General features: G+C 53.5%; 5 protein-coding genes across 20 annotated transcripts; 2 read left to right on the top strand and 3 right to left on the bottom strand.

Moving 5' to 3' along the window:
• Positions 1–9,369: 9,369 nt before the first annotated feature.
• Positions 9,370–13,296, bottom strand: RING1 (ring finger protein 1). Its single transcript, XM_077904485.1, has 7 exons — positions 13,138–13,296; positions 12,893–13,030; positions 11,954–12,114; positions 11,638–11,853; positions 10,544–10,933; positions 10,091–10,364; positions 9,370–9,792 (listed from the first exon to the last, which is right to left on the bottom strand). The coding sequence occupies exons 2-7, from the start codon at positions 12,968–12,970 to the stop codon at positions 9,691–9,693; spliced, it is 1,221 nt and encodes a 406-aa protein (XP_077760611.1). The 5' UTR covers positions 12,971–13,030; positions 13,138–13,296; the 3' UTR covers positions 9,370–9,690.
• A 1,640-nt stretch (positions 13,297–14,936) lies between these two features.
• On the bottom strand, positions 14,937–17,176 carry HSD17B8 (hydroxysteroid 17-beta dehydrogenase 8). Of its 4 annotated transcripts, none has more exons than XM_077904505.1 (9): positions 17,054–17,175; positions 16,650–16,867; positions 16,433–16,549; positions 16,243–16,335; positions 16,055–16,140; positions 15,856–15,940; positions 15,597–15,639; positions 15,319–15,393; positions 14,937–15,130 (listed from the first exon to the last, which is right to left on the bottom strand). In XM_077904505.1, the coding sequence occupies exons 1-9, from the start codon at positions 17,097–17,099 to the stop codon at positions 15,114–15,116; spliced, it is 780 nt and encodes a 259-aa protein (XP_077760631.1). In that variant the 5' UTR covers positions 17,100–17,175; the 3' UTR covers positions 14,937–15,113. The 4 variants fall into 4 exon arrangements, with proteins under 4 accessions (XP_077760631.1, XP_077760630.1, XP_077760628.1 ...); XM_077904504.1 differs by having other exon boundaries at positions 16,034–16,140; XM_077904502.1 differs by lacking the exon at positions 15,597–15,639 and having other exon boundaries at positions 16,034–16,140; positions 17,054–17,176.
• A 149-nt stretch (positions 17,177–17,325) lies between these two features.
• Positions 17,326–21,351, bottom strand: SLC39A7 (solute carrier family 39 member 7). The gene is made up of 8 exons (XM_077904501.1): positions 20,857–21,351; positions 20,133–20,547; positions 19,874–20,042; positions 19,659–19,712; positions 19,335–19,499; positions 19,075–19,215; positions 18,668–18,864; positions 17,326–18,218 (listed from the first exon to the last, which is right to left on the bottom strand). Exons 1-8 carry the CDS (start codon positions 21,012–21,014, stop codon positions 17,946–17,948), a joined length of 1,572 nt encoding a protein of 523 aa, XP_077760627.1. The 5' UTR covers positions 21,015–21,351; the 3' UTR covers positions 17,326–17,945.
• On the top strand, positions 21,089–27,795 carry RXRB (retinoid X receptor beta). Of its 4 annotated transcripts, none has more exons than XM_077904496.1 (10): positions 21,089–21,550; positions 22,216–22,463; positions 22,982–23,138; positions 23,499–23,678; positions 24,771–24,943; positions 25,363–25,492; positions 25,688–25,820; positions 25,924–26,027; positions 26,338–26,443; positions 26,530–27,795. In XM_077904496.1, exons 1-10 carry the CDS (start codon positions 21,319–21,321, stop codon positions 26,675–26,677), a joined length of 1,611 nt encoding a protein of 536 aa, XP_077760622.1. In that variant the 5' UTR covers positions 21,089–21,318; the 3' UTR covers positions 26,678–27,795. The 4 variants fall into 4 exon arrangements, with proteins under 4 accessions (XP_077760622.1, XP_077760625.1, XP_077760623.1 ...); XM_077904497.1 differs by having other exon boundaries at positions 21,090–21,550; positions 25,936–26,027; XM_077904498.1 differs by lacking the exon at positions 22,216–22,463 and having other exon boundaries at positions 21,093–21,550.
• A 381-nt stretch (positions 27,796–28,176) lies between these two features.
• COL11A2 (collagen type XI alpha 2 chain) lies at positions 28,177–57,986 on the top strand. 10 transcript variants are annotated; one of them, XM_077904489.1, is made up of 67 exons: positions 28,177–28,374; positions 29,155–29,302; positions 31,919–32,068; positions 32,205–32,415; positions 32,870–33,032; positions 34,439–34,621; positions 35,468–35,545; positions 36,196–36,258; positions 36,926–37,105; positions 39,274–39,333; positions 39,430–39,471; positions 39,693–39,755; positions 40,092–40,166; positions 40,630–40,716; positions 40,980–41,036; positions 41,204–41,257; positions 41,347–41,400; positions 41,495–41,548; positions 41,727–41,780; positions 41,990–42,043; positions 42,126–42,170; positions 42,289–42,342; positions 42,774–42,818; positions 43,026–43,079; positions 43,263–43,307; positions 43,444–43,497; positions 43,745–43,789; positions 43,992–44,045; positions 44,172–44,216; positions 44,430–44,483; positions 44,792–44,899; positions 45,924–45,977; positions 46,242–46,295; positions 46,392–46,436; positions 46,521–46,574; positions 46,702–46,746; positions 46,886–46,939; positions 47,045–47,098; positions 47,312–47,365; positions 47,766–47,873; positions 48,038–48,127; positions 48,310–48,363; positions 48,598–48,705; positions 48,831–48,938; positions 49,081–49,134; positions 49,238–49,291; positions 49,491–49,598; positions 49,792–49,845; positions 50,064–50,117; positions 50,341–50,394; positions 50,553–50,606; positions 50,946–51,053; positions 51,428–51,481; positions 51,672–51,725; positions 51,862–51,915; positions 52,553–52,606; positions 52,881–52,988; positions 53,100–53,153; positions 53,316–53,369; positions 53,587–53,694; positions 53,838–53,891; positions 54,201–54,236; positions 54,429–54,482; positions 54,581–54,848; positions 55,425–55,537; positions 55,892–56,098; positions 56,847–57,986. In XM_077904489.1, exons 2-67 carry the CDS (start codon positions 29,221–29,223, stop codon positions 56,985–56,987), a joined length of 5,202 nt encoding a protein of 1,733 aa, XP_077760615.1. In that variant the 5' UTR covers positions 28,177–28,374; positions 29,155–29,220; the 3' UTR covers positions 56,988–57,986. The 10 variants fall into 10 exon arrangements, 9 of the variants coding, with proteins under 9 accessions (XP_077760615.1, XP_077760614.1, XP_077760613.1 ...); XM_077904488.1 differs by lacking the exon at positions 28,177–28,374 and adding an exon at positions 28,687–28,879; XM_077904487.1 differs by lacking the exon at positions 28,177–28,374 and having other exon boundaries at positions 28,988–29,302.
• The last annotated feature ends 7,652 nt before the right edge of the window (positions 57,987–65,638 follow it).

The raw sequence follows: 65,638 nt of genomic DNA on the forward strand, positions 1-65,638 counted from the left end.
TTCACAGAGATGGGAGTTTTCAGGCCTTAATGTAGCTCCTTGAAGGCAGAGTCTGGGGCATCTCAGATAGCGGGCACTTTCATTGCAATATAAGGTTCTTAAGAGATTTTAAAACCTGAGATTAGGGCAGCCCAGGTGGCGCAGCGGTTTAGCGCCGCCGGCAGCCCAGGGCATCATCCTGGAGACCCTGGATCGAGTCCCATGTCAGGCTTGGAGCCTGCTTCTCCCTCTGCCCATGTCTCTGCTCGTGTCTCTGCCTCTCACTCTGTGTCTCTATAAATAAATAAAATATTTAAAAATAAATAAAACCTGAGATTAAAAAATAATTTACACATGGGCAGTCAGTGAATCCTCCAACTCTTGGTCTCAGCTCAAGTCATGATGTTGGGATCCTGGGATGGAGCCTCACATCGGGCTCTGCACTCAGCAAAGGGTCTGCTTCTCTGCCTCTCTCTCCTTCTCCCGCTGCTCCCCAACTCTACCCCCCCTCACTGCTTGCATGAGTACACTCTCAAATAAATAAATAAATCTTTTTTTAAAAAAGAATTTATATGCAGCTGAAGGTGATCCCCAAGAACACTAATATCATCATCAACAGCAACAACCACCTTCTAGTGTAGTTACTCTAAGCTAGGAACTGTTCCAAGCTCTATTAACCTACTTAAATCTCACAGCAAAGCTAGGAGACAGGCACTTTTAACATGTGCATCTTATAGATGAGGAAACTGAGGCATGTAGCAATGACGCAACTTGCCTAAGATTACCAGGCATAAATAGGAGTGAGACCTCATGTGGTAAAAGAGGAGATGAGAATAGGTAGGGATGCCAGCTCTCTCCACCTACGTAGCATCAGGCATCAGAGTCTTGTTTTTTTTTTTTTTTTTTTTTTTTTTGTTTTTTAATATTTTATTCATGTATTCATCAGAGAGAAACGCACACACACAGAGGCAGAGACACAGGCAGAGGGAGAAGCAGGCTCCACGTAGAGAGCCCGACGTGGGACTCAATCCAGGGTCTCCAGGATGACGCCCTGGGCTGCAGGCAGCGCCAAACCGCTGTACCACCGGGACTGCCCTCCACTCACTTTTCTCTTTTTTTTAAATATTTATTTATTTATGATAGTCACAGAGAGAGAGAGAGAGAGAGAGAGAGAGAGAAAGAGAGAGGGAGAGACACAGGCAGAGGGAGAAGCAGGCTCCATGCACCGGGAGCCCGACGTGGGATTCGATCCCGGGTCTCCAGGATCGCGCCCGGGGACAAAGGCAGGCGCCAAACCACTGCGCCACCCAGGGATACCTCCGCTCACTTTTCTTGACAGTGAAATCATCCTGCTGTGCCTATTCTGATTCTTGCCTTTTTGTGCACGTGTAGAAATACTTTTCTGGGGAACACATATCAAAGCAAGGTTGCTGGGTATTAGGATATGTGTATTTTTAGCGTTAAGTATGTTGACTCTTGAACAACGTGGATTTTAACTGTGTGGGTCCAGTTACATGCAGATTTTTTTACATTATATACTGTAAATACATCTTCTCTTCATTATGATTTTCTTAATAACATTTTCTTTTTTCTGGCTTACTTTACTGTAAGAAAGATTGTACAAAATATGCATTAATCAACTGTTTATGTTATTGGTAAGGTTTCTAGTCAACAGTAGGCTATTATTAGTAGAGGTTAAATTTTGGGGAATCAGAAGTTGTATGTGGGTCTTCCGCTGTGTGGTGGGTCAGCAACCCTAACCGCTGTGTTGTTCAAGGGTCAACTATATTTATAGCCACATTTCTCTTCAAATGTCTCGTAGCTGTCTACATTTCAACCCAAAATGTGGGAGTTTCTAATTGTCCCACATTTTGGTCAATTCTTGGCGTTTTCGGAGTTATTTTGTTTTTTCAGAGATATTATTTTTAAGTAATCTCTACACTCATCCTGGGGCTCGAACTCATAACCCTGTGATCAAGAGTTGCAAGCTCCATGGACTGAGTCAGCCAGGCGCCCCTATCAGAGAGATTTTAATTTTGCTGAATTAGTATGTGTAAAATACTGTCTCATGGTTTTGATTCTCATTTGTTCATTACTAATGAAGTTAAGCATCTTTTCATGTATTTATTGATCATTTGGGTTTCCTTTTTTGGTGACTTGCCGGTATGTAGCTTTTGCTCATTTTCTACTGCCTTGTCCTTTTCCTAGTGAGCTGCAAGAGTTCTTTATACATCTTGGATACCAAATCTTCATTAATCTTTTAGGTTGTAAATATTCTCCAAGTCTGTGGCTTGCTTGTATTTTTATTTTGTTGTGATGTCTCTTATCTTGTAAAAGTTAAAAAAAAATAAAGATAGAGTCATATGTGTCTATATTTCCTTTTATTTCTTCTGTTCTTTGTATCTTAAGAAATCCTTCCCTACTCTGATACCATCAATATATTGTCTTAGAGTTTCTTCAAGCAGTTTAAAATTTTGTTTTTCACATATTTAAGCTATCTGAATTTTGGTGTATGTTGTAATGTAGGGATCTGTTGTTGTCGTTTTTTTTTTTCTATTTGCATAGTCAATTAACCCAAGATAATCTTTTTTAAAATTTTTATTTATTTATGATAGTCACACACACACACAGAGAGAGAGAGAGAGGCAGAGACACAGGCAGAGGGAGAAGCAGGCTCCATGCACCGGGAGCCTGACGTGGGATTTGATCCCGGGTCTCCACGATCGCGCCGTGGGCCAAAGGCAGGCACCAAAACCGCTGCGCCACCCAGGGATCCTGACCCAAGATAATCTAACAGACAGTCCATCTTTTTCCACTGATTTATGTCACTTTTGTCATATACCAAGTTCTCATATCTTTGAAGGTCTGAGTCAAGAAGTTCTACTCTGTAACAGTAGTTTATGTACTTGCCCATGTGCCAGGACTACATGCTTTGATCACTCTGGCTTTCTATAGCAAAGTTGTGATATATGATATACGGCATGAGTAGCCCCTCTGGTATTCTTCTGCTTCAAACTCATGTTGGCTTTTCTTGGCCATTTACTTCTTTATAAGAATTTTAAGAACAGTTTGTCAAGTGCCATGAAATATATTGTTGTGGTTTCAATTAGAATTGAACTGACATTTATAGATTTGAGACAAATTACCAGCTTTATATTGAATTTTCCTCTTCTTGAGCATAGAATATCCCTCCATTCTTTTTTGTCTTCTTTTCAAAATGTTCTCCAATAAGGTTTTATAATTTTCTCCATAAAGATCATGCACATATTTTGTCATATTTACTTCTCAGTATTCTATAGTCCTTGTTGCTATTATAAACGGCATTTTCTTAAGACAGAATCTTCTATTTGTTTATTGGTGTGGTATGGACAAATTGATGTTTGCATATTATCTTGTCCCTGGAAAGGGATATATTAGTTCTAATTGTTTGTGGCTTCTCGTAAATTTTGTCATTAATTAATTATCTATGTATAATGACGACTTTGATTCTTCTTTTTCTTTTTTTTTAAAGGTTTTATTTATTCATGAGAGAGAGAGAGAGAAGCAGAGACACAGGGAGAGACACAGGCAGAGTGAGGGAGAACCAGGCGGGACTCGATCCAGGGACTTGATCCAGACACTCGATCCCAGGACTCCAGGATCACGTCCTGGGCCGAAGGCAGGCGCTAAACCGCTGAACCACCCGGGGATCCTCCTGATTCTTCTTTTTCTTATTGCTCCATTTCACACCCGCTAGCACAAGTTGAATAGAAACAGTAAAAACTAGGGAGGCATCTGGCTGGCTCAGTCAGAAAAGCAAGTGACTATTGACCTCAGAGTCATGAGTTCAAGCCCCATGTTGGGTCTATGTAAAGATTACTTAAATTAATAAAACTTTTTAAAAAGAATTAAGTGTTTTGATATACAACTGATGAATCACTGAATACTACCTCTGAAACTAATAATACACTATATGTTAATTAATTGAATTTAAATTAAAAAAAGAAATAGTAAAAACTAGTATACTTGACTTTGGAAGTTATTTTCGAATCTTAGGTAGATTTAAGAAAAATGAATTCGTGTTAAACATTACCCAGTATGTTCTCTGCACCTACTGAGACAATCATATTTTCCCTTTAGTATGAAAAAATATAAATATCATTAATAGATTTTTAAAGTACACCATCCTTGCATTCCTGCAGTAAAGTCTGCTTGGTCAAGCATACACACACACACTCTCTCACACACACACACAGACTTGCACAAACTCCACCACATTCAGTTTGCTAATATCTTATTTAGGATTTTAGTCTTATAAGTGCTATTGTCCCTTTTTTCCATTGTCTGTGACAGTTTGTATAAGTAGATAAACAAATGGTTCTTAAGAGTTGGCAAGATAGGGACCCCTGGCTGGCTCAGTCTGTGGAATATGTGACTTGATCTTGAGGTCGTGAGTTCAAGCCTCACATTAGGTATAGAGCTTATTTAAAAAAAAAAAAAGAAAAAAAAAAGAAAAGAAATAGAGATGCCTGGGTGGCTCAGTGGTGATCTTGGGGTCTTGGGATCGAGTCCCACATCCGGCTCCCTGCAGGAAGCCTGCTTCTCCCTCTGACTGTGTCTCTCATGAATAAATACATAAAAATCTTAAAAAAAAAAAGAGTTGGCAGGATAATACATCCATAAAACCATCTAGATGGGGGCATGTGTGTGTTTTAACCTCTCATTCAATTTGTTAGAATTTATAGATCTGCTCAGGTTTTCTAGTTCTTGAGACAACTTTGATCACTTGTCATCTGATTTCTACACCTCGTCAGAACCAAGACCTCGGGCAGCCTGGGTGGCTCAGCAGTTTAGCACCACCTTCGGTGTGATCCTGGAGACCCGGAATCGAGTCCACATCAGGCTCCCTGCATGGAGCCTGCTTCTCCTCTGCCTGTGTCTCTGCCTCTCTCTCTCTCTCTCTCTCATGAATGAATAAATAAAATCTTAAAAAAAAAAAAAGAACCAAGACCTCATCTCTCATCCTTTGGTGGCTAGTTAAAACACTTTTTGGTTAATAGAACCAATTCTCTCCCAGTCCCCTTCTAGCAACCATTGCCATGATCCGCTTATTCTCTGGCTTTCAGTTTTCTCTTTGTCTAGCACTTGGGATTTTAGTTTCCTTTTGAGAACTCAGTCTTGCTTACCTTTCCCCATATTTTATCCAGTATTTCCAGGTGATGGTGTGTTTAGATTTTTTAAAAGATTTTGTTTATTTATTTATGAGAGACCTACAGAGAGAGGCAGAGACACAGGCAGAGGGAGAAGCAGGCTTCCCATGAGAAGCCCAATGTGTGACTCGATCACAAGATCCCAGGATCACACCCTGAGCCCAAGGCAGATGCTCAACCACTGAGCCACCGAGTCGTCCCTAAAATCTTTTTTTTAAAAAACAAAATAAGATGTCATAAAAGAAAGAAAGAAAGAAAGAAAGAGAAAGAAAGAAAGAAAGAAAGAAAGAAAGAAAGAAAAAGAAAGAAAGAAAGAAAGAAAGAAAGAAAGAAAGAAAGAAAGAAAGAAAGAAAGAAAGACGAAAGAAAATGGCATATGGAACTCCTGGGCTGCAGCTGCTGGAGGGAAGGAAAATCATGGCCTCAAACCATCGTCTCTGAGATCCTGGAATATTTGGCCCTCTACTCCGGATCCTGGCACCCATGCCTCCATTAAACCAATATTTCGACTCAATATTTTTGGAGTGTCCAGTTCAGGGTCCCCCCTGTATGACAAGAGTGAGCATCTGCAGCCACAATCCCTGCCCTCAGGGAGCTTACATCCTCTGGGGAAAAGAGGCCTCCATCAAATAATGAACAAATACAGAACTGCAGTCGCGCCAAGTGCCTCGGAGGGAAGGTGCCCCTTGGTGTGGGAGCTCAGAAGAGGGGAATCTGATCCAGGAAGGAAGGGCAGGATACCTTTCCTGAGGATGTGGCAGAGACGCTGAGATCTGAAGAATGAAGAGGAGCTAGCTAAAAGAGAAATGGGAGAAAGAGGCTCTCAGGCTGAGAGCCCAGCCTGCATGAATGCTCTCTGCAGGAGGAAGCACTGGGCAGACAGGAAGTGGACCCTCACACAGAGGGTGAGAGTGACGGGAGAAGAATCTGGAGAGACCAGCAGAGCTACACCTGACAGGGCCTTAGGGGCCAGGGTAAGGACTTGGGTCTTTAACCTAAGATCAATGGGAAGCCGCTGGCTGGGGTTAAGCAGAGAGCCTAAAACAATCAGATTTGCATTTCAAAAAGGCCTCTAACTCAGGTGTGCGGCACGCGTTAGAGATGGCCATTCCCAGGCTCTCTCACTACCGCGGGGATTCAGGAGAGCCAGATGTTTCAGCTGGTGGCGGGACCAGGGAAGTGGAGGGACGGAGAAGGGGAACAGACTTGAGAGATAGTATAGTGGATACAACTGATCGGAGTGCAGGTGGATTCAGTACTGAGATGCTCACTACGAACACCTCTACATCCCATCCCTCCAGGGCAGGGGCCAATCAGACACCTGTTTGTAATCCCCAGGTCCCAGAACAGCCCCCTTTAGGTGGTGGCATCAGTAGAACTTCCTGAAAAGGTGAAACTGACTAGTCGTCTCCCAGGTGATCCTTTTACCTCTAAAGTTCTTTCAGTCCTTGCACGAGTCAGTAATCAGCCTCTTGGATGCCTCAGTAGGGAGAAATTTTCCAAATTCTAAAGAGTATACTTAGGGGCAGTTAATGCAAGAACTCAGATCTACCTTATCTTTTAACATGAATAGTAACAATAATGTCACTGCGAGTGTTGCCCAAGGGAGTAACTCCTCCAACAGAACCTTCTACAAGGGTGAATGGTAATAGCATCCTCCCCGGCACCAGGCTGGGGCCAGGGGCACCATCTGGAGGGACACTTCTGTGGGACTTCCTGCTGACTGGCCAAAATCAGTTGCCCAGCATGAGAAGAGGACAGTGAGCAAACAATTTTGTAGAAGAAGTACAAATAGCAGGGCAGGAAGTGCTAGTGCTAGTTTTGGAGCGTGACAACATGGGGTGGGGGTGGGGAGAAAACAGAAGAAGGGATGAGCCGTCTCCCTGGCGACATTTGTAGCCGAGGCGGTCCTAAGTTTTTCTGAGATGTCTCATGTGTGTCGTCTCACACAGTGCTCTCACTGCCACGTCCAGACACATGATCTGCTATGGTTTGGGGACTGAGAAGCCCGGGGGAGGGAAGAGGTGGGATTATGGAAGAGTAAGGGAGAGAGAGGCTCCCCACCCTCTCCAGACTCTCTTCTTCCCTTCACGTGGATCCTGGCTGGATCCCACCTCCTCTGTGAGGCCCTTCCCAGCCACCCCAAGGGTTCCCAGCGATCCCCCTGCTCCACAGGTGTGGAGCCCCTTCTGTATGGGGCACTTGCGTTCACCCTTTAAGGACAGAGCTAACATGTCATGGAGCATCTGCTCTACTGCTTCTCTCTGCCTTGGTGCACATCAGAATCCCCGGGAGGGGTTGTTATAATGTCCCCCCACCCCGAGTTTCATGCTGGCAGGGTGGAGATTTAATCCCACCCTGCCTCCAGTGACCTCTCTTTCTCTACCTTGCTCCTTTGCAACGTTATTCTCCTGCATGTATCTAGGTCCTCAACAAAATAGTCCAGTTCTTTTTGTGTACTTTGTATTTCTGGCTTTGCCTCGCCTATATATGCGGGCATAACTGACATGAGACATGAATGATTTGGGGAAACTAACCCAGGGAAGCTCAGGGTGCAAGAGAATCTGAGCTGCTGCTCCCCCCCACCCCAACAGTTCCTTCTCCCGGCACTAGGGAAGGAGAACACCTGCTTAAGGAGGGTAGTTACTTCTCCTTCCTGCGTGGGTGAGGGAGACACCTAGGGCAACAGTTTGGGCTGTCTCCCACATGATGTCACGGAAATAAACAGGCGCATCTTCGAAGTGCAGTCCTGGGGGCTGCAGAGAAGGGACAAGCGGCAGAAATGTGAGAAGTGGAGAGAAGGGGAGGGCGGGGTGCTGTTGTGTGGGGTCCGAGGAGGGATCGAGGGCCGGGACAGGGACGAGGGGCCGCGGGCTGTTCCAGGACTCAGGGGAGGGCGGGAACGGAGGCAGAAGAGGCCGCGGGTCCGTCAGGCCTGGAGAGAATGAGGAAAGTGAGGGGGTGACTCCCAGCAGTCCCTGGAGCCAGAGGAGAAGCCGGGCTCGTTCCCTACTCTCCATCCTCCGCCTCGGTATCCTTCCCGACTCCTCCGCGGCTGTTTCTCTCCGAAACTCCGGGAGCGACGCCCACCTCCCTCCCGCGCCCCACCGTCCCGGGAACGCTGGGCTTGGGGAGGAGGGAGCCGGGGTCAAGGGTCCCTCCCGGGCGAGGGTATAGGGAGGGGCTCCTGCAAGGGTGAAGCGCGTGTCCTTGTCTGCAGGGCCAGAGGGCCGCGGGGGTGAGCTCCGGGCCGCCAGGGCTGCGGGACCTGCGCGGGCGGGAGATGCCCGGTCGGTTCTGAAGGTCCTAGGGACCAGGGGAAAACCAGGAAACCCCAAGCGTGGGGTGGGGCGCCCTCGGGTCTGTGGGTCGCACCGAGGCTGACTCCTCTGCCAGCGGGGCAGAGAACTGAGAAGCCGCAGGAATTTGAGGCGGATCGGGGTGGGGGCACGAAGGGCGACGGAAACAGGAAGTGATGGGCAGAGGGGCTGAAGGGGGTAGAGGGAGCATCAGCCTCCCCGACCCCCGCACTGCCCGGGACCCCGCGTGCAGCCGAGCTCCCCTGTCCCCCGGACCCCGCCGCGCGCCTCGAGGCGACGGCCTCCCCGGAGGCCCCCACCCCTCGGCTCTCGGCCGCCGCCGGGACAGCAGCAGAACCGCGCGGCGCGGCGCGGCGGGCACCCTCTCCTCTCGCGCGCTCCTGGGACCTGTAGTCCCCGGCCCTGCCCGCCTTCGTGGGGCGGCCAGGATGCCCAGCAGGGAGGTTCGGCGGCGCTCCCCGCGTCTCTCCAGCTTCTCGCAGCGGTGAGGAATTAGGCTTCGGAACTGCAGGTCCCGTTGGCGTCTACAAGCATGCCTTGCTGTCTTGAGCCACTCTCCTATTTTCCCTTTGATATTGAAACCCCGGATTTCAGGCAGGGCGATTCAGGTTTTAGGGGGCAGGTTTGAGATCTGACTTCAGACACCGCTCGGCTCTCCATCCTGTCTCTTCCAGCTTCATGGATTGTTCCCCACTATTTTCATACATATATGCTGACTTGGGATTCATAAAATTGGGATTTACACACCGTGAATAACCTTTGACATTTCCTCCCCATTTCCCAGGCTGATTCCACATGATTTCCAGGCTTGTCTCCCCCACTTTTTTTTTGTTTTTCCCCTTCTAGTACATCCCTGATGAACAGAGACACAGAACTGCAGGTTTCAAAGAGGAAAAGAAGCAAACTTGTTGTTGTTGGTAGGAGGGCATGAAGGGGAGGGTTCTTCACCTTCCCCAACATCTTAGATAGCTGGGAGGTTGGGGGGGCAATAGAAAAGGCAGTAGATGGGGGCGCATGCCCCGTTCTGTACAATATAGAAGAATCTGATATAGATACTTTGTATAAAAGCCACTTGTCCTCATTTGTGTCCTCTTGCTGGCTGGCCAGGTTGGGGGACCCTGGGGGACAAAGAAGCTGGGGGTGGTAGGCCAGGACAAAGGGACATCCCATGGTCCCCATCCTCTGGCTGTCCCTTTGTGGGGTCACTTTGGATCCTTGGTGGGGGCATAGCAGAGCTCCAGTGGCCGGGACACCTTCCAGAACTTCTCATTCACCAGTTCCAGGGTCAGCGAGCCATTCAGTGTCTACAGAGGGGTTGGGAGAGAGAGGCAAGGTAAGAAAAAAGAAAGTTGGAGAAGGTGATAAAGGATATGAATAAGGCAGAAAATGATCAAGGGAGGAAGAAAGAAAAAAGCAGGAGCAAGAGATGGGGCAAAGCCGGGGCACAGGGAGTGATGGGGGGAGAAGAAAAGACAGAGATGGGCGATGCAGAGGGAGAGGGGAGGGTGGGCCAGTTAGAAGTCAGAATCTATGGTTCCGTGTGGCCCCAGGCCACCCTCCCCGCCTCTCTCCTCTTATAGCACCGCTCTCAGAGGCTCTCACCGTGAAAGCTCCGCCCCCAGGGGCGATGTAGATGGTGTACTGCTTTTCACTGACACCTTCCAGACTGGGCAAGGCAGGCTCCTCAGGGCCGTCACCGCCTCTGGTACCCCCACCCTCCCCGCCACCCCCATCAGGTCCCCCGGCATCAGAGGCGCCCCCTCCAGGCCCTCCTGGCTCCCCGGCCTCTTGCTGCTGCCTCCGCTCAAGGGCAATACGCAGGGCCAAGTACTTGGAAAGATGGTCCACTGTGGCATTCCCGGTTGTCTTCACATACCTGAAGTGGGAAAGAGGGCAGGTTTAGGCCACAGAAATCTTTAAATGGACAAGGGAAGCAGGGGCTTTCCAGCAGGGCCTCTGAGCTAGGGGTCGTTGCTGGATTTGGGTGAAGCCCCCTTCCGATGGAAGGCTAGGCGCTGTCTGGTTTCTCAGCGGTCGGGAAGACAGGGCTCTCACCTAGTCTGGCAGTATTCTCCCTTCTCCACGAGCAGGGGGTGGGGCCGGAACACGAGCTCAATTTCTCCACCTGGCTCCGGGGGGCTGGGGGCCCCGGGAGGGCTCGGGGGGCCTAGGGTTCCCCCTCCCAAGGTCCCTCCTCGGTCGCCAGAGTCTTCAGAACCGGCGCCCCCACCCACCCCACCAGCGCCGCCTCCCCCCGTCCCTACACTGCTCCCGCCCGCGCCCCCGCCACGGGGTCGCTTGGGAGCAGGGCCTGGGGCAGAGTCAGGGGCGGAGTCTGAGCTCACATCCTCTCCATCCCCCTCTCCCTCCCCAGGCTCTCCTTCCCCCCCACTCATCGTGGTGGTCTGATCTGACCCGGGCATCGGCCGCCTCACACGCTGGGCCCTGTAGAAAGAAGTGGTTGAGGTTAGAAAGCGCCAAGGATAAGGGGTTTAGACTTTAAACTTAGGAGAGAACAAGAGATCAGGGACATCTTACGGATGACACCCAACATTTATTAAACACTAACTACATGCCAAGCACGCTGCGAAGTATTTTGCACTTATTGCCTCACATAGTACAAATCCTAGAAGCAGGTGATTATTATTCTATTTATGGTTGAGGAAACTGAGGCTTAGAGGCTTAGAACTAACTTGGTTCGATCACAGCCCCTTGCCGCTCCTCATGAATTCCCAGAAAAAGTAGCATAGATTTGTAGAAATGCAGAATTTCAGGGTCAACTCCAGACCTACTGAATTAGAATTTGCATTTTTAACAAGACCTTCAGGTAATCTGGATTCACATTAAAGACTGAACAATGCTGGCCTCGGAGGTCATTTAATTCCCAGAGCTTATGCTCAAAGTCACTCCACTGTTCTAACTTCTAGAAAGTTAGAGGGTGAGATAATTTCTCCTTAAGAATAGTAGTGCTGGTTGCTAACTAAGAAGCTTCAATTTACATCCCTGACTTCCAGGCTTTGACAATCAGGGTGTGGCTAGCTATTAGGATGCTAAGGCTTAGAGGCTGGCAGGTGGCAGAGACAGCACCAGGTGTTTGACCCACGCATCTGTCCCACCAGCCCTGCTACAGCCTCTCCCCCAGCTCGAACCTGTGCATGGCCTGCATGCGCAGCCCCTCCTCAATGCTGGAGCTCAGTGCCTGCTGGTTGTGCAGACGACTGAGGCGGATGAGCACCCGGTCTTGATGGGCCTCGTACTCCTCCCGGCTGGGATAGATCTTAGAGATCAGGGCATCAAAGTTGGGGTCTGGCCGCAGAGACCGCTTGGATACCAGCTTCTTGCGGCAGGTGGGGCACTCCTTGTTCCTGGGGTAGGAGAGAGGAGGCTCTGAACAGTCAGTCACCAGGGCAATGAGGTTCCAAGTCTGTACCCTTCACCCCATCTCAAACACATCCCTCCTGTTACCCGCTCCGCAGGGCTGTGACAATACAGTCAGAGCAGAATCGATGGAGGCACTCCTTGGTGGTCATGGTATTCTTCAGCATGTCCAGGCAGATGGGGCACATGAGTTCTGAATGCAGTGACCGAGGGGAAACCGCGATCTCTGTGCCATCCATGATGGCTTCCTGGAGGCATCAGTGAGTGGAAATGTGATGGTGGGTTGGGGGGGGGGGGGTAGAGGATTTAGAAAAAATGGTCCATGAAATGGGAATTTTGAGAAGTACAGTGAAATAGCAGAATCTGAGTACCCCATGTTGGCCTGCTAGGGAAGATGGTAATTCTGAGAGGAGCTTTGACTTGGGAGAGAATGAAAACAGAAAGGATTAGTGTCCATTAACTAAAAGTAGGAGCTTCGAAACAGGAGGATCTGAGGTTTGGCGAGAGGTCTGGGGCTTGTGGTGGCACAGACTTGGAGTTTGGGGAGGACTTTTTCAATAGGATTTCTTATAGCATGGTCCAGGTTCAAGCTATATTAAAATCCCCCAGGGGACTTGTTTAAAACGCAGATTCCAGGGCCCCATCTCTATTGTATCAGAATGCTGGGAGGTGGGGGAAGGCCGAGAGGCTCTATTTTTACTAAAATTGGAAGGAGAGTCTTCTGTGCGCTGACTTGTGACATTGAGCTGAGGAACAGTGAAGGTAATTTTTGTTTACTACCTTTCAGATGAAGGCAGTCATACTTGCGGTAAATCCGTGGGACTAGCTGATGTGAGGATTAAACTAGATAAATGTGAAGTGCTCGTAAAGATTAAGGTGATTCAAAGGTAGGGCCAAGGGAGTCTGTGACATCGGGCAGGGTCGGCAGAATAGGGCAAAAAAAATGGAAAAGAGGCCGTGAGATGGGGTGTGTGGATGGAAGGGTCTGGGAAAGGGAGTGAGCTGTGGAGGGAGAGTCCTTGTCACCTGCGGGGTCCGGTGGAGCTCGTACAGACTCAGTTCCCACGTTTTGCTGGCATTCTGGGCATTCGCCGGCGTCGTCATGGTGACCGGGCACAGACCCCCACCGGGGCTCCGCTGCGGCGGAGGAGGAGGAGAGGTAGGCTGGGGAGCGGGGGTAGAGGGAAGGGGTGTTAGGGGGGCCGCCGTCGCGCAGACCCCGCCCCTCCGGGGCTCCCCCCGCCCCTCCGCCCCGCCGCGCCGCCCCTCACCCGGCTCCAGCCGTCCGCGCCCCGCTGCCGCAGCGCCTCTCTCCCGGCCCGGGCTCCCGGCCCCAGTCCGCTCGGTCCGCAGCCGCTGCTCAGACAGCAGCTCCCGCCGCCGCCGCCGCCATGGCCCGGGCGCTGGGGCCTACGTCACTTCCGCCTGTCCCTCCGCTACACCCCCCACCCCCGCCGGCGGAGACGTCACCCGCCGCTCGGGGCTGGGGGGGGGGGGGGGACGCGACGTGGGCGCCGGGGTACCCCGCCCTCGGGACGCGCCTGCTGCGCGGGAGAGCCGGCGTCCCCGGAGTCCCGAGCTACGTGGGGGCCGCAGTCTCAGTCCCCAGGCCCGCACCGTCGCGCTGCCCACCTTGGCCGCCGTTCCCCGCCCGAGGTCCCCACCCGGGGCCTCCGCTCCGGAGGGCGGGGCCTGGGATCTCTAGGACCCCGGGAGGGGACCGAGGGGGTGGGAAAAGGGGCCACATCCCCCACTCCTCGTCCCCTAGCGGCTCCGGGGAGCAGCTGTCCTCCTCCCCACAACTTCTCCGTCACCGCAGCCCGGCATTCCGGGGAGCGGAGGTGGGGCGGCTGCAAAGGATCCCCTGCCGCTTCGGTCCTCCCGTCCGGTGAATGCCCGGGATTCCCCTCACCACCCTGGGGACTTGCTCCACCCTCCGCTTGGGCTCTCCCTAGACCCTCCGACCCGCTCTCCCCTCGAGGTTTGGGGGCGGCGGCTCGGGACGTCCAGACTCAACTCTCGGCCAGAGCCAGAGACTCGAGAATTGCGTTTGGACAATCAAGAGCCGCGGCCCGGGGCGGGGGAGGGAGGCGCACGGGAGGAACGGGGGAATGGAGACACCACGCGGAAGCAGGGACACACACACAAGATGGGGCCCCTCCGGGGGGGGTGTGCGCGTGTGGGTGGGTAGGGGCACAAGGGGCAGAATGTCTGGAGTGGGAAGCGGGCAGAAGCCTCCTCCGGGACTTTGCAGTAAAGGAAGGGGTCGGGGAGGAGAGAGAAGAGGAAGGGGCAGAGCGATCCCCATTGAGGGCAGGGGATGAGATACCAAGGGGAAAGAGGCCGCGGTGGGCGTCCTGTCTCCTCTAGCCTAAGCTGGGGTTCCCGGACTTGGGCTGCAGCTGCCAGGGGGTAGCCTGTTTCTGGGACAAGGCAGCAGTGGGTCCCCTCTCCCCCTCCCCCAGTTCCCCCCTACTTCCCTGTCCTCTCCTTCAGTCCGTGGCCAGTCCTTATGTGGGCTCCAGAGTCGATTAGCTCGGACCCCCTCCCCTTCCTCCTCCTCCTCCCAGCCCCCTCCCTTCTGCTCTCCTCCAGCCCCTTTCTTCGGCTGGTCCATTCCCCTAATCCTGGCCCCCTCCCCTAATCCCCCCCACCCGACCCCAGGCCGGCTGCAGCTATTGTAAGGTGGAGAGAAAGGGGAGGGGGTACTGAGAGAAGGGAGACCGGTGGGGGAGGGCCACCTGTTCCAAGACCCCCTCCCAAGGCCATACTGGACACTGGGATGGGGCCACCAACAAACCACCCTTGGGGACCATAAGGACCCAGGGAATTGGGGGGAGGGGACTGAGGCTGCATGACTAGTGGAAAGGGGTGGGGCAGAGACCCCCCCCTCTAAAAAAAAAACCCATAATGTCACACATACACAGTGACACACACTCTCTCCTCTCACACCCGGCGGCGGGGGTTGCCCTGGGAGACCAGGCAGTGAAAGGGAACAATCCTTTGGGAAAGGCAAAGGAGGGGGAGGTGGGAAAGGGTCTGAGGGCTTAGACACAAGAAGAACCGGAGGTGGCAGGGAAGAGGATTTGGAATTTATTAGGGTCACAAGCACCCCTGCCTCCCATATTCAGCATTCCAGAGCCATACACTGCTGCGCCTTTTGTAGCCTGGGAACTCAGAGTCCTCATCAGCAGGAGGCCGGTTGGAGTGGTGGGGGAGTGAGCAGAGTCCAGGGTCCGTGAGGCAGTTACATGAAAAGACCTCCTGGCAGGGGCAGAAACATTTGGACAGATGCATAGGTGGAGACAAATGGGCTGGGGGCACCCACTGTGGTCCCTCGCCTATGGGAACTTCTGCTCTTCCCTCAGTGGCTCCAGACTCCCTTCATCTGCTTTCTCTTATCATCTGGGTTCCACTTCTCTACCCTCTCCCTCCCCACGATGGCCTCATACCAGTGACTTCCACTGAGGCGCCTGTGATGTATCCACTGTCTTCAGACGCCAAGAATGTGACCGCATCTGCGACATCTATGGGAATGGTGGGGGTGGGGGGGAGATGGAATCCTACTCACTCTCATAGATCCAAAGTGATCACCTCCCACCAGAACCCTTCCCCACCAACACACACACTCCAACCACCAATCCTAGTGAAATCCTCTCAGATACCACAAACTTTGGTATTTCTTCATTTGGACCCCCTCCCTAGGGCCTCCTCCTCGTTCAGTGCTCACCCTCAGGATCCCCCAAATGTCCCATCGGAATCATTCCAATCACCTGTAAGAAAATACTCCTAAGTGACTGAAAGTTTCTTTTATGGAATTTTGTTGTTGGTGGTTAAGTTTGTGACTCTTTTTTCTTTTGTCTTCATTCCTTGTACACTTATTGAATATCTATTATTCGCCTGGCCCTGTGCCCAGATTCTCTCTGAAGCCCAGAGAGACTGAGTATCTGAATGATTCTGTCCTCTGCCCTCTACCCACAGCCTCCTACCTTGTCCAGCACTTTCTGTGGCACTTTCTGTGTCATGGGTGTTGTAATGAACCCTGGGAGGACAGAGTTACAGCGGATCCCGTGTCTGTGGAAAGGAGATTGGCTGCTGACTCTGGAAAGGACTGAGCACTGACCTGGCCCCCAGACCTCCCACATACCTCAGCAAATCCCTCTGTACCCCCAGGGGTGTCTGACCAACCGTCCAAGCTCCCGAGCTGCAGTCTGGGTCAGGCCAATCACTCCAGCCTTGGATGCTGCATAGTTTGTCTGTCCCACGTTCCCTACCTATAGGTAAGTCAGAGATTTGGGATGAGTCAGGAGTCCCAAGGACGGGTTCTCCTCTCTATGCCCAACTAGCTGACTGACCTCATCCCAGCTCAACCTGACCTTCCCTACGATGCTACTGATGTTGATGATGGACCCACGGCAACCACTGGACACCAGGGCTTGGGCTGCAGCCTGAGTGACTAGAAAGATGCCCTGGTGAGGAAAGAGTAACAAAACAGAAGGGATCAGCTGGGGTGACAGTCTTCTCCCGGCTGGTGGAGCAAGAAGTAACAGATACAGAGGTCGCCACCTTGAGGTTGACAGCTATGACTCTGTCCCAGTCATCCTCAGACATGCGGAGCAGAAACTCATCCCTGGTGAGGCCTGCACAGGAGACGACGACAGATGGCGGGCGAGAAAAGCAGGCCTGTGGAAGGGGGCGGTTACACACCAAAACCCAAAACCCAAGCCCGGGCAGTGGAGGCCATGCCAGCTCGTTAAAGAGAGCGAGGTCGTGTCGCGTTCACCTGTACTTGTTCCAGCAGGCGCCTGACCGCCCCGGCCTCAGACACGTCAGCCTGGAAGGCGGTGTGGGCCCCGCCGGGCGCCACCTTCTCGCTCCCCTGCCCGCCCAGCAGCCACACCGTCTCGCAAGCCGCCGCCCGGTCCAAGTCGCAAGCGGCCACAGTGGCCCCCTCTTTGGCCAGGCGTACACTGACGGCCCTGCCGATGCCGCTACCCGCGCCTGAAGTGGGAGACAACACGCGGAGGGGGAGAAAGGGACGAGTGGGCAGGGGTCACAGGTCAACAGGGCGCAAAATTAGGAAAATCTGGACCAGGGGCCAGAGGTCACAGAAGCTGCAGGCGCCGAGGGCATGACCCCGACAACACTCCGGCACCCCAACCCGCCCGGGGGTAGCATCCCCTCAACCTGTGACCAGGGCCAGCGCGGAGCGGAGCCTGAGCGGAGACGCCATGTCAGGCGGGCGGGCGGGCGGACACCCAGCACTCAGCCAATCCCCGCCAGGGGGCGTGGCCAGGGCGCAGCCGCGCCAATCTAGGCGCGACCAGCGCGGGGCCATCTGCGGCCACCAGCGCAGGCCGACCTCCCACCGCGGGGGCGTGGCCAGACACCACCACTTGGGGGCCTGGGCAGTCGCGAGATGAGGGGCCCCCATTCTCCCAAAAAAGACAAAGACCGCATGTGGGGCGGAAGATCCGAGGACTTTATTTCCGGTCACCACCCCTACCCCTCGATTCTAACAGTGATATCAATAGGAAAAAAAAAAAAAATCAGGCCATGAGATTAGCAACCCACCTCCTCCCTCAATCACTCCCAAATCAGGACACACGATTGATGTTCAATTGATGTATATCCCTGACTCCTCCTGCTACTGCCTCTTTCCAGGGCTCTGATCTTCCCTGAAGCTTCCACCAACAGGTGAGAGGGGGAGGCGGACCTCGGAGAAACCTGTGTGGTTGGCTTGGTCCTCTAAAACAGGTTGCGTAGGGTACACCGAGTAGGCTGTCAACACCCCCCTCTCTTTTCCAGCCGTCTTCATGGCCTCAATTAGCCTCAAACCCAAGATGGTCAGCACATTACTAACACTATGGTCGTTCTGACTTTTCACTCTCACTTCTGCAGCTCCTTTAAGACTGCAAAATCTTGATGGCCCAAATGCCAAAGTTAACACTTCCCTACGATACAACTTCCTTCGGCAGATGTCCCTGGCCAGGGCCCCCAAACTCCACAGACCCCTGACCTGGAGGGCTTAGAGAGGCTAGAGGTTTGGGATTGGGGCGGGGGTGGTTTACCCCACCTCTCACTCGAGGTGGGCAATCAGCACCATCATGACAACTCCTCCCAACAGCCCCAGCACCTCCAGAAGTGACTGCAATGGTGATGCCTCCCTCAACAGCTCAGGCAACACAGACACCGTTGCTACGTAGATAAAGCCACCTGCAGTGAATGGCAGAACCCAACCAGAACCTGTGCCACCCGCAACTTCACTTCCCACTGCCCCTCCTTCAGTTAGGAGGGCACAGGCTGTGCCTGCCAGTGCCCCTATCGCCGTCAGTAGTTGCAGACGCATCGCCTGGTGGGCAGAAAAAAACAGAAGACACTCAACAACATCTAAATATGATCAGTGGTTAGGCATGGCTGGTAGGGTATAGGTATATATGGACAAGGTGGATGTCTCTGGGAACTAAAAAGGAAGGCAAAAAGAGAAGGATCTAGAATAGACACTTTCCGTAAAATCTTAAAATACCAAGGAGATCCTTTCCAGACCTTCTGATTGAGTAGGTCAGGGTCGAGAGCAGTGTGAAAGACCCTCAAAGTATTCAGATGGAGTGTGGAGCATAGTTCAAGAAATACTCAGCCAAAGGACAAAGAAACAGAATTTCTCTGCCCTCATTTCTGGAGAATTTGTTGTTCTTAACAGTACAACTTGTTTGGAACTACTGAGAGGCAATTCTGAGTTTTGGATGGGTGAGTAGGAGGTAGAGTTCGAGGCAATCATGTCTGATGCACATCATCACCAACCTGCTTTTTGCTGCACCCAGATTGGACCAGGATGGCGAAATCCCCCACTTCATGGGGCACTTCGTGTAGCAGGACAGTCATTGTGGTCAGGATCCCTAGCCCCCGACCTCCTCTAAATGAAGCACCAATGGCCAGACCATCTGTGAAGTTGTGTGCCAGGTCAGCAGCCAGATTCAGGTACCCTGATACACGTAGGTCTTGTAAAAGTGGAAAGAAAGACAAAATGATTAGAGGCATCTAACACCCCTAGTTCTAGCCCTTATCAGCCATTATTACCTCTTCCCCCCAAGAGACCACTTCACACCAGCCCCTTCATGTTTTCCAGACAGCTGCCATTATCCACAGTGCATACTCCAAGTAAAACATGATACACTTTACCCAAGTTTATCAATAACCCTGGCTCTCACCTGAACCTGTTTTTTCTTCTTCAGAATTCTGAGGTCTCAGTGGCCCATCTTTGAGCCTCGTGCTCCCTCCTTTCCTCTTCCGAGACCCATTTGCTTCCTTTTCTTCTTCCTCTGAGCTCTGTTTCTCCTTTGAAGGATACTCTGAGGGAAGAAGTTGTTTAAGAGTGGAGAACAGAGATCTCCAAAAATATCCCCAAAAAGGAAGTCTCTTCCTTTTTGCAGCTAAGGTGTTTTTCAAGGAAAGTTCTTCCTAGACTTACTCTGTGTTCCATGCCCATGACTTCCTTGTGTATGACCATGAGTGTGTCCATGTCCATGACTGTGTCCATGTCCTCCTTTCACATGTCTCACAAATTTCTCCACCACCAGAAAGGCAACAATTCCACTGAGGACCCAAAGTCCCACAGACAGAATAGGGCCCTGGCCTGGAAACAGAGGCATTGAGACATTAAGGGAGATGTGGACTCCAGACTCTTCTTCCCCAAGTGCAAGAGAATAGGGAGGGAAACATGGCCCCATTCTGGGAGGGAAACATGGTCCCATTCGGCAACATTCCAACACATCTTCATCCACCCCTTCCTCACCACTGTGGGAATGTCCATGTCCAGGCTGCTCCAGAGGGTGGTGTGAATGAGGTTCTAGAGAAAGGGGGAGAAAAGGCCAAATGAGGGAATAGCCTGCCCAAGTAGCGTGCATTTGGGGGAATACTGCAAAGTCAGGGGTGACAAAGATGAAAGAAGCCTTTTGCCTAAAGAATAAAATACATTAAGATTTGCAGTAGTTGCCAAGGATCACTTACCCAGGGCATGAGGGATGAGGTGCAGAAAGGCATCTCCTAGGAGCCCACCCGAAGCAAAACTCAGCAAGATCTGGAGCAGAGAGCGGTGCCGGGGAGAGTTTGATTCCACAGGGATAAGGAAGAGGACAAAAAATGGAGCTGCAGAGATCAGAACTGTGGCCCCCAGTGCCTGGTGAGGGGAAAGTCAGGGGTCAAGTGGTGTGGAGATTCCCAACAATCCAGAACCAGCCCCTCTCTCCCCTATCCCTTGGGGACTCACATAGGCCCAGAGAGTGACAGTGTCCAGGTCCTGCTTGATGCCCGGAGCCCCAGACTCCCCATAGCCTCCATGGCTATGCTCATGGTCATGTCCATGTCCTCTGTGGTAGAGGCTCTCATGTGATTGGCCATGGCTATGGCCATGGTGCAAATCCTCATGTGCATGTCCATGTTCGTGACCGTGGGTATGCCCATGCCAGATGCTCTCGTGCGTGTGGCCATGGCCATGGGCATAACTGTGTCCATGGTGGAAATCCTCATGTGAGCGCCTGTGGCTGTGGCCATGGAAGTCCTCGTGCAGGTCCTCGTGCAGGTCGCCATGACCCCCGTGTCCGGCCACTAGCAGCCCCAGGGCCGCCCACGTCAGCAGTCCCACGGCCACCCAGTGGGGGGCCCCCAGGCCTCTGGCCATCACGCTGACCAGAGGGGACAGACAGTGACTCCACTTGACCCTCAACTCTATACCTATGCGGGGTCAGCTTTACTTCATTCGTGCCCTCCGTCCACTTCTATGGGACGCTCCCCCATTCCGCTCTATGCCCACCCACATTGCTCCCAAGACTTGGTTTCTTTATCTCCAACCCCCTCCCGGATATAGGGCCCCCGGGACATCGCTCTAGGCTTCTTCCTTCACTTTACGGACTCTCTGGGCCCTAGTCTCTATGACCCACTAGGTAGTGGAAAAGGCCTGGAAAGGACAGTAGGGCAAGGCAGGGAATTCTCACCGGCTTCGGGATCCTCTCCTTTCCCGGTTTGCTCGGACGTGGCAGTCCTGCCTCTGGCTCCCGCGAGAACAGGAAATTCCGTCGCCCCTCGGTCCCAATACCTTTACCAATATGGCTGCACTCTGGAGGCCGCCAAGCTGCCCTACTCTGGCGCGCATGCGCAAGTCTGGAGGTTATTTGAGGGGAGGCTGGGCGAGGCCGGCTAACAGGGCTGAGGAGACCGCCTCCTCCGTTTCCAACTAGACGAGGGGGCGGGAACTAGCGCGGAGACTTCCCGTCTATACCAAGATGGCTGCCATATCGTCGCTGTCATTTTGGTACAGAGCCGAGCGAAGTGCTTAATTCGACCCGGTTCAGGCTAGAGTCTTTTTCTCTGGGGCTTCCTTGTGCTCGTCTGGTCCCCCGGTCAATATCTGGGAATCCCTGGTACCTCTTCGGTATCCTTGCACTCAGCCAAGAATCATGTCTTGGGCCGCTCGCCCGCCCTTCCTCCCCCAGCGGCATGCCGCAGGGCAGTGTGGGCCGGTGGGGGTGCGAAAAGAAATGCATTGTGGGGTCGCCTCCCGGTGGCGGCGGCGACGGCCCTGGCTGGATCCCGCAGCGGCGGCGGCGGCGGCAGCAGCCGGAGAACAACAAACCCCGGAGCCGGAGCCGGGGGAGGCTGGACGGGACGGGATGGGCGACAGCGGGCGGGGTGAGTGTCCTAGCGGACGGACAGGCGAACCAGTGACCGCGTTATCTGCGACCCCTCCCCCCCGTCCCCTGGCGCTCCTTCCCTGGCGCTCCCGCCTCCTTGTTTGTAAACACGCGTCCCCTCCCTCCGGAGGGCCCTAGCGCCCTCCCCCCCCGGGGCGGGGCGGGGAGGGGGAGCTTCCGCCCTCCTGGCTTTGGCTGTTTGAGGCCCTGCAGTCCTGAGGTCCCGTGCGTGGGACACGAGTCCTCGAGTTTGGGGGCTCTGGACGTTTGAAGGCAGATCCTGCGTCCGAGGAAGGGTCTCTTCCGCCCCTTTCCATTGTACGATCCGGCTTCAAGCTGGGAATGGAGGGGCTGTCCGTTCCACCCCACGTGCTGCCCCACCCACATAAGATCTGCCTAGCTGGGGGTGACCAAGTATATTGCTTGGAATTCTTTCTCACCCGAACTCTCCTGTCTTTTGTCAACCCCCTCTTCTCACCACAATTAGGAGTTAAACCGTTGTTTGACAACCGGGTGTTTCTGGACACGAGGATGGGTGGGGTGGAGGGGTGCAGTGGGGGTTAGAGAGAGAATTAAAGTCTCCAGTTGGATGATCTAAGACTCATTTTCTCTTTTTGTCTTTCTGTCTGTGTGTCTCTGTGCCTCTATGTACCCTTCCCTCAGACTCCCGAAGCCCAGACAGTTCCTCCCCGAATCCCCTTTCCCAGGGGGCTCCTCCCCCTTCTCCCCCTGGGTTACCCCTCCCCCCTTCATCAGCCCCAACCCTTGGAGGCTCCGGGGCCCCACCCCCACCCCCGATGCCACCCCCCCAACTGGGCTCCCCCTTCCCAGTCATCAGCTCTTCCATGGGGTCCCCTGGTTTGCCCCCTCCAGCTCCCCCAGGATTCTCCGGGCCTGTCAGCAGTCCCCAGGTGAGAGGTCATGGCTCACTGACTGCCTCTCCACTTTCATTTCCTTGTTTTCCTTGTGACCCCAGATCCTTGTGTGAACTTCCCCATGGCCCACTGACCTTCCAGTCCTCTAATCCTGGCAGGCCTGTGGTCCTTGTGAGACCCCTTGCCCTTCCTGAGGTGACTGATCTTTCAGTGCATGCTTCCTTCCCAACCCTATAAAAGGGTCCCTATGCTGACCCTATGCTGACGTCCCACTCATCTATCAGTTATTTTTGCCCTTTGTGACCCATCTGTTGTCCTGAGATACATGCCCTTCAGGGCTCCTGTATTACACAGTCTCAGGGAGAACTGTATGTCTAATCTCTTTGGGGTTGTGCTCCAGGGGTGGCCCTTCACAGAGACTACAATGTAAATAATGTTCTCTGTAATGTGCAATGCAGGCCCTGCCTAGGTGGTAGGGGATGATTTCCATGACCTTTGAGAGATTCTCCTTCCCATTGAGTCTCCCTGTGACTTCCCTATTTCCCCCATCCCAGATTAACTCAACAGTGTCGCTCCCTGGGGGTGGGTCTGGCCCCCCTGAAGATGTGAAGCCACCAGTCTTAGGGGTCCGGGGCCTGCACTGTCCACCCCCTCCAGGTGGTCCTGGGGCTGGCAAAAGGCTGTGTGCAATCTGCGGGGACCGAAGCTCAGGTACGAGGCTCAGGTGATCACCAAAAAGGAAGAAAGAGAGCATCTGACATTTACCATCACCTGTGGGATTGCCACAGGCTCACAGGGTTGCATTGGAGCAAGTGGGTGGGGGGAAGCTTGATGATAGTTAAGGGACCTGAAGCTCAGATGTGGGAGGGGGATGGTCAGAGAAAAGGGAGGGCTGGTACAGGGTTTGAACAGTGAGGAGAGTGGGACTGGATCATCCCTCATTTCTGGGTTCCCCATCTCTATTTGGCAAACACAGTGGATTTAAACGAAGTTTGCTGAGGGGAAGTTGGTGAGAGACTTAATGGTGAGGGATCTACATGCAGCCTTGTTGCTCTTCCCCTCTCCTCTTAGGCAAACACTATGGGGTTTACAGCTGTGAGGGCTGCAAAGGCTTCTTCAAGCGCACCATCCGTAAGGATCTGACCTACTCATGCCGGGACAACAAGGACTGCACCGTGGACAAGCGCCAGCGAAACCGCTGTCAGTACTGCCGCTATCAGAAGTGCCTGGCCACTGGCATGAAGAGGGAGGGTAAGGGTCCACATCAGCCGGGCTTCCTTGGCTACCCTGTGGGAGAGGAGGGAGGAGGTGGAGGGAGACTGCAGGAAACCTTAGTCTACATCTCTCCGTAGGACTGGACTGTTCTCTCTCCTCCTCCAGAGGGCGATATTTGATTTCTCTCTCCCCTCCTCATCAGCTCTTCTTCCTGGTATCCTGTTCTGTTCTCATTTCCTTCTTAATGGGGGTGCTTTTCTGTGGCCTGCACCACTGGCGTGCCCCCCCCCCCCAGTACTAGGGTAGGATAGCTTTTCCTTACCTGTGATGGGCTTCTCTGTCTCCTCTTCTCAGCTTGAATAGTCCCTCCTCTTTGACCCAAATGATTGTTTATCTGTGGTCCTTCCTCCAAAGTCTGGAACTCTACTCTTTTAAGTTGCAGACTTTATTGAAGACCTCAGGGCTGCCTTCCCTTTTCTTTGTCTTGTCTTAAGTCTGATGCTGGAATTTTCAAACACTTTAGAGTATCTTAGTCAAATGGGCTTGAGGCCTGGTTTTCCTGAGGTCATGGAACAAAAGAGGGGCAGGGCTGGGATCAGAACCCATCCTTGAAGACCCAGGCTGGTGATCCTTTCACTATCTCTTCACTGAATCAGAAGAGCATCTCTTTGGCAGTCAGGCAAACTTGGATTTAGATGGATGACTTGCCGGGCATTATGTGAACTTGGGCAAGCTATCTAACTTCTCCAAGCCCTAAATTCTTCATCTTAGCAACAGGGGTAAGAGCTCACATGATTCTTAAAATAATTTGAGGGAACTATAAAATGTTTCACATTTTACATTTCTTTTCACATTTCTTAGAACGTAGTTGGGCCTCAGTTTAAATGTTAGCTTTCTCCCTAATTCCTTTACCCTCCCATCCCCTCCTCCTTCTTGGCTTGTTTATCTGCACTTGTATAACTCGTTTCCAGACTGCTCCTAGTCCACTGTTGCTAGTAACTTCCCCAGTTCCTGTAAATATCTCCTAAGGGCCATAAGAACCCTGATGAGACCTAAGGACATTTCAGAACCCTTCGTGGCTGACTGTTGACTTTCCACTTTTTCTTCTCTTCCCCTTCCCACTTGCAGCAGTTCAGGAGGAGCGTCAGCGGGGGAAGGACAAGGACGGGGATGGGGAAGGGGCTGGGGGAGCCCCGGAGGAGATGCCTGTGGACAGGATCCTGGAGGCAGAGCTTGCTGTGGAGCAGAAGAGTGACCAGGGCGTTGAGGGTCCTGGGGGAACCGGGGGTAGTGGCAGCAGCGTGAGTGATGGGGTCAATCCAGTCTCTTTCCTGATGGGGGGTGGGGGGATGGGAGTCTAGGTTGGTTCTATTTCCCTCTCCACTCCCTTTCCCTCCCAACCCTACCCCCACCTCCCCCCACAACACTGCTTGGGACTGGAAGTGCTGCCAAACAAGGTTTGTCAAACATCTGAGGTGGGTGTGATAGTTTTCTGTCCCCATCCCAAAACAACCCAGTGGCAGAACCACAGGCAAGTCCTAAATACGTAATTGTTTTCACAAATGCCAGAGGAGAAGCCTGACTTACAGGGATTGGTTCATGGTTTTGAAGGGAGACTCTGTATGAGGAGGTGATATCAGAAACCTCTTAAAACTGGGGGGGTTCCATTGTATTTCCAGACCTTCTGTAACTCTTGCACCCCCCCCCCCATCCCCTGCAGCCAAATGACCCTGTGACTAACATCTGTCAGGCAGCTGACAAACAGCTATTCACGCTTGTTGAGTGGGCGAAGAGGATCCCACACTTTTCCTCCTTGCCTCTGGATGACCAGGTCATATTGCTGCGGGCAGGTCAGTGACCTTGCATCCCCTTGAGTTCTTGACATTTGACCCCTACTTGACCTTCTGGCCTTCAGTGACCCCAGTGGATACTTACATACCAAGGGGGCCAGGTTCATTGACCTCACCACTTCTTCTCTTCCCCTGATATGCTTTGACTCCCATGGTCTGATCCCTGGCTCCTGACCCTTGCTGCCCCCTACCCAGGCTGGAACGAGCTCCTCATTGCTTCCTTCTCCCACCGATCCATTGATGTCCGAGATGGCATCCTCCTTGCCACAGGTCTTCATGTGCACCGCAACTCAGCCCATTCTGCAGGCGTGGGAGCCATCTTTGATCGGTCAGTGGCCCGCTGCTGGGCTGGCCTGTAGGTAGAGGGGGTGGGGCTATAGGCTGGTCCGTGTCCAAGGCTGGCTGAGCTGTGACCTTTGAGTGACCTGCAGGTCCCTCTCCAGGGTGCTGACAGAGCTAGTGTCCAAAATGCGTGACATGAGGATGGACAAGACAGAGCTTGGCTGCCTGAGGGCAATCATTCTGTTCAATCCAGGTAAGAGGAGGATTACCCTTGTCTTTTAAGACCAAGGCAACCTTGGAGCCTCCTCTTCTCCAGAGACTCCTAAATTACCCAGCTATCCCCCCTCAACCCGGAAACCTCCCAGCTGACCAGGAAAAACCCACATCCACTGATACGTTCCCTTTTGACCCCATTCCATAACTTGCCCTGCTTCCTTGCCAGGCATCTGGTAAAGAGGCTTTAGGTGGGGCCCAAAGAGGGTATCGTGTGGGCCACATCTCCACATTTGTCCTGACTTGATTTGTCCTGCTGCTTCTTCCTCCTCTTTTCCTTGCCATCCCAGATGCCAAGGGCCTTTCCAACCCTAGTGAGGTGGAGGTTCTGCGGGAGAAAGTGTATGCATCACTGGAGACCTATTGCAAGCAGAAGTACCCTGAGCAGCAGGGACGGTGAGAAGGAGCTGTGGGGGCAAGGAATTGTGGGGTGCCATCAGAGCCCATGTGGTTCCAGCTGTCTTTTCCCACCTCTACCTCAGGTTTGCCAAGCTGCTGCTACGTCTTCCTGCCCTCAGGTCCATCGGCCTTAAGTGTCTAGAGCATCTGTTTTTCTTCAAGCTCATTGGAGACACCCCTATTGACACCTTCCTCATGGAGATGCTTGAGGCTCCCCACCAGCTGGCCTGAGCCCAGACCTAAATGTGGTGCTCCTCACACCTGAGGAGTATACATGAGGGGGACTCCAGACTTGGGGCATGGTGGGAGGGGCCATGCCCTAGAACCTTGGTGAGGTGAGGAGTACAGGGCAGAACTGAGACCTCCAAGGGGATCCATAAACCTTCCAGGGGATTTGCGTGATGTCCCAAATCAGAGGGGACCCCCGATCCTTGTGAGGGCTGGACCTCTCCCTTCAGTGGCCTTGAGTCTCTGAACTTGTGTGGGTCTGCCATGATTTGGGGTGAGTTCTCACGCCCTGCCTGGAACGATCTCTCCTTCCCCTAGCACAAAGCACTGGCCTTGCTCACAGGACCTTGCTTCCTTCTCATCTTGCCTCACTTAGCTACCCATGTGAAGAGAGAAAATGGGAACTCGCCCAGAGATGGATGTTGGGGGGCAGGCCCCTCAAACTGATGGACATGGGAGTAGCACTCTGACAGGCCTTCCTTGAGACCTTGACAGCCTTGACAGTAGCCCGGCAGGTGGGGGCTACTCTGGTAGAAGGAGGAGCCTTGTCACTGTCTCCTGTCCAGAGTCTGTCTCACACTTCACCTCCTGCTGCAGTCAGACTGAAAAATGAAAAGGTAGTAGTGGTTGAGGGGTGGGTGGAGATGTAGGAACCCATCTGCTATTTTTAATTTCCTCTGAGGATAGAGACTTGCAGTTAGACTCAAAGAAGTACTGTACTTTCCCAGATTGACTAAGAAATGCCAGTGGTGGAGGTGGTGTTTGGGAAAGGCTGGGCCCTGAGATGGTCTGTCCATGGGGCCCTTCAAGCCCTGGCTTTCCCAACCCCCTCCCCATCTCTTCTTGTCTAAGTAGAGGGAGGGGCCTGGGATGGTTTGGTGAGCAGTCCTCAGGCCCTTCCTTTGACAGCCTCCCCCCAGACCTGGGCACACACAGTGTAGACTGGGGTGGGGGGAGCACAGGACCCTGGCCTGAGAAGTGAGGGGGGATGGTTAGCCTGCGGAGATGAGGTGCTGGGGCTGCATGATTTTTGCCCTGCAGCTCTTTTCTCTGGGGTTCCTTTCCCTTCTCTTTCACTCACACATAAACTAGCTTTCAAATTAAAATCGCTGTTTTCTGGACTGAGGTGACTGTGTTGAGGGGAGCAGCACTGCATCGGGGCACCCGCCGAGTGGTGGGGGGCAGGGAGGGTATCCAGTCGGGAGCTCCGGGGCCGCGCTCCCTTGACGCTGCCGCCGCCGAGGTTCCCTGGGGCCCGAGAGGCAGACACCGGGTGGGGGACACAAGGCGCGCTTTGTCGGGGAGGGGGGAGAGGGTGTGCCAGGCTGGGGGCGGGGCCGGCCGGAGGAGGAAGAGGGGGGCGGCTGATTCTCAAAGGCGCCTTGTTCGCCCGCGCCCTCCTAGCGCCAGCGGGCGGCGGCGCCTCGGCTAGCTCCAGCCCTCGCCGGCCGCGCTGCGGGCTCCGGGCAGACCCGGCGCCGTGCCCGTCGGTGGGGGCGCGCTGGGTGCGGAGCACGGAGGCCCCCTCAGGCATTGCCCGCCCGGACTGGCGTCTCGTCCCCGAGTGACCCTGTTCCCCGCGCTCTTCCAGCTAGCTTCGACGGCCCCTCGTCTCTCCGCGGGGTCCCTTGCCACCTGGGCTCCCGGACTCCCTGGCCTCGTCCCGCCGCCCTCTTCATCTCCTTGGACCTGATTATCCTGTGCGTGGTGGGCTGTCCAGCGTCTGGCTCTCACCGCCCCCACGCCGCACCCTCCCCCCCGCTTCCCCTCCTGTAACCACCTGCCCCCCTCCCCACCACTCGCAGCTGTCGGGTAGCAGGTACCCCATTGCTATCTATAGCCTTGTCTATAAATACCCCATCCCAGGCCACCCCTGTAATTACACTGGGCGGGGCGAAGGGAAGTAATTATGGAGACTTGATTGGGGGGGGAGAGAGACCCCCCCAGGCCCGCCTCTCCCCTCCCACTGTGTCCTAAGTCCCGCCCAGGACTGCTGAAAAGAGGCTCTGGGCAGCCAGGTGGGAGGGAGTTGAGGTGGGGGCTTCGACTGGAGGTCTGGGTCCTAGAAAAGGAAGGGGCCGGGGAAGAGATATTGGGGTTCCCAAAAAGGTAATCTTGGGTACAGGCCATTCAGTCTGCAAGGAGCAGAGGAAAGCAGCACGAGGGGCAGGGAACGAGGGCTCCTGTCCCCCCACCCCAAACCAGGTGGAGATCGAGGGTGGGGTTTCCCTTCGGTGCCTGTGGGCGGGCGGCTGGAGGCGGGGGCTGGGCCAGGACGGGGGCGGGGTGGGGGCTCTGGGCCGCAGGGGTGGCCGGGGACACACAGGAGCGGCGGCCACCGAGGAGGGAGCAGTGCTGAAGCCCCGACGGCGCCCGGTTGCATGGAGCTGGGCCACTGAGAGCTGTTGCTACCCGACAGCCTCTGATCTCTACGGAACCCCAGCGTCCGAGGCTCAAAGCCTGCTTTTCTCCCCTGTCAGCCTTGGGCCGTACAGCGCCTCTGGCCGGCCCTAGGTCCCTGGGACCCGGCGTTAGGGTCGCAAGCCATGGAGCGGTGCAGCCGCTGCCATCGCCTCTTCCTGCTGGTACCGCTGGTGCTGGGGCTGAGCGTAGTCCCTGCCTGGGCAGGTAAGAGGAGTCCCGGCGCTGGATCCTCAGAGTCAGGCGGTAGCTCTCAGTAACCCCTGGGTAGGGGACAGCTGATGCTGGGGGCCAGGTTCTCAGTTCAAGAAGGGGATTTTGGGGGCCAAGGATCCAGGCTGGAGGGCAGGTCACCTTGGAACCACGGTAGGGATCTCTTTGCCTCCTTGCAGTGACTGGGCCAGAGCAGGTAAGGCTGAAAGGTGGAGGCTCACCTTAAAGAGTGGGACTGGATGCTGAGGGACTCCAGGGAGAGCCGAAGATGGCCAGGGCTGGTGAAGTCCAGCTGATGCTGGGGTGAGGAGGCAGATGTCAGTGTTGACGGGTGAGGATTGTGTGTGTCTTCTGGGCTTTCTATCTATGTCTGGGGTGAGAGGGGAGGAGCATCTGTGGGTCAGAGCAGAGCAGTAAGTAAGGAAAGAAGGGACGCCTGGACTATTTGTCCCCCTGGCTTCCCCGATAGGATCCCCTTCCCCCTCCCTGTGCCCTCGATGCTGCCACGCGGCTGGCTCTGGGGAGCACTGGGGCTGGCTGCCAACAGGACGGCCGCTGGACAGGCTGGGATCAGGTGTCTGAGGCGGGAGCCAACTCTTTGCATTCCTGCCTCACCCCTCCCCCTCTGGCCAGCAGGGCTCCCCTGGGACCCCGGTGTCCACACCCCAATCTTTTCCTTCTTTTTTCTCAGGATCCAGAAGTCCTGGGACCTAGGTAAGGGATTTGATGCTGGACGGAGGGGGCTGGGAGCGCCTGGGTCCTAGGCAGGCAGGACCTAACTGATTTGCCTCCAGCTGATTTGCGTATAACTCCACTATTCATTTCTTCTCTCTTCTGGAGAGAAAATGGTCAGAATAGCAGCATAAAGGATTTAGATTAGATCACAGGAGGAAGAACTTCCAAGATGCAAGGAGCATGAGGCTAAGGGACAGGAAATTGAAGCGCGTGATGTCTGTGGATTCTTGGAGCCTTTCTTAGGGAGGAAAGGAACAAGGAACCCTCTAGCATGGAGGCTAGGCATGGCTGAGATGATTCTCTTATTTTGGGGCTGAGTGGCCAGAGATGGGACTCTACAGGGAAATGGGCTACTGTGGAATTCATAAGAGTAAAAAAATGGGGCAAAGGTAGACTGATGGGGGAGATGGGGCTACCAGTGGGGAGCCTGTGGGACAGATTGAGGCCAGAGCCAGTGGGGGCACATATGTGGCTTGAGGTTGGCAGATGGGTGGGCAGACCTGTGGGTAGATCGTCTATAGGATGGAACCATACTCCTGTGGGATTTGGTGAAGGGGCGGGGGCTCTGAGGTCTCTTTGGCCTGGGGTCTCTGTGAGTCTCTGTCTCTGTCTCACTCACCCTTCCTCTCTCAAAGCAGCCCTTGTGTGTTGGTGTTTGTGGAGCTGCCACACTCAGGGGCCAGGCTAGGGCGAGGCGGGGTGGTGGTGAAGGGGAGGGCAAGGCCGTGGTTTCCCAGCTCCTGGACTCAAAGAGCCTTTTCTCTGCCTCTCCGCTGCACCTCACCCACCCCACCCAGCCCTACTCTTCTGATCGCTCTGGCCCCTGCCCTGCCCACCCTGTGCTTCTATGAAAATTTTGCTGGACTTTCTCTGGGATTTTTCCAATCTGGAGCTGATGGTGTGAGGAGTGTGTGTATGGAGGAACAAGAGAGGGAAAGGTGACCTTTGTCTTCCAGGGAGTTTGAGCCTGAGGAAGCTGAATTCTAGGTGGATAGGGCAGATACCCTGGGTCTTGAATCTTTGGATCCAAGAGTTGGTTGGGGGGGGGCAGGGTTGAAGTTCCAGGTGTGGGGAGCTTGCCTGGTTTTGGGCAAGGACTCTGATGGGATCCACAGATGTGTGGCTTGGGGCCCTGGACCTGCTCCGGCTCCTCGTGGCAGCTTCAGTCCTCCCCTCTGCCCCCGCCCCCCCAGCCCATCTCCTGAGCCAGGGGTATAGGCTCCTGGGGTGGCTCTTTCTGCTATCTCCTTCCTCAGCATGGTCAGAGTTGTCCCCAACTCCCCAAATGCAGGAACTGAAGCAGCTTGAAGCCCCATCCCCATAGATCTGCCTCTCCACTCTGCCTGGTGGCCCCTCTGCACCTCCTATGCCCAGGATGATCGATTGCCCAGATGTTGTTTCTGCTGGAGATACGGGAAGGAGGCCAGAGACCCAGAGATATGGAGAGGGAGTGAGAGAGGGAGAAAGACAGGGAAGAGAAAAGCACAGAGTGTAAGAGAGGTGGACGAAACCAGAAGACACAGGGAGAGAGAAAGATCTACAGATCCAGAGATAGGAAGAGTGAGAGAGAAGGGGGGATGGTGGAGAGTAGAGAGGATTCATGGGTTGAAAGACAGAGATAGGGAGAGACTGAGCGAGACACACTGGGAGGCAGAGGGCCATGTGGAGCTGAATACACAGCTAGTGCCACCCTCTTCCAGGTGACTCTCGATTCCCATCCACTCAGAGCCCATTCAGAGGCAAGTTAAGGGAGAGGTGACCTTTGCCTTCAGAGAGCTTGAGCCCTAGGAGGTTCAGTTCCAGACTCCAAATGTCCCCATGTCTTGGCCCTCCTGAGGATGTGTCCCTTTTCCTGACTCTCATGGACTTTCCCAGGTGTACCCCCTGTGGATGTGCTCAGGGCCCTGAGGTTTCCCTCCCTTCCTGATGGCGTCCGGAGGGCCAGAGGCATCTGTCCGGCTGATGTGGCCTACCGAGTGTCCCGACCTGCCCAGCTCAGTGCACCCACCCGCCAGCTCTTTCCAGGTATGGGTGACATGGTGGAATAGAGAGAGCTGGGGCAAGGTCACAGGGTGGGGTCTAGAATCAGACACCAGGAGGGGAGGGTTTTATGGCTCTTTTTACTCTCATTGTACCTGGTTGTGTTTCTTTCGGGTACCAGGAGGTTTTCCCAAAGATTTCTCATTGCTGACTGCTGTCCGGACCCGTCCTGGCCTTCAGGCTCCCCTCCTGACACTCTACAGTGCCCAGGGTGTTCAACAGCTGGGCCTGGAGCTTGGCCGACCCTTCCGCTTCCTGTATGAGGACCAGACTGGACGGCCTCAACCCCCAGCTCAGCCAGTCTTCCGAGGCCTCAGCCTAGCAGATGGCAAGTAAGTCAGTTTGCTCCTCTGGTCTGCCTGCACTGCCCCTTCGGGAGCTCCCCTCTGGCCACTGCCCCAGAACCCCCAGTCCCTACACTAGGAAACCCTGCCAACCCTTTTGGCCACACCTCATCTACCTACTGCCCAAAGTTCAGACATTGTTGGTTTAGGGTTTGGACTTCAGAGTTTAGATCCTTGCATGTGGTACTAGCCTGTGCCTTGGGCAAGTTAACTTTTTTAAGCCTCAGTTTCTATGGCTATAAAATAGGGATGGTAGGATCACGAGAATCAAATGAGAAAAGTATTGCCTGGTGCATTGTAAACATTCAATAAATAGTAGCTACTGTGATTCCTATTATCGTTATCCTTGGCTCCAACCTCTCCATCAACTAACTGTTCTCTGGCCCTGTTGAGCCCACCCCCTCAGTCACTTGAACCACTCCCCCCCCCGCCCCATGACCAGGTGGCACCGTGTGGCTGTGGCTGTGAAGGGCCAGTCTGTCACTCTCATAGTTGACTGCAAGAAGCGAGTCACCCGGCCTCTCCCCCGAAGTGCTCGTCCATTGTTGGACACCCATGGAGTGATTATCTTTGGTGCCCGTATCCTGGATGAAGAAGTGTTTGAGGTAACCAGAACAGAGAACAGAGTGATTTCTTATCCCATATATTGTGTCTATTCCCCTTCTGGCCCCAGCTCTCCATCTTCTTATACTCTGGCCCTTCATTTGAGCTCTCATGAATTTATATTTCCATTTTCTATCCTCAAGGCTAACTTTCTCTGTAGGAGAATTAGGCACCCACTTCTATGGCAGGACAGCTGTCTTCATCAGTCCACCTATCCATTTATCCCTTCAACTAATCTCTCTATCTACACCCACCCATTCATGTACTCATCTAAAACCCACCCACCCATTTATGCACTTACCCACCAATCAAGCATTCAAGTTTGTATCCACCCATTTGCCCATTTTCCTCTGCCCAGCCACTTTCTTCTTCACTCATCCGTCAGTCTATTCACCTTTAACCCATCCATTTATTCAATCATTCATCCACCCACCTAGCCCATCTACCCATGCATATGAGGATGCATGTATTCATCCGTCCCCTCATTCACCCACGCACTCCCCATCTATTCATTCATTCATTCATTCATTCATTCACATATTCACTTCCACCCATCTACCTACCTATCAATCTGTTCTCTCTACTCCATACCTCCATTTATCTACCCACCAACCCTCTCATTCATTCATTCACCATCCACTAACCCTCCCATTCAGTCAGTCATGCATCTGAGCCCTCATCCATCCATCCATCCACCCACCTCGCTAGTCAATATTCTTTGAATACTTGCTGTCCCAGTCTCAAGAGGGAACACAGAAGAATACTGTAAGATCTCTGTCATCCTCAGGAGCTCCCAGGTCCTCTTTGAAGATGAGACAGTAACTCCAAACTATAATATATGGCAAGGTGTGCTAAGCACCACATGTGGGCACAGATAAATGGCATTGGAATTCAAAAGTGGCTTCCCTCTCCCCCATTTCTAGAGGTCCCGAGAATTCTCATCATTTCTGCCATTGGAAGGTCCAAGCAAGTAAGGCTGGGACACTGTTTTCAGAAGCCTTGTGGAAAGTTTCATGCATTACCACAAGGGGCCGGGGATAGGCAAACAATGTTGGATTTAGAGTTGGAATATTTGAATTTCTAGTCTGAGTCCATCATTGCAAGTGACCTTGTGCCAGTCATTGTCTCTTTGGGCTTTCCTGAGTGGAATATATCAAACAATAGGCATAAATATCCTTGCCCTACTGATTTTCCCAGTTGTGGTGAAGGTCCAGTGGGATCATGGATGAGAAGGTCCTTTGAAAACTGAAAAGGGCTATGTACATGGGAGGGCTGATAATGATCTTCTCCCATTATGTTGTTTTACCTAGGACGGGCTGGTAGCCCTTGTTCCAGACTTAACCCTCTGTCTATTTCTGAACCCCCCTCTGCCTCCTTCCATTGAAGTTCCTTCCTCATGTCTTTGCAGGGTGACATCCAGGAGCTTGTCATTGTCCCAGGGGTACAAGCTGCCTATGAATCCTGTGAACAGAAGGAGCTGGAGTGTGAGGGGGCTTGGAAGGAGAAACCTCAGAAACACAGAGCCCAGAGATCTCCAAAGCAGCAGCCATCAAGACTTCATAGGCCACAAAACCAGGAACCTCAGCAACAGGTGAGGGAGCTGGGTGAACCCCAGACTACAGCACACTCCAGGGAGGGAAGGCACCCAGACACCTCCCCAGGGAATTCCCCCAATGTCTCAGAGCTCCTCATCCTATTTTGGGCTCCTGTCCTCCCCTCCATTAGAGCCACTCTCCAACCATGCCTCCCTCTTTCAACCACCACTCCTCCTCCCAGTCCTCATTCATCAACCTTTTTATTTTCAATAAAAAATAAAAAGAGTCTTTATGAAAGAATCCATGGCTGGGAGCTGTGTCCCCTGCTCATGTCTTCTTTCCTCTGCCAGTCTTTTCTGTAACTGTGTCCTTGGGTTTCCCATCCCTTTTTTTGAATTAAGAGATTGGGGGGCATTGTGTGTGTGGGATAAGATGCAGGGACAGAGGATGGGAGAGACAGAGCAAGGGAGAAAAGATGAAATGGTAAGACTTAGGAGGAGAAATGGGGAGGAGCAGGAGATAGGGAAAATCTTGAAAGAGTGCTGGGCCTGTGGAATTCTGTGGAATTCTATGGAATTCATTGGAAGGTACAGGGTAAAGGGCTGGGGAGAGGGGGAAGGAGGAGGCTTGGGTTCCAGATGGTTAGGGTGACAGATATGATCTGGGATCAGTGGTCTGAAGTTTGGAAGGTCAATCTCTTAATCATGTCTGCTTCTGTCCCACATGTGGGACCCACCCCCCCTTTCTACCTCTCCTCTTCTCTCTCCTGACCCCTAACCTCTCCTTTCATCCCCAACTCCTACCCTATTTCCAAACTCCCACACCATCCCCTTGTCTCCCTCTCCTCACCCTTACACTCCTACCTCTTCCTACTATTCCCATTGCCCTTTCCCAAATCCTAGTCCACTGAGTCTTTCTACTATAACTACGAGACCCCCTATTACGATGTGATGACTACAGAGACGACCCCTGATTATCAGGTAAACATGAGGGACCCCTTAATTTCTTCCTTTCCTCCCATCACCCCTTGTAAAGATCTCCTAAGACACCTTCCTTCCCTCTTAACATGTAGGGAGAGACATCATTTATTTAGATTATGGGAGTTTCCTCACTGCGCCTTCCCATGTCTCTCTGCTACAGAGGCCATCAAGCCCCAACCGCAGGGCTCCCCCTCCCCCAGGGGGTGTCGGACCCCTCCCAGAAAGCCTACCCCACCTGCCAAGAGATCAGCAGCCTGGCAGGCGCCCCCCTCACCAGGCTGGAGGTCCTCTAGAATTGGAGGTTCTGGCCCAGCACGGGACCTGCCTACCCCCTTCCGATGCCCAGCTTAGCAGGCATCTTCTCCCCACTGCCCAGGCTCCCCCCAGGTCCAGAGGAAGCAGTTACCGGCAGGTAGAGCTGGGGCATCCAGATCTGTGTCCCCTAACTTCTATGACCTGGAGATTTACTCTCCCCAAACTGTCCCCCCTCCAAAGGGGCTGCAAGATCTGAGATTGCCCCCACTCCCCGGTACGGTACAGACAGATACTGCGCACGGTGGGGGACAAGATGCTGCTTTGCCTCCCCTCCCGCTAACCTCTCTCCTTCCTTTCCACCATGTTACTCTTCTCCCCACTCTCCTTGGGGTTAGGACCCCACCCCAGGTGAAGAGGAAGGAATCCTGGAATCAAGTCCCTTGCCATCCCCTGAGGAGGTAACTCCATCCCCCACCTTCACCCCAGCTGGGGGCAGTGGGCATCTGTGACCCAGCCCCCTTGCCCCATGATATCTTGGTGAATCAGCCCTTCCTCTGGCCGGAGGGCTCTTTGTCATCTCCATTTGTGGCCTTCTAGTCACTCCAGACCTATTGGTCTGCTTGTCTATCTAAGTACAGCCATTTTTCTTCAGTGTCCATGTCTCCTGCCATTATTCTTTGATTCTGGGACAACCTCCTCCCCATGTTGGTGTTTTTATCATATTTTTCTTCCCAGGAGTTATCTGCTGTCCAGTGCTGTTATCACTTTTTTTCTTCTCTGTTTTTTTCCCTCCATTTCTTTTATTATTCTCTGGATTCCCTTGTCTCCGCAGACTGTCTGTCTACTCTGTGTCCAGCCCTCCGGCCACCCTTCTTCCTACTTGTAATTCATCATTTCTTCCCTCCAGGCCCAATTTTGGGGGCATCCCTCCTCATTTCAGGCCTTTGATGGCCCTCCCCTTTCTATACAACCACTTCCCTTGATCTTCTTGGGAGAAAATCTCTGGTCCCAGTTACCCCCAGAATCCTTTGGGCCAGAAATTGCCACACCGTCGGGGTCCAGGGAAAAACCTCCTCTCAGCCCTAATGCCCCCATCTACCCCTCTCCCTCCCCATCCCCGGGAAGGAGCAGACAGATCTCCAGGTCCCCTCCACAGCCGACAGGTTCCTGACAGAGGAATATGGGGAGGGTGGCACAAACCCCCCAGCAGGGCCCTACGATTACACCTATGGCTATGGGGATGATTATCGTGAGGAGACGGAGCTTGGCCCTGCCTTGTCTGCGGAGACAGCCCCCTTGGGAGCCGTAAGTGAAAGGAGCTCCTCTTCCATTCTTGATCTCCAGTGGGAGCCGTAAGAATTGCTTCCTGTTGTTTCTGATTAATGTCTGTTGGCTGCAAGCTACTTCCCATTGATGACTTGCCATTTTCTGTTCATGTAAGATGTATATGTTGCTTAAAAGGATAACTTCCTGCTTTCCCTCGCCAAATATCTTGCCCTGTATCACTTTGTGGATCCCTCTGCCCAGGGCAGTTGGGATTTTTTTTTCTTTTTTAATCCTATGGCCACTTCCTGTCTTTCTTGGCCACTTTCTATCTTAACCAAACTGTATTTCATAAAGCTTTTGGTCAATAAGCCCCTACTTTTTGTCCATTGTCAATCTGTCTCCATCATTTCTTCTTAATAAAAACAGTTTCTTATCCATGTTGCTGTCAAATATTCTAACTTCCTATGTCACGTTTTCTAACTGATAGGCCACTCCCTGTCTGTCCTTTCCTGTCTTTCTTGGCCATGGCATCCATCTTGGTGACTGTGACAGTTTGTACTGAAAGGGACTTATTTATGTTTTGGCTCTAGTTTTTCATGCTGTCTTGTAACAATTTCCTTTGCTAATAAGCCACTTCCTGTGTGTTTCAGGGCATCCAAATCATGAAGTTTCCATTACGGGCCTAGATATTTATCATGGCTATTTCCTCTGTGTACTAGCCTAAATGTTTGTGTTTTCTGGAAGAATTGCCTTTCATTGTCATAATCCCCTCTCCAGGAGTCACTTTTTGTCTGTTTTGTGAGCTTCTTCTTTCTCTTGTCATGGTAGCCATGTTGTTGTTGAAGGTCCACTTCCTGGATCCTCTTTTCTTGGCTGCTTCCTGTCTGTCCAGCCACTTCCTGTTTGTCTAGTTCATTTTCTAGCCCTCTTGGCCATGTTTAATTTTTCTTGGCCCTGACCTCATTTTTGCTTCCAAGTGTTTGTCCCTTTGAAATGTCTCCCTTAATTGTTTCCCATGTCTTCAACCACTCCATCTCAGTTGGAATATTTCCTGCCTACGCCATTCATCTTTTGCTTGCCTTGCAATTAGAGCTGCCTCCTCTACCCTGCTACCTCATCCTACACTTCCCTTCTCTAATATTGCCACCCTGACTCTATGCTCCTTTCCCTTTTGCTGCCTTCTGGAAATTTGGGGTTGATCTGGGATATGGGGGAGTTTGGAAATTCATCATTGCTGTTGGGTCAGGATGGAGGTAGAGGGGACATTCTGAAGATCTTTGTTGGGAGAGTTGGAGAGTGGTGGAGAGTAATTTCCATTCTTCCCATCCTTATTTTGGTTCTGGCCTTAGTGTTGGGGGTGGGCATCTGAGAAGTATGAAAAAGAAAGAACTGGTTGGGTTTGGAATATAAATGAGGGCCAGAGGAAGAGTGTAGTGTCCTTGCTGGGAGGGGAACTAGGGAGTCTGTTCTGGGGCTTAAGCAACAGCCCAAGAGCTATATTTTTCCCAAAACTAGTTATGAGATCTGAGTTTGGGATATCAGTGGGGACTGCCCTCCAATTCCACTTACAGTATGGATGTTTAACTTCTGGAGAGTTTTTAACTTGTGAGCCCCTTGAAATTCTAAGAAAAATTCTGTGCATAAGGGCATATACTTTTTCTTTCCTGGAAAAGACTTCATGGATTATATCAGATTCTTATATGGATTCATGCCCTCCCTTTAAACCCCAATAAAAATCAATCCACAATCTTAGAGAAATGCTTATTTGGTGGCTTGCAGTAAGGTGGAGGAAGTTGATAGTTTCTTAAAGTTCTAAGGATTCCTGGACTCAGAGGGAGTTTGGGGAATAGGGTAAAGTTCTCCAGAAGAGAGTTTGGGAAGGTTGAAGGGTTTGGGATTCCAGGAAGGGTGTGAAGACCTTCCTGAAAGAGGTCCACAAGGATATGAGGAAGTTTATTTGCTAAGATGGGGCTGCGAATTGGGAGGTGGAGAGCCCTGTGGTCTGTGGAAGGGCAGGAAGGCCTTGGAAGGCCTGAGTGGTCTGTGAAGAGGGAGTCTTAGGGGAGGGCTGGGGGATTTTATACGTAGGGTTGGAGAGGTCTCCAGAGGATCTGAGAGTGAAGGAAGGTGGGAGTTGGGATGGGGGCAGCCCTGGTGTCCTGGCTGCTCACAGGCCCCACTGGGGGTTACATGTGTGTCTCCTTCAGGCTGCCCGCGGACCCCGAGGGCTGAAGGGAGAGAAGGGAGAACCCGCGGTGCTGGAGCCTGTAAGTCACTGTTAGTCACTAAAGGCAGGGGGAAGAGGAAAAGGAAGTGGGGGTGCTAGCCCTATAGTCTCTGACTTTTAACCTTTGACTCTACAGGGAATGCTAGTCGAGGGGCCTCCTGGCCCAGAAGGCCCTGCGGTAAGTGTAGCTGTGACCCATTAGCCTTTTCTCAGAGACCCTTCTTACACACTCACCTATGCCTTCCCCCACATATACCCAGGCCTCCTTCTCAGAACTCTGGAGAATCCTTCCAAAGCTTCCCAGATCCTCAAATCTCTTTTGTAGAGACGACCCCGCAGCCACATATCCCTCTTCTATCTGAATGCCCTCAGCTGACTCACTTGTTTTTTGTTCCTCAGGGGTTGATTGGTCCCCCTGGCATCCAGGGCAACCCAGGCCCAGTTGGAGACCCTGGCGAGAGGGTAAGAGAGTAGCCTCTGTGTCTGTGTGTCTCTGTGTTTGTGTAGGACTTCAGTGGAGCCTCTAGTACTCAACAGGGTACCAAGCTCAGCAGTTCCTCATTAGCTAGCTGATTAATGAACAAGGGTGCTCCCTAACACCCAGAAAGGAGGACCTAACACCTCTGGTTACAGAGGGGAGTAATCTGGTGTCTCGCCCTCATTTTCTGTATGGGGTGGGGGTGGGGTTTAGGAAAGATGTAAATAAGTCTATATTTATTCTGTAAGAGGCTCTTATAATGATGCCAGGACCCTAACATTCCCTAACTCTCACCTATGTTCATTTTCTCCCTATTCCAGGGCCCCCCTGGCCGGGCAGGACTCCCTGGATCAGATGGGGCACCTGGCCCTCCTGGCACATCTCTTATGCTCCCAGTGAGTTGTCTTCTGGGGTTTGGAGTGGGAACAGCAGGAGAACTGTGTTCTATCACCAAAAACCAGGAGACCAGGAAACTAAGGAGGAATCTCTAAAGAACATCAACACAAAGAAATTGATCTTTGAGTTGGATGGACTAGGCCTCATTAGATGACCTAGAACAAAACATGGATCATCTAGAACTGGGCAGAAAATCCTATGTTTCAGGGACTCTAGAACCAAAGGACAGTTTTTCTAGAGGAAGAAGCCAGAGAGCGGGGGAGGAAGACAGGAGTAGAGTTTCTGAAAACTGCTGCATGATTCTCTAAAACCTTCCATGGAGACACTCGAGGAGGGTATGGGGTGGGAGGTGTCCCTGAACCTGGGAGATGGGGCAGAAGTGTTGGATGAAGCCTTGGGCTGGGAGGGTCACATGGGTTTCCTGGAAGAGAATCTGGACCTTTCTTTCTCTCTACCCCTCAGTTCCGGTTTGGCAGTGGTGGGGGTGACAAGGGTCCTGTGGTGGCAGCCCAGGAGGCTCAGGCCCAGGCGATTCTGCAGCAGGCACGGGTGAGTAAGTCTAGAAGGGATCTTGGTGAAGGGAGGGATATGGAGAGCAAGTGAAGACTTTAGGAGGGGTTGGAAGGGTAGGTTGGAGTAAATGTGGGGCAGGGTAAGGTCTGGGTTGATTTGGAGCTGAGAGGGAGGTTGGGGAGAATCCAAGACCGTAAAGTGAGGATTAGGAGTGGAGGGGTGAATTTGGAGGGTGTACTGGCGTAGGGAGTTCTCCTGCTGCCTCTTCCTCAGCTGTACTGTGTCCCCTGCTCCCGTAGCTGGCGCTCCGGGGACCCCCTGGCCCCATGGGATACACAGGCCGCCCTGGACCCTTGGTGAGTGAGTTGGGTATTGGGATAGGGAGTTCTTTATTTGTGTGTGTGGGTATGGACAGTTCTGGAAAGGGACCAGGTTGAAAGTTATTTTGCTACTTTTGGGGAGGGCTTTGAAGTCCTTGTTGGGTGTGTCCTTCAACTTAGCCAACCTCTCTTCTCTGTCCCAGGGACAACCTGGGAGCCCTGGCCTGAAGGGAGAATCTGGAGACCTAGGACCTCAGGTGACAAGTCCCACCCATCTGATTCCCCCATCCAGTGCCTCCCTTTTGGTCCATGCTCTTTAACCCTGCTCCTGACTCTCCCTCCCCAGGGCCCCAGAGGACCTCAAGGCCTCACAGGCCCTCCTGGCAAGGCTGGGCGAAGGGTGAGTGGGGTGTGGTGGGTGTCGGTAGGAGACAGGGATCGGAGTGTGGGGGACTGTGCCTCTGTTTGCTCTGAGCCTTGCTTTGCATCCCTAGGGCCGAGCAGGTGCTGATGGAGCCCGAGGAATGCCTGGAGAGCCTGGAGTGAAGGTACCAGGCATGGGTCCCTTTCTGATGCCTGTGACTTCCAGCCCCATCTAAGCTTATTTGTTTTTTTGGGGTGACCAAGGTTTCCCATGAAGTGGCACCTCTCCATGCAGGACACAGTAGGGGTGGATGGAGTGGGAAAGGGGCTGGGACCTCATTAGGCCTGCCCCTCTTTCCCTAGGGTGACCGAGGTTTTGATGGACTCCCAGGGCTACCTGGAGAGAAGGGACACAGGGTGAGTATCTTGGGGGTAATGCATTGTGAGTGATGAGGGGGTGAACTTTCTATGGAGTGGTGTGGAGGAGGGATCTCAAGGTGAGGGAAGGAGGCTGAGCATGCCAGCAGGAGCTTAATGGATGAAACTGGTTGGTTAATTTAAGAGGGTCAGTGTCTGGCTGTACTGGGGGCTCTGGGGTCCCTCTTACCTAGTCCCCCATTTTCCAGGGTGATACTGGTGCCCAGGGCCTTCCTGGCCCACCCGGTGAGGATGGAGAGCGGGTAAGTATTGTGGCCAGGACAGGGGCTTGGTATGGGAGAAGTGTGGAGGGTGAAGCTGATTTACTATGTCCTCCTCCTCCAGGGAGATGATGGGGAGATTGGGCCTCGGGGACTGCCTGGAGAGTCGGTGAGAGGGGGTTGGGTTGGGGTTGGCTCTGGGGGCTGCCAGGGGAGGGGTATGGACACAGGAGGGACCCATTATCTCTTTCCCACACATACCATATCTTTCCCTCACCTTATTGCAGGGACCTCGAGGTCTCCTGGGCCCCAAAGGCCCACCTGGTATTCCTGGACCCCCGGTATGTGACTATCCTTGACTCCTGACCCTGGCCTCACCCCCTGACCTTTCCAACACTCCACCCTTCCTAGCTGCCTCTCTTCCCTCACCTCCAGGTCCCCCACCCTGCCCCAACCTAGCTCTGCTCCAGCATCTAAGCCCAGGTGCCCTTCTAGGGTCATATGATACAGTGCGCCAAAGGCTCTGAGCATAGCTTAAAACATTTTTTCAAGAAAAACAAAACAAAACCCCACAAACCCACAGACCCATAGACCTACGCCCTGTAGATCTGGGCTGGCTGTGTTTGCTTAGCTTTGGGATGATCTGGAGGTCTGACCAATGTAAGGCTGCCCCGTCCCACCCTCTGGAATGACCGGGTCTCTCAGAAACCACAGGTCTGCCCAGGGCCCTGGCCCCATCTTCCAGCCTGCTCATGCCCCTCTCCTGTTTCAGGGAGTCCGAGGCATGGATGGTCCCCATGGTCCCAAAGGGAGCTTGGTGAGTAATGGGCACAGAGGCACCACCTGAATGTTAGCCAAGGTCCTGTTTCCTTGGTGATCATTTTGACAACCCCCACCCCCCCACCCTCCCGCCACCTGCTTCTGGTTCTTGCCCTCCTGCTGTCCCTGTTGGGACTCAGGTCTCTACCCTAAGTTTGTTCTGTCCCCATCTTCTTTTGACCTCTACCTGGTTGCTTGTTTTTAGGGACCCCAGGGAGAGCCAGGACCTCCTGGACAACAGGGCACTCCTGGAACCCAGGTGAGCCATCCTGTGCAACCTGTCCCCATCCGGGCTTCCCCAGTGGGTCAGACCTTGGATGGAAATTAAGGGTCTCAAGCCCCACCACTCATGCCCTGAACGGGGATGTTGGCTATGGGAGAGAGCAGCCCACCCCTGTGAGGCTCCTGTAACCTCTCTCTCTCTCTCTCTCTGTCCCTGTAGGGTCTTCCCGGCCCCCAGGGTGCCATTGGCCCTCATGGAGAGAAAGTAAGTGACTAAGTGATTTGAGGGACAGGGCATGTGCTGGAGGGATGTAGGAAGAGCCTTAAATGTATGGCTAGGACTTCAGCCATGGTCTGATCTGATCCTTCCTGTGACCCTGAGCCTCCTTGTCTTCCTGCAGGGTCCTCGAGGGAAACCAGGGCTCCCTGGCATGCCTGGCTCAGATGGACCTCCGGTAAGTAGGTGCCCACCTCTTAATCCAAATTCAACTTGACTCTCCACCCCAGTGAATGACCTCCAGATGTCTTTGGTGACCATCTATGCAGTGTGTCCTTCACACTGGGGGGTCCACTGGTGGTGCCTGCCCGTGGTCAGTTGGCTTCATCAGGGTCACAAGGAGAAGTTGGGTTAAAGAAGTAAAGGGAGGCATGCAGGGAAGGTGACAGTGGCCAGTGGTCACATTCTCCTTTCCCTATCCCCAGGGTCACCCTGGGAAGGAAGGTCCCCCTGGAACCAAAGGAAACCAGGTGAGATCTTCCATACCTGCTTTCACCCCTGAGGGAGTTTCCACCCAGACTCTAGGGCCTCAAAGTCCTTGGAATTTCCTTGTTTTATCATTCATGTGGCTCTGAAGTATTCTAGGTATCCAGACTCCGAGGTTGTCTCTACTGTTTCTTCCACCCCTTGAGGGTTCCACCCCTTTTTAGATACCTTTCTTTCTTCTTCCAGGGTCCATCTGGACCTCAGGGTCCTCTAGGATACCCAGGACCTCGAGGCGTTAAGGTAATGGACAACTAGGCTGGGAGATAAAGGACTATGTCGGGGCAGCCAGCTGGGATCTCAGGAGCTCGATCCTTCCAACCTAACCTCCGTCCTCAATCTCTCTCTCTGTCTCCCTTGTAACTCTAGGGTGTGGATGGAATTCGTGGTCTAAAGGGTCATAAGGGTGAAAAGGTGAGTGATGTGCCCCCAGCTACCCAGCACCTCCATCCTGCCCCATCACCTCTTCTGCCCAGCTCTTCCCCCCACTTCCTTCCATCCAGCCTGCCCTGCACTGCTCTCCAGCTTTGAAATCTACCCTTCCACCCATGTTTTCTGAAATGCTCCATTTTATCTCCTGACTGCCCCCTATCATCTCTGGTGACTTCTCATCCCTGTCTTTCTCAGGGCGAGGATGGCTTTCCCGGGTTCAAAGGGGACATGGGTGTGAAAGGTGACAGGGTGAGTAGAAACCCACACATGGCCCCCAATGCTAAGTCCTGATGTTCCTCCATATTGGAGCCCCCAATTACCAGCCTAGTTCCCAAAACCCCAGACTCCCCATCTCCCGTGCTCTTCTCCTCTTAGAGCCTGACCCTGCAGCCTTCATCTCACCAACCCAATAGTCACAACACTCTTCCTGTTCCTGTGGGGCTTCCTGTCCTGCAGTAGTTTCTGGGACCCTACTCAGCCTCACCGAGGCCCACCTCTCCTCTTGGGGCCCAGCCAATGCCACCAGTCCCTGACACCTCTTCAACCTTCTTACCCAGGGAGAGGTTGGAGTTCCTGGTTCCAGGGGCGAAGATGGACCTGAGGGGCCGAAGGGGCGTACTGGACCCACTGGAGACCCTGGCCCACCGGGGCTCATGGGTGAAAAGGTGACAGGAACGTGGAGGGGATGAGGGCCTAGGCACTGGATCAGGATGGGCGTGGGATGCCAATAGCTGGAGTCAATGAGGCATTTGAAGACCATTATATATTAATTATGCTCCTCTCTGTAGAAGGCATCGCCTTCCACTGACAGTTGGAGTGGAGGTGGGGCTATAGAAGAAGTCATGGAATAGTCTGTCGTGAGAATTTACGTGATACGGAGGTGGGGACAAGGCATGAAGCTGGCATAAGGAATGTAGGTATGAGGCAGAATGGAAATGAGTCCAGACTCAGAGCAGCAGGAATTCCAAGAAGGGGGAGTCAGAGGAGGTAAGAACAGACCTGCAGAGCTGTCAGTAAGCCCTCACTGAGTGCCAACACTGCACCTGCTTGTCCTATGAGTCCTGTGGGGCAGCCACCCTACAGCCTCCTGTTGCAGACAGCTTTCACTGAAGTCCCAGCAAGTGAAGATGCTTCTCAGTAACCCAGCCCATGAAGGGCATAGCCTGGGTTTGACCCCTAGTAGTCAGGCTGCAGAATCCCTCCACCTAACCTCTGCTCCGCAGCTGGCTGGGCAAGGCAGGCCCTGAAGCATCAGGAGGAAGGGGGTGCGTGCCAGAGGGACTTGGGGTGGTATGGGGACATGGCCAGAGGCCATCCTGAGCATGGTGTGTGCGGGCCTGCCAGGGGACTGGTCTTGGTGGAGTAGGAGTGTGTGCAGGAGAAGGGAAGCTGAGGTCCACAGGTAGGCAAGGGCTAGATCACAATCCCCAGGAACTTCATGGAGCCACGGATTTAAAGACACAGAAGAGGTGAGATGCCCAGCATCAGTGGGGGAAAATCCACTCTCAGGAAGGAGAGATTACAAAAGCCAGGCAGCCCATGGAGTACGAGATGAGGGGCCAGGGGGCTGAAGGTTTGCTGGGGAGCCTTGATGGGTAGGAGCTGGCTCCTGTCTCTGGGACTTGGGATCTCCATGGATAGATGGTCTGTGACTCCTCTTGCCCCTAATTGCTCCCTGTCTCTCTACAGGGCAAGTTAGGTGTTCCTGGTCTGCCCGGCTACCCTGGACGCCAGGGTCCCAAGGTGATTTGATGCCCGATGTGTGTCTCCTCCTCTTCTTCCCTCCTCTGACTCCTGATTCCAGGAAGAAGAGACTGACAGCAGTGGGGGGCCCTAGAGCGAATTTAGCCTAATCCCATTCTACAGATGGGAGAATAGAGAGCCAGAGAGCAGCAGGCGGACTGGGGGTTGTCCAAGGCTGCCTAGTTACTGGTAGAGCCCAGATCTCCCACCCTGCTGCCCCCTTTTCAGGACTTCTCAAATCTTTCCTTCTCTCCACCTCATCAGGGGTCTCTGGGATTTCCTGGTTTTCCCGGCGCCAGTGGAGAGAAGGGAGCCCGGGTAAGCCCGGGGAAGGGAGAGGGTGTGGAGTGCAGGGCTGCTCTGTTGGTGGAATTGGCCCCGGGTGAGGTGTTGTTTCTGCTTCTTTCCCACCAGGGCCTGTCGGGGAAATCAGGGCCTCGGGGAGAGCGGGGCCCCACGGTAAGTGTGGAGGGCAGACATGGAAATCAAGAGCCAAAGAGGTGCATTTGGGTTTTTCTGACAACTCCCCTCCCCTCTCTTTAGGGTCCACGGGGTCAGCGGGGACCCCGAGGTGCCACTGGGAAGTCTGGAGCTAAGGTTAGTGGTCTTGGCAGGGCTTCTTCTGCCATCTGCTGCTTAATCCAGCTCCCTGTGGTCTCCCTCCTCTGACCTCCAGATGCTAGAAGGCAGTTCCTCTTTCCCCCTGACTCTCTTCCCCCAACAGGGAACATCAGGTGGTGACGGCCCCCATGGACCCCCTGGAGAAAGGGTGAGTGCAGCTTGAGTCTCCTGCTCCCTAGCGCTTCCTGAGGGGCCTGAGTGAAGCCCTCATCTCTCACCCCTGGGGTAGGGTGGGGGAAGCTGCACCCCTTGCTTATTCTCCTGATTCAACCCGGCTCTGTCTCTAGGGTCTCCCTGGACCCCAAGGCCCCAATGGATTTCCTGGCCCCAAAGGACCTCCGGTAAGATGACCTCTGACCTCTGACGGCCTCTGGTTCTATGAATCCTTCTTCTCCTCCATCCTCCTTCCCAGCCCAGAGTTTGCTTGACATCTAAACCCCTTCCAGGGTCCCCCTGGGAAGGATGGGCTGCCGGGACACCCAGGCCAGAGAGGAGAAGTGGTAAGTAACGACCTGGCCCCCTCGGACCTTCACAGTCCAGAGCCGTCTAGAAGGCCCACCAGGGAGGTTGTTGTGGCAGAGTCAGAAGCTGGTGCTGCTCAGACCCATGACCAAGGACTCGGTGGTGACTCTGCCTTTTCTCCAGGAACCTGGGGTCTATCCCAGTGTCTATGCCTGACGTGCTTTGACTGCTCTCTCTCCTTCCTCTCTCAGGGTTTCCAAGGGAAGACTGGCCCCCCTGGCCCTCCAGGGGTGGTGGGACCTCAGGTATGTCTGCCCTCGGGGGAGAGTGGACCCCAGACCGTGGAGGTCATCTGCTCCTCTTTTCCCTTTTCCTGATCACATGGCCTAGCCCCTGCTCTACCTGCCCCAGGTGCCCTGGGTGGGGATTTGGAGCAGGGATCTCAACTTCAGCCTGGTTCCTGGGCCAGTTCTCATCTCATTGTGTCCCAGAGGGGCAGTTCCGCAGTGGGAACCCTGGGTGGTGCAGTTAACTGCAAACTGGGGAATTAGGCCCCAGCACAGCGGCCTAGGAGAGCCCCAGGAATTCCTCAATAGCCTTGGGGCAGGGATAAGGGCTCCAGGGGGCTTATCTTAGGGTGGCAAGGGTGGCCTCTTTGGCCAAGGGGCAGAGGATGAGCTTGGAGTCTTTCCGTCTCATCCCCAGGGAGCAGCAGGAGAGACGGGGCCCATGGGGGAGCGAGGTCACCCAGGGCCCCCAGGACCCCCTGGAGAGCAGGGACTGACTGGAACAGCTGGAAAAGAAGGGACAAAGGTGAGTAAAGGGTCAGGCAGAGGGGAACTTGTGAGGACTAGAGTCGGGGGTGGAGGGACGTTGCTAAAGGGAACAGATAATTGGGGATTTGACAAAGGCCAGAGATCTCTCTGTCCAATTTGGGAGCATGGCTATGTGGCTCATCACATTTTGTTTCATTTTAGGGTGATCCTGGTCCCCCAGGGGCCCCAGGGAAGGATGGACCTGCTGGTCTGAGGGGCTTCCCGGGAGAGAGAGGCCTCCCCGGCACTGCCGTGAGTGTGATCCCCGTCTCCCAGCAGGAGAAACAAATCACTGGGCATCACCCCCACTCCTGTTTCCCTGAGCCTGTCTCCCCTCCCTCCCCTTGTCCTTCCCTGCGTGTCCCTTGGACCCTCATTCTTAAAATATCCCACCTTCCCATCTCATATCTGTTGCTTAAATCTCTGGTTCATAGGGTGGACTCGGTTTGAAGGGAAACGAAGGTCCGGCTGGTCCCCCTGGCCCTGCAGTGAGTCTGGGGGCTTTGGGGGGCAGGAGGGAGGAACCAGGAAAGAGTGGGTAAGGAAGGATGAAGAGTGGCATCTGGATCTAGGCAGGCTGTGGGACTGGGCAGAGGGTATCTAGGATCAGCCATAGTGTGTTCAATTTTGGGCTATTCTCCTGGGAACCATGGTCAGGACTCCTCTGATGTGGGTGGGCTGTGATGTCCTCCTTGGGGGTCTGACTCCATTTCCTGTCTCAGGGCTCCCCTGGGGAGCGAGGTGCAGCAGGATCTGGGGGACCCATTGGCCCCCCAGGGCGACCAGGCCCACAGGGTCCCCCTGGAGCCGCAGGAGAGAAAGGTGTCCCGGTGAGTGCGGGATCCCCGGGTTGGTGGGGGGAGACACTGGGGAGGGGTCTGTGAGCTGTGAGCTGCTGGGCCATGGAGGATGAGGGTTGTCTCCGGGTCATGACTTCTTTCTTCATTTCCTACAGGGTGAGAAAGGCCCCATTGGTCCAACTGGCCGAGATGGGGTACAGGGTCCCGTGGGGCTCCCTGGCCCTGCTGGACCCCCGGGCGTGGCAGGAGAGGATGGAGACAAGGTGTGGGGACTTACAGACCCTGGGCCAGTCTTTCCAGATGAGATCATTGATCTGTGCACGCCTCCTACCCCCCCACCCCTGCCTTATTTTCCCTGCCTACCCAGGTCCTTATGCTAATATCTCACCTGCCTTGTCCCTGCAGGGTGAGGTGGGAGATCCCGGACAGAAGGGCACTAAAGGGAATAAGGGTGAACATGTAAGTGACTGTGACTTTTGACTTCTGACCTCTCGCCTTTAACCTCATTTCCACCTGGTCTCTCTCCCTGTCCTGGTCTCTCTGACTCTCCTTTTCTCCCCAGGGCCCTCCTGGACCCCCTGGGCCCCTGGGTCCTGTGGGGCAGCCTGGAGCAGCGGTGAGTGACTGATGCCTCATCCCCACCCTCAGAGGTGTGGGCAGCCTCCAATCTGCCCCCAGTTCCCCTTCGCCCCTGGGGCTGAGTGTGGGGACGGGGCTCTGGGCCTAGTGCACAGCTCGATGTGGGGTTTGGGAATAGAGATCTCCTGACCCAGGACCATCTCTGTGTCCTTGCCCCTGCCCTTCCTCCACCTCAGGGAGCAGATGGGGAGCCCGGAGCTCGGGGACCCCAGGGACACTTCGGGGCCAAAGGCGATGAAGGAACAAGAGGATTCAATGGGCCCCCAGGACCCATTGGCCTGCAAGTGAGTTGGGGGCTAGAGGCAGGGGCTGAGAGGTGAGGTCAGCATGGGTCTGCTGCCCCCTACTGGCCCCTGCTGCTGAGGACTGGGGGGCATGTGGGATGGAAGGGAAGGGCACTGCAGGGTCTGTCTACTTGGAGCTGTGCTCTGGTGGCTTGGTCATCTGTGTCTGTACCCTGTCCCCCCCCCAACACAGGGTTTGCCAGGCCCCTCGGGTGAGAAGGGAGAAACCGGAGATGTGGGCCCTATGGTGAGTGCGACCCCCTGGGCCCAACCCCACCTACTAGTCACCCCTATCCAGCACCTCCAGCATCCCCTGCTCCCTGCCGGCTGCTCTCTGGCGTGGCTGCCCCCCTCTCTTGCCACCCTCTCAAGATGTCTGCCTCCCCCAACCCTCTGGCATTCTTATGTGCCTACTGCTCTTTCTTTCTCTTCGCTTCCCCATCTTTGCTGTATCTGTTTCCCCAGGGACCACCCGGCCCCCCAGGACCTAGAGGCCCAGCTGGACCCAATGGAGCTGATGTGAGTCCTCTCAGCCTCTCTCCCTGCAGATCACCATGGCCAGTCCTGCCTCCCTTTCCCTAGACTATAAACTCTAGTCTCATCTCAGCTGCCACGAGAAGCCACCTGCCCTGGAAGGCCTCCCACTGTCTCACTGCTATGACTCGGGTGTTCATTCAGGCTCTGCCCCTGGAATGGCACCTCCTCCTTTAAGCAACGACTCCTATTTCTGTTCCTCTTCCAGGGCCCACAAGGTCCCCCAGGAGGTGTTGGGAACCTGGGTCCCCCTGGAGAGAAGGTAACAGGGAAGGAGATGAGTGAATGGACTTGTCTTCGGGGTGGTATGAGTGTTGGGTTTCTGCCAGTTTTGGCAAGAGAGAATTATATGTGAGAGACTGAAATATCAGGATTTTTTTGGGGGGTGGAAGGAAGTGTTTGACCCCAGTCTCCTTGCAGGGGGAGCCAGGAGAGTCAGGATCTCCAGGGGTCCAGGGTGAGCCAGGTGTCAAGGTGAGTGAAAACTCTGAGACCCTGCTCCCTAATCCCCATCACCCTAATCAACCCCAGCCCCTGGTTGCTGTGATCTCTTGGAGCTGGAGCCCCTCCACAGCCTAGGAGCCTGTGCCCCCGACACTCTGTGAGGCTGGACCTCTGGGTCTGAGTGAGCCCCACGCTCTTTCTTTGAAGGGAAGAGGGACCAGAGGACTCCCTATGGGCTTGACTTGATGTATGCATCCCGCTGTCACTGAGGGGGTAGAGGGGAGGCTGAAGGTGTCTTGGAAGCAGGGGCTGCATCCTTGACTTTCGAGAGCCCTTTGGGACCATCTGTACCCTCTACTCATCCTTCAGGGTCCACGCGGGGAGCGTGGGGAGAAAGGAGAGTCCGGGCAACCAGGAGAGGCAGGACCACCAGGGCCCAAAGGCCCCACCGGTGATGATGGCCCCAAAGGGAACCCTGTGAGTTTGGGGGGGCAGGGCTGGAAGGGGAGGCTTGTGAATGAGAGACCTGGGAATGTAGGTGTGTTTGAGTGAGAGGATCTTGGAGTAGGGGGAGCCCAAGAGTGGGGGATACTTGGGTGGGAGGCTCTGGGAATGAGGTCTTCTGGAAGGGACATATGAAATCCAGAGAAAGTGAGAGATGCCTTCTGATTGCCTGACAGCATCGGAAAGCATGAAGTGCAGGAAGTGAGGAAAAGCAAGTGCAGGAGACCACCTTCGCAGGGCATGCAGGCGGGCACTATGGGCAGAGAAGGAGAGGTGTGACATGGGGGTCTGTGTTAGTTCTGGGTAGGCTTAGGGGCTTATGACCTTGACCTTGTTCTCTGCATTAGGGTCCTGTTGGTTTTCCTGGTGATCCTGGCCCTCCTGGAGAAGGCGGCCCTCGGGTGAGTCTTCCCTAGGGAGAGAATGGCGGATAGAGAGTAGGTACCTGGACAGGACTTTGTGTGGCTGATGGGCTTGAGTGTGGGAAGCTGGGGGGTATGGCAGGGCAGGCAGAGAGTTGGAAAGATTGGCACTTTTGGGGGTGATGCCAGCCAGGTTGTGGCAACCCTTGACCTTGCTTTGTCCTTGCAGGGCCAGGATGGTGCGAAGGGTGACCGAGGAGAAGATGGCGAGCCAGGACAGCCTGTGAGTGACTAGTGCCCCCTCCCTTCACCACTGAGCCCAAGCCTTCAGGCCCATTGTCCCCTTTTGATGCCCTGCTCCTGAAAGTTCCATGGACTGGAAGCTAAATGCTCACGCATCCTTATTCCTCCCTCCATAGGGATCTCCTGGTCCCACTGGGGAGAATGGACCCCCTGGACCACTTGGAAAGCGGGTAAGTGAGGTGGACATCCAGGACCTTGAAGTGCAGTCCCTGGGCAGGGTGGATAGAGGGGAGTGGCAAATGGGATGGGCAGGGAGGTGCCTGGGATGGGGTGCATATGTGTGTGAACATTTGTATCTGTGAGTGTGCCCTATATAAGTGAGTTCGTCCATTCCTGGGTTTTGCTATGTATCTTCTTGCCAGGGGTGGTGGGAATCACCAACTGATCAGAGTGGACACTGGAGGAAGGGGCTAGCTTTCCCAGAGGGCTTCCCCACCCTGCCCCCGCCCCGGGCTAGGCCCCTGGCTGGTCCCCGGCCCCCCCCCCCCCCGCTCGGTGGATTAACTGGATTAACTCTCCAGTTGCTGCAGTAGAAGGGCACTAGATGGTGTGGGGGCAAGTGGCTCTTCACAGAATACACAGAACTCCTCAGTATTTTAACAAGTGGTACAGCTATACCAGCTCGTCTGTGAATCAGCTTCTGTGACTCTGCATGCACAAGTGTGTGTGTGCGCGCACAAGGAAGTCTGTGTGTGCATGCATGCTCACATGCGCACAGTCACTGGAGGCCAGAAGGACAGGAGGGGAAAGCAGTTGAGCCTGGCAACTCCCTACCTATCAGCTTTTCCTTCCTGTCTTCATCTGCAGGGTCCTGCTGGCATGCCTGGTCCTGAGGGGCGGCAAGGAGAGAAGGGAGCCAAGGTGAGGGAGAGGCCATCCTGAATGCTGGAGTGTTCCCTCTATCCCCTGGCACTTCTGGTTTCTCAGATTCCTCTCTCCAGACATCTATGGCATGTCGAGCTCCTCCATGTTGAGCCTCTTGCCCTGATGGGGGTTCCCTATACTTATTCCTGCTCCAGGGGCTCCTGGGGACTAGCCTCTCCTTTCTGCCTCATCCCATCTGCCTTGAACTCCTTACCCCCAACCATATCCCTTTCCTCTGCATTTTAAGACTCATTCCGTGCATGTGTTTCAGGGGGATCCTGGTGCTGTGGGTGCCCCAGGGAAGACAGGCCCTGTGGGTCCAGCAGGCCCAGCAGGGAAAACTGGTCCTGATGGTCTCAGGGGACTCCCAGGCTCAGTGGTAAGTCATGGAGTGGAGAGGCTTGGCTGGGGTAGGAGGGGTCAGGGGCCTTTGGAGGGTGCCCATATGAGGACAGTTCTCCTGACCTCTGTGGTCCCTTTGGCTCTGCAGGGTCAGCAAGGCCGTCCTGGGGCCACAGGCCAGGCTGGACCTCCAGGTCCTGTGGTGAGTGATTGTGGATTGGGTGGGGAGGGTGGGGGTGAGGACGATGGTGCTGTCGCCTGGCAGTGGGCATGCAGCGGAGGCCTTGGACCAAGTGGGAAATGGCAGTGAGGAGAGCTTGGTCCCACCTTCCCATGGAGAGAGTGACTTCCTGTCTCCCCACAGGGACCCCCAGGGCTTCCTGGCCTCCGGGGTGATGTTGGAGCCAAGGGCGAGAAGGTGAGTGACAGACTTATGGCTGGGCATCTCCCCTCATCCACACCCTGAGTGCCCAGCACTGTGCTTCAGACCTCCAGCACTGAGTCTTTGGAGGGTCCTTACTCAGACCCTGGGCCCGAGTCTCTCTTGTCTTCTGGGCTCTGACCCTTGTAGGTTCCTTCTTCTGCATCCCTGTGTCTCCTCTTTGCCACCCCCTGACCACCTGTCCCTCCTCCAGGGTCACCCAGGTCTCATCGGACTGATTGGTCCCCCTGGAGAGCAGGGAGAGAAGGGTGATCGGGGACTTCCTGGCCCTCAGGGCTCTGCTGGACAGAAGGGAGAGACGGTGAGGACATGGTCCTGGAAGGTCTGGGAGGATGAGTGTGGGGATTCATGTTGGGGGTGGGTGGGGTGGCAATGGAGACTCAGCGTAGGGGGACGGAGGATGTGGAGGAAGACCCACTTGAACCATGCCTCTCTTCTTCCTAGGGTATCCCAGGAGCATCTGGCCCTATTGGTCCTGGAGGGCCTCCTGGCCTCCCCGTGAGTACCCCATCTGTTCCTCATTAAATCCCCTAAACCCCAATGCTCCCCCCTCCATAATCCCCCAATGGCTTCCATGGCAACAGCCAGCAAACAAGAATAGGCCCCAGTGTCCTCCATATGTCCTTACACCTGCAGTGTTTCCTCCCCCACCCTTCCAGGGCCTCCCATATGTCTCCGAGTCCCCTCATGCCTGCCCATCCTGTAGGAAAGCCAGGGTCTTGTGGACTCATGACTTTGCCTCTCCATTCCTCCATATCCCAACCGTCCCCTGTGGTGACTACCTCTTTCTTATTCCTCATTTCATAGGGACCTGCTGGCCCCAAAGGAGCCAAAGGAGCCACAGTGAGTGATGCCCCAGCCAACTCTGAGCTCTGCTCCCTTCCGCCAGCCAGACTTGACACTTTCCAGGGCAAACATGCTCTCTCCCAGGGAAACTCCTCATTCCCAGCCCAGAGATTGATTTGACCCTTCTGTGACCTTCATTGCTTGCTTGACCCCTTGACTCCACCATGACCTCATTTACTCCTCTGGCAGGGCCCAGCTGGACCCAAGGGCGAGAAGGGCATCCAGGGTCCTCCAGGACACCCGGTGAGTTACAAGTCAGGGCCTGCTTCTCTGACTGTGCCTGTCGTTTCCCCCTCATATCATCCTTGTCTCTCACCCTCTCCACCCATCCCTCCACCCAGGGCCCCCCAGGCGAAGTGATCCAGCCCCTGCCCATCCAGATGCCCAAGAAGACTCGGCGCTCGGTGGATGGAAGCCGCCTGATGCAGGAGGACGAGGCCATACCGGCTGGGGGCGCTCCGGGCAGTGCTGGGGGGCTGGAGGAGATTTTTGGTTCCCTCGACTCCCTGCGGGAGGAGATTGAGCAGATGAGGCGGCCGACAGGGACCCAGGACAGCCCTGCCCGCACCTGCCAGGACCTGAAGCTCTGCCACCCAGAGCTGCCTGATGGTCAGTGCCAGGCTCAGGAGACAACGGAATGAAAAGCCAGATGGATGTAGGGGCTCTTGGGGGAAGGTGTGGGGTGGGGGCTCGGAGCTCGGGGCTTGGGACAGCAGTTCTTTACCAACCAGGTCAGAAGTATTTCAATATTTAACGGCTGATCTGGTCCTCCCAGTGTGCACCAGCTCATGATCAGCCCGCTGCCTACAGGAAGTGGCACACATGCACACACATGCATGTGTACACTTGTGCTTGCATTTATACTAACGGGCACATGTGTGCATCTACAACCACCTATTGTACTGATGTGAGGGTGTCAGTGCTCCTGCCTCCCCTGTGGGAGCCTGGGGGTACTGCTGAGGGAAGGGGTCCCTCAGATGGGCAGAGTGTAGGGTGATGATGGAATGAAGTATGGGTGGGGGTGGTATTGTAGGGACTCTGGGGGAGAGTGGGGCCGGGAGACCAAGGGCGTGGTGGGGAGAAGTGGGGTTTGGAACAGCAGGGCGGGGAGTGGGAAAGTGGTCAAGGAGTGTCTTGAGTCCTGCCTGTGGGGGCCCTGACCCTTCCTTCTCCCTTCCCTGACAGGAGAGTACTGGGTTGACCCCAACCAGGGCTGTGCTCGGGATGCCTTCCGGGTTTTCTGCAATTTTACAGCAGGAGGGGAAACGTGTGTGACTCCCAGAGATGATGTCACGCAAGTGAGAGCTGGCCCCTGACTTTCCTCCCCTGCTCCTCTGTGCAGCCCAGTGGCTTCTGGGTTTATGTGACAGGTGCCCTGGCCCCTACAGAGCCTTTGCCCCTTCTTTCCCTGGCTTTTATCCTCTTACCAGCCCTCTGCCACTCTGTCTCCTTCCCTTGACAACCCAAGACAGAGTTTGCCTTTTGTTTGCCCTCAGTAAGTCCTCCCTGTCTCCCACTCTGGCCCATTTATCCCCCAGCCCTTTCTGCCCAGTGAGTCCCCACCAAGAACCCTGGGCTGGGGACCTTGTGTCTGTAGATGCTTCGCAAGCCCTGCTCTGTCTGCCCCTCATCGCTGTCCTCTCTCCCCCCAGTTCTCTTACGTGGACTCAGAGGGCTCCCCGATTGGTGTGGTCCAGCTTACCTTCCTGCGGCTGCTCAGCGTCTCAGCCCACCAAGATGTCTCCTACCCATGCTTGGGGGTGGCCCGAGAGGGTCCCCTGAAGCTCCGGGGGGCCAATGAGGATGAGCTGAGCTTGGAGACCAGCCCCTATGTCAAGGAATTCAGAGATGGCTGTCAGGTGGGAGGCAGGAAGAGCTGGATGGGGCGCATCCCAGAGTCAGGCTGCAGAAGACCTGTTGGGTAGAGGCACCTGGAAGACCAGGAGGAGTCCAGCTTCTTGGTGTCAGATGTATTCGAGGGAGCTCAGACAGGGGCGAGGAGGGTGGGAAAGATGGAAGGTGGGATTCACCTTTGGTGCGCCCACCAGCAGCATGCAGAGTGAGTCATACAGGCTCGTGCACACATTTACACAGGTTGCCCGACAAGCACACAGGTGTGCAAACCACCTCCCACACCCTGAAGGCACAGGAGCGCACAGACACTCCCAGCCTGTACAGACATCCCCAGAGTTGCCTGGACAGGGTCACACATGGACATACACATGTGGAATCATGTCAGATATCATCACACAGTGACACCACAGACACGTGGGGTTCACACAGACTCGCACAACTACCACAGGTAGATGATCTCCAAGATGAACCCAAAGCTGTAGACAGGCTCATGAGCACACATGTGTGCGTGCACACACATGTGCACACAAATCCAATCTTCCTAGCTTTCCTAATCCTGACTCTCTGGAAGAAATTTGAGGAAGAAAATCTAGCAAGTCTGACCACATGACAAGGATGGGCAGAGGAGTAGGGGGGATAGCACCTCAGGGCCTCAGAGGAGAGGGGAACCTGGGCCTGAGGCTGGGGGATCTGTGGGCTCTGTGTGTGCCTCCACCAAGCTCACTGCTCCCTCTCTTCCATCTTCCTCTCAAGACACAGCAAGGCCGGACGGTGCTGGAGGTGCGGACTCCTGTGCTGGAGCAGCTACCGGTGCTGGACGCCTCCTTCTCAGACCTGGGGGCCCCCCCAAGGCGGGGAGGGGTGCTGTTGGGGCCTGTGTGCTTCATGGGCTAGGACCTTCTCTGCCTGACTCTGTCCGCCGAAAGCAGGCCCACCCGGAATCTCACAGCATCAGCTCTGTGCCACCTCCCAAGAGGGCTCCTCACCATCTAGAGGGCTTTGGGCCAGGGCACCGAGAGCCCCCAGTCTGGGGCACACCAAGGGAGGGTGAAGCGTGCCGGGCACCCCAGGGGAGGGGTGGCACCTGGGGCTCTTGGCCCTCCCACCCGGAGCCTGTGACCTGTTAGGCAGCCGGGACCCTTATTTAAAACTCACCTCCCGATCGCCCCTAAACAAGCAGAAGAGAAGAGAAAGGACACTGTGTATTTTGTATTTAAAAGTAATTAATTAATTATTTAAAGAGCGGAAAACAAAACAAAAAAGATAAAGAGAGAAATGCCAACAGGAACCAGCAGACTTTGGAGACAGGGCTCACCCTACTCCTTGCCTCAGGGCTTCCTCAGCGACTATGGGGAGCCGTTTCCAGGCCAACCCCCCCTCCCTCAGCCTGCCTGTAGCACCCACTGTGAATGTTGGAATATATGGTCTCCTTTGCCTCAGGGTCTGACTCTCTCTGCCCAGGGGCTTTCTCGGCTCCACCAGGGTGTTTGGCTCCCCGACCCACACACAGGCTGTGTCTCACTTGGTCTGGGACTTGCAGGAACTGACTGTTACCTGGTGAGCAGGCCTCCACCACTTCCCACCCCTTCCCCCCGGGGCGGGGGGAGTGGAAGGGTGAGGGGTGAGAGCAGGGCTGCTTTCAGCACTGTCAAAATACCAAAACTCGTCCTTATCAGCCAGCCAGTCACCATGGCTCTGAGCCCCCGAGCAATCCACTACCACCCTGGCCACTCTGGTCCCACCCCTGAGCACCCTCTCGCCTTCCCTGATCCCATAATGGAAGGGTTAATGTGTGGCATCTGGATGGAAGGGACTCCCGGGACCTTGTCCAGCCCTCCGACCAGTTTCCTTTCTGACTGATGGCTAAATAATGTGATCGTCTCCTCTAGGGCACATGTGTGTGTGGTGCTTGTGTTGTTATTTCAACCCTAACCCCAACCCTGCCCAGTACCCCCTCTTTGCCAGCTGAGCCTTTTCCAGAAATGGAAGGCTTAAACCTTTTGCCCAGAGGGCCTGTCCTTTTGTGGTGCTGGGGCCCAGAAAGAATTCATAAAACCTGGCTGACAAGTCCAGACTCACGAGCCCATCAGGCAGGAGCCCAGGCTTCTGTGTGATGCAGGTGCTGGGCTGTTTCTGGGTGAGGGTGTGCCCGTCTTCCTCGTGTCTGGGTCAAACACGACATCCCAGCACCCCCACTGGCCATCTTTAGGGACCTCAGGGTTGAAAGGGGGGCCTTCCCTGGTCTGGTCTAAACTCTGCAAATGAGAGGACTGAGGCTCATGTCCAGGACAACGTTTCCTGCCCCTGTGCCTCTGGTCACCTCCTCCTTCCCCTTCAAGTATGCCATGGTCCTGGCTGCTGTATGGTCCAAGGCCACCTGCACCTGCATTATCGGCTACTCTGCGTCAAGGTGCCCAGTGCTCGTCCCACCGAGAGCGGCACGGCCCCCACTTACTCCTTTCCCAGCGGCTCCTTTCAGGGCTTACTCAGTAGCTCTGTGCCCTCCGGGTCTGGGCAGGGCCCTTCTGTTCAGGGCAGCCGCTGGCCGGGCACCCCTAGCTGGCCTCCCACCTCTCCTGGGGCTTCCCATCCCCACAGCAGCACTTCCTGGCTCCCGCCCGTCCTGGCAGTAGAATAAAACTTATTTCAGGGCCTCCTCCCAACCCGGAGGCCCCTTCTTCGCTGGAAGCCGGGCTGCGCGTGTGCCGGTGAGCGTCGCGCACCTGCAGGACCCGAGTCCCTGGAGGCGGCGCCCCGTCCCTCCCGGTGGATCCCAGGCGTCACAGCCTTGATCGTCCCCGCCCCAAGGACAGAACCCCAATCTCTGAACCCTTGGAGGGGTGGATCTGGCTCAGTGTCGACAGGAGGAAACTTTTTTTTTTTTTTTTTTTTTTTTAAGATTTTATTTATTCTAAGAGAGAGCAGCAGAGAGACAGGCAGAGGGAGAAGCAGGGAGCCCGAGGTGGGACTCGATTCCGGATCCCGGGATCACGCCCTGAACCGAAGGCAGACGCCCAACCACTGAGCCACCCAGGCTTCCCCCAAAGAAGCTCTTTTATGGTCTGGAAGTGCAGCCTGAAATCCACGGTGGGCAGGAAAACCGTTTGCAGATAAAAACCAAAAACCACCCCTCCCTCTCCCCCGCCAGCGCATCTCTCCGCCTCTGCTGCCCCCTGGTGCCGGTGCCAAGACTCCGGCCTCCTAAAGCGCAAGCGGAGTAAGACGGAGTAAGACGTTCCTAACTCGCTGTCCCTTCCTCCGTCACCCACTGAACCCTCCCGACCCCACTCCCCAAACCCAAGAGGAGTCCGCATGGAGGGGAAGCCCCTGATCCCGTCTTTCCGGGGTGAGGCGGTGGATGGGTTTCTGGATCCCTTACGTCCTCGGTCTCAATCTCCAAGTCCTGATGCTCCGGGCAGACCTCTCCCCTTCCTCCTGGGCCTCCGCTGGACGGAAGGGCAGACCTACATAGATCCTCGGCCACACTCACTCCCAGCCTAGCTGGCCCAGCGCTGAGGCTTCTCGGGGCTCTCAAACTGGAGCCAAACCCACAGAGGCTGCCCCCAAAGCACAAAGGGGAGTGTCCCCAAAGGTCACTTTTGGTCAGATGCTCTGAGCTCAGAGGGCTTTTCTCCATGGAAACAATGCCATACATTCACTCAAATAACATTTATACACGGCAGTTGGGTCCCAGGCCAATCCACAAAAGCCTATTTAGCTAGAATGCCAACCAGTCCCAGACAACAGTTTTACAAGCGATTCTGTGCCAAGTTGCCGCTGACGATGCCAGAACCACAGCCCTCTCCTTGCAGCGGGATTTCTGCCTCCTCCGGGGCAAGCGGGGGCCTGGCTCTAAGGAAAGATGGGAGGATTTGAAGGGCAGGGCTCCAGAGGTGGGAATTTTGGGATGGGGCTGGGTGTGGGTAGCGCAGTTGCCCTGAGATCTAAACATGTGGGTGCTGGCAGTGGCTCCAGTGGATTGTGGGCATTGGAGGCTTCTGGATAGGGTGGGGCGGGCATAAAAAGAGAGGCTTTGGAGAGCTACTTTGGGTCTGAGTGGGTCAGAACACAAACTCTTGCAGGAAGGGCTGGTTCTGAAACTCTTGACTGCCTCTCAAACAAGTTTAACTTGAACGCAGTGAGGAGGGGGTCACTACTGATGTTTGGAGAGATAAGAGATATGACAGGTTTGTGTATTAAGGCCCCACCCAGGCTGGATAAGGCTGTGAAGGGCTCAGACACAGACCCCCAGCCAACCAACCACAGGAGGGTAGTGAGATTTAGCGAGAACGCCTGGGGATGGGTGCTCTAGCCCTTCACACTCTTGGAGCTGCATCTTAGCCCTGCGCCAACATTTTTGACATGGTAACTTATGGTCAAAAAACAACTTGTAAAATTTGGACCACTTAGATCACTGTACCTGGGAGCACTACCTATCCCAGAAGGCCTTCCCCTCCTTGGCTGTGTTGCATGCTGGGATGTGTAGTTTCTGAATGGATCAGAGTGGTGTAGATAGAGACGGATAGGGAACGGAGTGGGCCAAGGTAAGGCTGTAGTTGCCTCAGAAAGAAGGTGGTGACCCAGTTTTGTGGTTATGAAGCCCCTATTCCTGCAAGTTTGGTGTCAGCAGGGACTGTTAGGGCCATATCCTAGTTTTTTCCCCGGCCAGCTGTGCAGGTCATAGGCCGCGGTAACGTTTCCTAGCTCAAACCTGTTCAGGTGAGCAGAAATCACCCCTGGGTGCTTGCAATTGGCTTTCTTTCATTTTATTTCTTCTCATCCTCAGGGTAGTTTCATGGGAACTGGCAGTGCCAGCTGACTGCTATCTCAGTAGGGAAGACCTGTCCCACTGGTCCTTGAATGAAGACCAGCAACATCTGGGGGCACCCCCCCCCTAGGGCTGCCCTCCAGTATCCACGATGGCAGAATATGGCTCAGTGAGAGTCAGCCCATCACTGTGCCTTCCCTCAGGTAGCAGGTGCATGAAAATCCACGTGTCTATTTTGCTCTGGCTTCTTTTCTATTAGTAACATTAAAAAAAAGATTTTATGTATTTATTTGAGAGAGAGGGAGCGAGCATGAGTGTTGGAGGGTGCAGAGGGAGAGGGAGAAGCAGACTTCCCACTGAGCAGTGGAGCTGCTTCCCTGTGAAGCTCTGGGATCACAACCAGAGCTGAAGGCAAATGCCCAATGGACTGGGCCACCCATACACCCCTCTATTAGTAACATCTTACTTCCAAGTAGAAGGCCTTTTGAATGCCATGAAATAGGTGTGGAGTTTTCTAAAATATAACAGATAAAAGCCACATTGGCTACTATGGCAACTGGTGGAAAGGTCATGTTCCAGGTCTTGCCACTGCATCTCTACAGGGCTGGGACTCCATAGAGTGTCTGACCAACTATGTGGGTCACGGTGACAACCTCTGCACTGGAAAGACAAGGGAGGGCAACTGGCCATATTGCCTTGGTTAAATCTTCTGGCTTTGTTACTGCAGACACACTGGTGTCTGGGGCACACTGCTTGCACCCTTTCAAACCTCTGATCTTACTGCTGTCAAGATCCCATACTTCTAAAGTTTCTTTCCTTTTTTTAAATTTCAAGTTGGCATCATACCCAACATGGGGCTTGAACTCATGACCTTGAGGTCAAGAGTCACATGTTCTAACAACTGAGCTAGTTTCTTTTTGTTACAAACATAAAATCTGATTCATAACAGCTTAAGCCCCAAAGGAAATTTATTATAAAAATATCGGGGTACTCAGTATTTGAAAGAAGTGTTTCCTCTTTGTAGGGGAGAGCAAGGGTGGTTCTGAGACCTCAGAGGTTCATAGACTTTGTCCCTGAGTGTGGACACAAACACAGCCCAAGCAATCCACTTTCCGCCTCTGTGTCTCTGGGCTCCATGGTTCAGGTTCCTGGAGTCCCAGTCTGATTGGCCTGGCTTTCTGGTCAGCTGTCCCCCCGAGAGCCAACATTTTCTGGCTGATGGCCCACAGTGACAACAGATAACTTATATGAAGCACTAGGATGGTGAAAGGGAGGTGTTGGGGGCACTCTTCCCACATAAGGTAGGGTTACTGAGAAGACACCCCAAGAGGTGCTTGCTACCTTTCCCTCTACACAGACCCCCTTCTGTACATTTGACCAGCATGATCCAACCACCCTGTTCATGACCACACTGGTACTTCCTGACTCACCCTCACCTCAAAGGGCCAACCCAAAGTCATGTTCAGCAGTTGTAACCACAAGGTCATGAGCTGTCTAATCCTAGAGTCCAGCATCTCTGTTGTTTGTATCTTGTTGCTTTGCTCTTCAGCACATAGACATCTATGACCATGATAGCCAGGGCCACATTAAGATTTCTATAGGCCCTACCACATTTGCCTTCCTGTACCCTTTCTTCAAAAACAAAATTCAGAACTGTATTTATGACTGTGTTGGACATGATAAATATATTCATATTATATATTTAGATATTTTCTTCAATCTAAAAGTTCATTTTCTATTTTAAAAGAAATGTAAACATTTTCATGAATCCCCAAAAGTACTGTGGACTTTTGTGTGTCTACTTTGCCAAATGGATAACTGGGCCCTGACTGTATCTTTAGTGAAGATTTTATGCTTTATTAATAAAAAAATCCCTCTTCCTGTTTGCTGAATTTTATCTTAATCAGGATATTTTGTTTAACGTCAAAAAACCTTGTTTTTTCTCATTTGCATTACCTGGTTTCTATATGATGCCTATTGTCTATTTTTAGAACATTTTTAATGGAAAATTTCAAACATACTAACATATAGAGAATGGTAAAATGAATCTTCTGCTATCCATCAGCTGTGAGTTGATAAAAACTTTCAACTCATGGCCAGTCTTGTTTTGTCTCTACCTCACTGACTCCTTTCTCCTCATTGGATTATTTTGAAGTCGTCCCAGATATCCCATGATTCCCTCTGTGAACTTTTCAGTAGGTAGCACTGAGATAAAGACTCTTACAAATATGATCACAATTCTAATGTCACATCTAAAAATTAATAATCATTCTTATTATCAAATATCCACTCAGTGTTCAGATGTCCTAAGTTGTGTGTATGTGTGTGTTTGTTTAAATCATAATCCAAATGGAGTAGATCAAACTCTATGAAGTCTTTTTTTTTTTTTTTTATGATAGTCACACACAGAGAGAGAGACAGAGACACAGGCAGAGGGAGAAGCAGGCTCCATGCACCGGGAGCCCGACGTGGGATTCGATCCCGGGTCTCCAGGATCACACCCTGGGCCAAAGGCAGATGCTAAACCGCTGCGCCACTCAGGGATCCCTCTATGAAGTCTTTAAAAACATATTTCTTGGGTGCCTGGGTGGCTCACTAGGTTAAATGTCTGCTTTCAGCTCACGTCATGATCCTGGACTTCCAGGATTAAGTCCCACATCGGGCTCCCTGCTCAGCAGGGGTCTGCTTCTCCTGCCCTCACCTTATTTGTGCTCTCTCTTACTCTGTTTCTCAAATAAATAAATAAATAAATAAAATCTAAAAAAAAAAAAAAAAACACCACCATATTTCTTGGGACATCTGGGCGGCTCAGTCGGTTGGGCATTCAACTCTTAGCTCAGGTCTTTTCTTTTTAAAAATTTTTTATTTAAATTCAATTTGCCAACATATAGCATATCACCCAGTTGAACTCAGGTCTTGATCTCAGGGTCATGAATTCAGGCTCTGTGTTAGGCTCCACACTGGGCACGGAGCCTACATTTAAAAAAAAGCGGGGGGGGGAACCCCCCTTGTTCCCTAAGTTATTTTTATTTACATTTTTTATTATGGAAAATTTTGAACATATAAAAGTGGCTTTTTATTTCCTTTTAAAATAAGTAATAACTATTTTTTCAGTTTTCATTTTGAATACTATAAATATCAATAACACAATACACACAAGGAAAGCCTTTTGGGATTCTCAATAATTTTTAAGAGTATAAAAGAGTCCTGAGGGGGAAAAACCATTACTCATCCCTTGTTCCCACCCTCAGAGATGTGGATTCAATTCACCTGGCATGGGGCCTGGGCAAAGGTACTTTTGTAAAAGTTCCCCAGGTGAATTCAAAGTGCAACCTGGGTTGTGAATCTCTGCTCAGAGACCTGCAGGAAATAAGCTAAAGGATAGAGTAAGAAAGCAGCCCTAGGACTTAAAGGGCCCCCTGTATCCAGTAGAAATGCCTGCAAGAGTAGGCACGGAACCCCAAATAACAGTGGCTAATAATTGCACTACTGGGTATTTACCCCAAAGCTATAGATACAGTGAAACACCGGGACACTTTCACCCCAATGTTCATAGCAGCAATGTCCACAATAGCCAAACTGTGGAAGGAGCCTCGATGTCCATCAATAGATGAATGGACAAAGAAGATGTGGTCTATGTATACAATGAGATATTAGCCCTCAGGAAGGACAAATACCCACCATGTGTTTCGATGTGGATGGAACTGGAGGGTATTATGCTGAGTGAAGTAAGTCAATTGGAGGAGGACAATCATATGGTCTCATTCATACGGGGAATATAAAAAATAGTGAAAGGGATTATAGGGGAAAGGAGGGAAAAATGGGAAAAATTAGAGAAGGTGACAAAACATGAGAGACTCCTAACTCTGGGAAACCAACAAGGGGTAGTGGAAGGGGAGGTGGACGGGGGGATGGGGTGACTGGGTGACGGGCACTGAGGGGGGCACTTGGCGGGATGAGCACTGGGTGTCATGTTATATGTTGGCAAATTGAACTTCAATTAAAAAAAACAGTGACTAAAAACAAATAGACATTAATTTTTCTCATATAGCAAGAAATCTGAGGAAGACAGCTGGTGGTGTTGGTTTGACCACTCGTTGATGCTATTGGACCCCAGGCTGTATCTTTGTACTCCACCATCTCACAACGTTACCCTTCCTTGCGTGTACTTGTCACCTCATGTCCCCAAAGTGGCTGCTACAACTCACTATCACGACAACAGTCAAGATGGAAGAAGTGAGTCACAGAGACAGCCATACCTGTTTCTTTAGCAGACTTTTGGGTCGCACTGCCATCCTTAATTGCAAGGAAGTCTGGGAAGGGGAAAGTGGGGTCAGGATGAGTATGGTGTGGGGTCAGCCAAACCACAGCGTCTGCCACACACCAGTTGGATCAGTATGTGGGAAGTCAGTATCCAATTTCCTTCCCTGGGCAGGACTTGTAAAGCCGAACAATGGTGGTAATTTTAGACTGAGTTAGCCATTAAGTCAGCAAAGCAGGGCACCATGGGGTGAATTCTTACATATTTTCTTTGGCTAAACTGTAAGCACTTTTTTGTTGCTGTTGTTATTATAGCTGCTGTTCTGTTTCTGTCACTGTCAAACGTGACATTCATCAACTAAGAAAAGATGTGTTAGAAATATCTGACACCATTTAACTGTAAACATGCCCGATACTGCACTGTTGTGTCTTTATTTTTTTTTATTTTTTTTTGTGTCTTTAAAGAGCAATTTTATGGTACTGCAAATTATTTTGAAGATACTAAATCTTGTATATG

This window comes from Canis aureus, chromosome 7 (assembly GCF_053574225.1).
Source record: "Canis aureus isolate CA01 chromosome 7, VMU_Caureus_v.1.0, whole genome shotgun sequence".
NCBI lineage: Eukaryota > Metazoa > Chordata > Mammalia > Carnivora > Canidae > Canis > Canis aureus.

Coding starts and splice junctions, on each gene's coding strand:
- RING1 (XM_077904485.1), bottom strand. CDS start 12,970: ATGACGACGCCGGCGAATGCCCAGAATGCCAGCAAAACGTGGGAACTG. Junction 10,934..11,637: donor CGCATGCAGGCCATGCACAG/GTTCGAGCTGGG, acceptor TTCTTTCTACAG/GGCCCAGCGTGTGAGGCGGC. Junction 9,793..10,090: donor CTGGGGGCGGAGCTTTCACG/GTGAGAGCCTCT, acceptor ACCCCTCTGTAG/ACACTGAATGGCTCGCTGAC.
- HSD17B8 (XM_077904502.1), bottom strand. CDS start 17,099: ATGGCGTCTCCGCTCAGGCTCCGCTCCGCGCTGGCCCTGGTCACAG. Junction 16,336..16,432: donor TCATAGCTGTCAACCTCAAG/GTGGCGACCTCT, acceptor TTTCCTCACCAG/GGCATCTTTCTAGTCACTCA. Junction 15,394..15,855: donor CACAGAAAGTGCTGGACAAG/GTAGGAGGCTGT, acceptor CCATTCCCATAG/ATGTCGCAGATGCGGTCACA.
- SLC39A7 (XM_077904501.1), bottom strand. CDS start 21,014: ATGCGCGCCAGAGTAGGGCAGCTTGGCGGCCTCCAGAGTGCAGCCATA. Junction 20,548..20,856: donor AGGAGAGGATCCCGAAGCCG/GTGAGAATTCCC, acceptor CCCTCTGGTCAG/CGTGATGGCCAGAGGCCTGG. Junction 20,043..20,132: donor CTGTCACTCTCTGGGCCTAT/GTGAGTCCCCAA, acceptor TCCCCTCACCAG/GCACTGGGGGCCACAGTTCT.
- RXRB (XM_077904496.1), top strand. CDS start 21,319: ATGTCTTGGGCCGCTCGCCCGCCCTTCCTCCCCCAGCGGCATGCCGCA. Junction 21,551..22,215: donor GATGGGCGACAGCGGGCGGG/GTGAGTGTCCTA, acceptor CCCTTCCCTCAG/ACTCCCGAAGCCCAGACAGT. Junction 23,139..23,498: donor CTGCGGGGACCGAAGCTCAG/GTACGAGGCTCA, acceptor CTCTCCTCTTAG/GCAAACACTATGGGGTTTAC.
- COL11A2 (XM_077904486.1), top strand. CDS start 29,806: ATGCTGCCACGCGGCTGGCTCTGGGGAGCACTGGGGCTGGCTGCCAAC. Junction 41,258..41,346: donor CTGGAGACCTAGGACCTCAG/GTGACAAGTCCC, acceptor CTCCCTCCCCAG/GGCCCCAGAGGACCTCAAGG. Junction 42,343..42,773: donor CTGGTATTCCTGGACCCCCG/GTATGTGACTAT, acceptor CTCCTGTTTCAG/GGAGTCCGAGGCATGGATGG.